Genomic DNA, 72,089 nt, shown 5'->3' on the forward strand with positions numbered 1-72,089 from the left:
CTGAGTTGTGTGGGCAAGTTTTGGTGGGATCTTTTGAATGATCTGTGTGCTGTTTCCCATGGCGACCACTCCAATCTCAGTTTCACATCGTGGTGTAGTCTAATAGAGAAAGTTGCAGTGATTTATCATGGGTTCAGGGGCATATCTATAATGGGTGCAGGGTGTGTGGGGTACATGGGTCCGTGGGTCGAGGGGGTCCCATAGTGCACTCCATGCAGCCATATTTTTAATACCTCTCTGGAATCTCATGTCGGCACTATCAGTGCTCTAAAATCACCTGGAAAATGGCCACTGTGGTTTTGCACATGTGTAGTAGAGAAACCACCAGTAAAATAACTTCCATGCCATTTCCCGGTGAACTGCGCATGCGCAGTAGACTCTGGGCACAGACTAGTGGCCAGAGTCTACTGATGCGGTGCTACACTCAGTGCGCTGCCAGCTGCCGGAGAGAGAGGCGGGGGCCCCAGACGGAGACAGCACACGGGAACCCTCCTCTCTTAAAACGCTCTAGCATGGGTTTCTGTGGTCACTGCATGCTTGCTATGATGCCTTTCTTTGTTTGCTCCATTTCTTTTCTTAGCTGCTGCATTTTACGGTTGCTGTTTGTTGCAGGAGCTGGTTGTGCAGCTTAGGTATGCTCTTGTCCTGACCTGGCAGATGGTTGTGCTTTAGCAGGGGTGGTTGTCACTGAGATTATTGCATGTTACACGCCTTGCCCATGGCAGAGTTTTACCACTGACAGGGTGAGCGCTTGCATCACATTATTATTATTATTATTATTATGCTTTATTTATATGGCACCACAGGGGTTCCACAGCACCTTACATAGTACATAAACAAATGAGCACACATGAAAAACAGTTCTTAACAGTACAAACAATGCAGGACAAAAACATGATTTGTAATCATTGCTGCATATCATTTAAATAAGCACCAGGGTGTCAGCAACCAAGTGTTAGGTGCTGTAAATGAAAGTATAAGTAAGGGAAGGAGAAGCATGCGAGGAAAGAGGGCCCTGCTTGTGAGAACTTACATTCTAAAGCGGAGGGGCAGACAGACATGGTGACACAGATGGGCTGGACTGTGAGGAAGGAACATGGAGTAGTGGGTTAGGGTGAGCGATGAAAAGCTTTGAGGAAGAAAGGGGTCTTGAGAGCCCATTTGAAGATTAGGAGCCAAGAAGCAAAGTTACAAGGAATTTTGAGCTAAGGCCCTGTGGATGAAAAAAAGGCAGCTACTCGAGGAAGTTGGAAGAGGCGAATGTTGAGCATTGAATGGAAGAATGAAATGGAGAGTTTAGAAGGTAAGAGTTGGTGGGAGTGACCAGATGATAGAAGCACCCCAACAAAGTTGCAACCTCCAGGCCAGGTAGTGTGAAAGAATGTGAGGCCCCCAAAGGAGATACATCTGCAGGAGAAGTGGTGTCAGATGGGTAAATCCAGGATTTGGTGATGGTTAGGAGATTCAAGGAGTTGGAGATGAAGCTGTCATGGACGGGGACCAGTTGATTACAGACATAACTGGCTTTCCAGAGGAGACAGGAGAGAGAGACAGAGTTAGGAGGAGAGAGAAGGGGATTGTTAGGGTTGCTGTAGTTTGGGGTTGAGATTGATTTAGAGCAGGGGGATAAGGATAGTGTGGGTATGTGGTGGGCTTCTGAATGAGGAAGGGTGACTGCAGGTGATGGGCAAGGTGGTGGTTTAGTGTGGTGTGGGTGGAGAAGAGGAGAGGTATAGAAAAGGGAAGGTGCAGGGATTAGGAGTTATGGGAGATGTGGTGAAGAGTACAAGATGGTATGAAGGGAGACAGAGGAGAGGAAGGAGGTGAGGAGAAGGTGGAGGAGACTATAGAGGGAGGAAAGAGATGAGAACTGGTCGTAGAGGAAAGAATTATGTAGCTGCTGAGTGAGGGGGAGAACTGAAGAAAAGAGAGACATAGTGTAGATGAGGGAATTGGGAAAGAAACAGCAATAGTAGTGATGAGAGTGAGATACAGGAACAGTACAGTTAAAAAAATCAGATAAAAAGAAGTACAGTGCTGGTAGATGTAAAGGCACAACTACAATAGTATATAAAACAAAATGAGTTTGGAGATGTTAAAGTTGCAGGACTTTAAATATAGGATAAAATATGAATAACAGATGAATAGGTGTTAAACAGTGGTAGAGTAAAAAAACATACATACAAAAATTAAAATGCAGCAAACTAACTGGTAGTTGCTTGCAATGCTGAAACAGGGTGTTAGTAAAAGGTGTTCAGGTTATAATGAAAGCTCGTGGCTGAGTTGCAGGGTATCCAGAAGCTCAGAAGATCCTTTTCAATTGTTTCCAAATTGTAAAGAGTTCTTTTTAAATGTTGACCTCCTGTGTTCCTCCTGTTTAACTCCTGTTTAACTCTTTAAATTATGCTCTGCATATAATACCACTTAGAAAATAAACCACTTTGCAATAAAAACCTATGCAGCCTTCTAACAGGCCTGCAGCCTGCAACATACTAAGTATATAGTGACACATACATGTATAGTAACTGATTGCACCCCACCCCCCAATAACCACACACACGCCGAATGCACATCATAACATTTTAATAAAACAAACAGACCCTAAACAGCATCCCAATATAGTTATATAGCCAGACCTTAAGTCACTCTGCTTTTTGAAGATATTAATTAATGACAATTTACCTAGAAAATCAGTATAATCAAACAGCACTAGAATTTCTATATCAGATGACTGGTGCCAATAGATTACCTCAAATATCAGTATATTCAAACAGCATTGGTGTTGCTATACAAGATGACTGGTGCCAATAGATTATCTAGAAAATCAGTATATTCAAACAGCACTGGTGTTGCTATACCAGATGACTGATGCCAATAGATTATCTAGAAAATCAGTATATTCAAACAGCACTGGTATTTCTATATTAGATTACTGGTGCCAATAGATTACCTGCAAAGTGAGGAGAGGAAAATCAGTCATATCATCATCCCTCACTGGTCGCAGAGGATAAAGCTAGTAAGATCTCCTGTCTAACTCTTTAAATTATGCTCTGCATATAATGCCACTTAGAAAATAAATCACTTTGAAATAAAAACCTATGCAGCCTTGTAACAGGCCTGCAGCCTGTTACATTAGTGTAGTGTCAGTTACATTAGTATTATGTCTTGGGTGTAGTAGGTGCAGCAGCTTGCTGGCATTTTTGTTTAATGCAATTGCTCAAGCAGGGCAGCTTAGCAAAACAGTTTTTGGATAGTTGGGACATTGCGGTTTGGGCACTGCTGGCGCCAGTGCCTGGGGGTTTCAGGCATACCTTTACCCTGTTATCACTTCTTTTTATTTAGTTTGGCCTTTACGGTCATTGTTTTATTCTGGCTGTATACTGTTCATTTCGACTCTCCTTTACGACTAGCCTTTCACAGGTCCTTTGCCATTTTCAATCATGCCAACCCACCTCCTAATGCATGATTTGGTTTGTGCAGGTTGCGATGCCTGATGTCTGATCGGCTGGATTGTGGGCTCCTCTGTGTACTCGTGCTGAGTCCCGGATTCGCTTGATGACGCTGTCCCGGGTCTATTTGTTGTCTGGATTTCTGTTGACGGTGTGTGGTTGATGCAGCTGGATTGTTTCACAGTCTTTCAGTTTGATTGGTTCTTCCAGTGTTGTATTCTGTTGATAGGGTAGTGCCTTAGAGATTATGGTGCTTGGTTGTTTCGGCATAGGGGCTGTCTTGACTGCTTGCCCCCCTCGGGTTGTCTGCACTCCAGGCACTGTTGGGGTATCTTTGTTGTTTTTATTTATTGCCTTTTTTTCTAAATTATTTTAGTTTGGGAGGTTTCCGCCACTCATCACCAACTCTTTCATGGCTTTTATTTGAGGAGGTTTTAGGCTTTAGTGTGAACTTTTTGTGTTATGGTGGTGGGCTCGGCTCGTAGTCGGTGCCTTGCGTAATGGGAAAGAACAGCAACCTAGGGGTCAGTGAGATTGTCAATAGGGTTCAATGTATCTTTAGGCTGATTGCCCTATCAGGCTAAGCGGCCTCAGTTTCCTAACCAGATCTTGGGGTATTGGTTGGGGATTTGGTGACCTAGGTACTTGCCAGTGGAATGAGCAATTGGCCATGCAAATATTTTGTTGTCATCTGATGTAGATATTAGCCCTGATGACTGCCTGTCTCTTTCAGTCACCACCATATATAGTTCATTATTGATACTTTAAATAAAAAGGCCGACCAGTTTTTAATGCCACATCTGCGTCCTTGTTTATATTTAGGATAACTTTGTTAAGTTTTAGCTGCATTAGGTATTGATGTATTTGTTATTTGCCGATAGGGTGCTTATGGTTGGCAATAATCAGAAAAACTGCATGTCTCTTAAAACACTTCACACATATGTTACTAGTTACTAATATATTGAGCAGACAGAAAATAAGCATAGACACCACAAAATGGCTGCCTCCACCGCAGTGTCGGCCTAGAAATGGAGGGCCCACAGAGAAATGCAAAGGTAAGAGTCCATGAAACAGTACAGCTAAGAAGGCATGGCATGGTCGGCCATCAGATGTGGTATATTCAGTCCACAAAGGAAATGGTTAGTGCCATAGTGTAGTATACAAAAAAAAAAGTGTACTTTGCAAATAAGGGGCCTGATTCAGAGCAGGACGCTGTTTAAGAGCGTTTTTTTTTTTTGTTTCGGCCTCCTGGCTGCTCGCATAGCTGTGGGTGACCACCCACAGCTTTTGCAAGCGGCTAGGTGATGGTCGCGATGGTCACGATGGTCGCGTCCATCGGGGCTTGCGACGAGACCCTTGTGGTAGGGTCTTGTTCCCGCAAACCCCAGTGAGCTTTCGGCTCTAATCGAGTCGGAAGATCACCACTGACATCACTCGTGATGTCAGTGGGGCCGCCTCCCAAACAGCAGGCGTTCCTTCGGGAACGCCTCCGTTTGGCCAGCAACCCCCCTGCCCGCCTCCAAAACAGGGCGAGCTGTCAATCATAATCGACAGGCGCCCTGTATTGGTGCGAGACCCATAGTGATGGAGATGCCCGTCGCTGGCCGGGTCTCGCGCATGCTGGAGTCAGCTCCGGCGTGCGCATGCGCAGTGGGGGACCATTGACCCACTTGCGAGCGCTGTGCGCTCACGAGCGGGTCTGAATCAGGCCCTCGGCTCTGATTGTTCTGAGAGTGAGAATGTGGGGCCTATTCATCATCGTAGGCCATATGGCCTCCGATGATTAAGAATTGATCTCGCTGCGAGGGATACTTAAGTATCCAACTCACAGCGGGGGATAGTTGATCCAAGGCGAGGACAGCTGCTCCGAAAAGCAGCTGTCCCCTCAGTTAGTATTACAGCTACAGATGTAGCTGCGTTACTTACCTACTTCCCGTCGGCCCTGCTACGCATGCATGACCCGAGGTCATGCATGCACACAGCAGCCAGGGAGTCCGTGAGAAGGCGGCAGAGGGATTTGCTGAGATCCCTCTTCACATCCCCGGAACTCCTTCCCATAGGTCCCATCGGACCCCTGATGATGAATGGCCCGGTAACTAAAATATGCGGAAACTAGTGTTTCCGCATGGTTTCCCGGGCCATTCACCGATGATGAATAGGCCCCTGTGTGATTTGATAAAATTAGCATGCACAAGCCGCAGCTGATGATATAATGACATGTGGCCAATGAGAAGGATGTATGTGTATATAACTTTGGGCCTGATTCATCACGGATCGCAACTGCAACAGCGTACGCAGATTGGCCGATGGTGCGTACTGCGCATGCATCGCAGTGTGCGAGTTAGCATTGTAATCGCTCTGTGATCACTCACACAGAAAGAAAGCTATCGCAGAGTGAGTGATGGGAGGTCAGGGTTTGGGAATGGTGACGGGGTAGTAGTCGAAGAAACGCAGGCGTGCCTATCGTTTGAACGTTGTTGCATGGGTGTGCATAAATTAGCCACTGCAACTGCATACGCAGCTTGAGTACTTACTGCATGTGATGAGGTTAGCAATTAAGGTCAGACCTGCTGTAAATGTGCGTGAGGAGCCGATGTTACTGATGTATACGCAGGACTGCAAGGTATTATGGATATGAGATAGCAGTAGTGGGCGTCTCTATGCTTGCTGTGCGACTGCTTTGCGATTGCATTCATTAGCATATTTGCGCAGCAAAACCTGCATACATAATCGCAGCTGCGTTCGCAATAGTGATCCATAGTGAATCAGGCCCTTTATTAGCAAATGTTAAACCTTTGTAGAAATACAGCTGTCTGGCTGGACATGCTGTGAGGTTCCTTGCCCACTGTGCCAGTGCACTACCTTGGTATCATTCTCTACATTAGCGGTGGCCAACCCGTGGCTCTCGAACCGCATGCGGCTCTTTTGTTTTTAAGATGCGGCTCCCCCCACTGGAACTGGGAACACTGACTAAAGAAGCCTCTGATCACTTCAGAGGCCAGTGTTCTCAGTGATGTATTGCGCGGGTGACGTCATGACGTCACCCGCGATGTGAGGGGCCTGGCTTGCGCACTGCTGGATCTAGTTAGACCCAGACATAGCCAAAGCCAGCGTGGTCTGGTAAGTACTGGACTGGGACACTGCTTAAGGGGCACAAATACAGGGAGCACTGCTTAAGGGACACTACTTTAGGTGGCGCAAATACAGGGGGCACATGCTTAAGGGGCACTACTTTAGGTGGCACAAATACAAGGGGCACTGCCAGGGGCATTTCTAGAGAGGAGGGGGCCCGTGTGCAGTCTCCGACACGGGCCCCCTCCTCTCCGCCCGGCGGCCGGCAGTGCACTGAGCTGTGCGCGGCCAGCGCCGGAGTAATAGACTCTGTGCACTAGAGTGTGCACAGAGTCTATAATGAATGCACAGGTCACCGGGAAAATAGCCACGGCGGACATTTTCCCTGTACTGCGCATGCGCAAATGATGGGAATATGGCCGCGGCGGCCATTTTCCAGTTGTTTTACAACGCCAGACCCCAGCGCCGACGTGGGACTTCGGAGAGGTAAGTAATATTATGGGTGCAGGGTGTGCGATGCGGGGCCCCCCTGGACCCAGGGGCCTGTGTTCCCCGCACACCCTGCACCCATTATAGATATGCCCCTGGGCACTGCATAAGTGGCACAAATACAGGGGGCACTGCATAAGGGTCAAAACTACAGTGGGCACTGCATAAGGGGCACAAATACAAGGGGCATTGCATAAGGGGCACAAATACAAGGGGCACTGCATAAAGGGCACAAATACTGGGGCACTGCATAAGGGCCAAAACTACAGGGGACACTGCATAAGGGGCACAAATACAGGGGACACTGCATAAGGGGCACAAATACAAGGGGCACTGCATAAAGGGCACAAATACTGGGGCACTGCATAAGGGCCAAAACTACAGGGGACTTTGTAAGGGGCACAAATACAGGGGTACTACATAAGGAACACAAATAGGTAATGCTCCTGCAATTGTCATACCAAAAGCGTGCGCACAAAAATGGGGTGTGGCCTCTTTAGCTTATCTACAGGTATTTTTGGGCTCTTTGCCTCTGACTGGTTGGCCACCCCTGCCCTACATCGTCTCTTTAATGGTACAAGCTCCTTTTTGTTTTTCTGCAGCAGTCTCACTTATTACATTACATGTGTAGCAGTATACTGACTGTAGATAAGAACAACAAAACCCTTTCTTTTTAAAACATTTTAATGCTGTATTTTTCACTCTACATGGAGATGAATCATTGTTTGCTAAAAGTCAGACTAATAGGTCATGGGATTGACAATCTTGTTCTGATGCTTGATGTGGTCATTTTTACTTTTTCTTTCCTTTCTGTGGCTGTTTGCATTTTCCCTTGTCTACTTCTTCCATTCCAATCTAAACTAACTTAATTCTACTCTATTATCCTTCCTAATGTATCCAAGAATTGTTTTTGCCTCACTTATTCTGCTCCTCCTGAAAATTGGCTTCCAAATCCCTGACCATTTTCTTGATGCTCACCTCCTTTCCCCTGTCCCTTGCCCTGTCCTTTTCCTTTCCCCTGTTCCTTTCCTTTCCCATTGCCTTCTTTCCCCTGGCCTTTGCCATCCTTTCCTCCATTGCCTTTACACTTGCCATGTTTTCCTCCTTTCCCCTGGCAATTGGCATGTTCCTCTCCATTTCCTTCACTTTGAGACTCCAAATCTTGGTTATTCCTGGGCTTTTCTTTATCCTCAAAAAGGAAATTCTTATAGTCTTCCTTTGCTGTAATGTACAATTGAATACAGGTTAAGTCCTGATGAAAATACAGCAGAAATACATTGAAGTAATATTGGAATTGGAGCAATATACAGTGTTCTACTGAGGACTGGAAGTGGAAACTAAGGTTTTGTGATTAATGCAGTGGTTCCCAAACTGTGTGCCGTGCTCGGGACCCTCTCAGGGGTGCCTCAAGTTGGTGGTCTAGCACCAAATCAAACTATTTATGATAAATGTAAGAGGCAAAAACATGTGGACGAACAGAAGAGCAACCCTGTCCATCACCACATAATTGAACCTAAGGATGACAGGTAAGCACAATTTACTTAATCATTTTTTTCTGAATTTATCAATAACAAACTTTTGGCTTAGGGGAGCCATGAATAAAATATTGCTACTCTAGGGTGCCGTGATTCAAAAAAGTTTGGGAACCACTGGAGTAATGCATTTATTTTGAATATAGCGTTTCTTAGATTAGGAGTTGCTTAACGCATACTATACTAAATTATTAATGTAACTTGCACATGTATAAGATCATGTGCATGCCATTATCCTATGGTGAGACAATTAGGGAAGGTCTACCAAAGGGTGTATTTACTAAGAATCGGGTCTGGTCGATATTGCATTCTGATGCGAGTTTCCCCTGATTTTCAAACATGGAGATTTACTAAAGGCAAACACAGGTGTAAAAACACAATTATATCTGTAAAACACAGCCAAACACACAAAGTAAAGTCAACACACCATCGAACTAACTCGTAATTACTCTCCATAGGCAGGAATACAATACTAAGATTTACTAAGTAAGAATCGTGTTTGCAAACACGATCAAACATGGAGCAAACTCGGGCCAAAATAAAAGATTCAAATAGCAGCACGTATTGCAGAAGCACTGCACAGATCAGTGTGATCTTTGCAGTGCCTCTGTGCTATAGGTTTATTAAAGGGTTAGAAATTAGGAAAAAACCCGGCGTGGGGCCCCCAAAGCAAAACCAGCCCAGGACGTCTAAGCCCATTCTGATACAGGAAAATTGGGCAAAACACACACGTGGGGTTCCCCCTATTTTACTAGAACCAGCACCGGGCTGATCCAGCTAGGGTGGTAATGCCATAGCAGGAAGACAAACAGCGTAGGGTCCCCCAGACCCAAATCGGTCAGCCCAGGGCTGGCAATCTCTGGAAAGTGGGGAGCCCAAAAATAAAATGTGTCCCCCCTCCCAAAGATCTACCCGATATTTGGGGCAGCAACTGGGTGACAATGCGAGTGCACAGAACCACTCTGGCTTGTGGCAGTGTCATGGGCGTTTCATTAGAGTCATGTGCCAGAAGCTCTGTGTCATTCTGAGTTGGACGTATGGAAGGGAAGCCTGTGTCTGACGTATTACTTGCACCTAGCATGGGGGCTGCTGCAAGTGCCGATATTAAGTATGACGGTAGCAATATCTGGTGTAAAATCAGTGAGTGGCACAGGCTTCCGCTTGCAGACACATGAACCCCGCATTTGCCCTATGGATTCCCGCATTAGCATAAGGTAGTAAATCTGGCTTCCGCAGCTGTCCGTGACTACAGCCACTTATCAGTGTGACTCAGAATCGTCCATAATATATGAGTAGTATATTCTACTAAGACACTAGCTCATATGCATTACGGTTGATACAGCCAGTAGATCAAGAGACAATTCATATATTTTCTATATTAATATATTTTATATACTAATACTTATAATACTTATAAAGAGACATACTTTCCTTTATTTCTACATAGTGATTGCACATATGTAATTAATCATTCTAAAGGGAAGAGGCCTAGCTACGGGCTGCAGTCAGGATACCGGCGGGCGCTATCCCACCCGCCGATATCCCAACACTTCCATCCCAACATGGGACTAAAGATAGGCTTCGAAATCCTGACACCTATCATTAGCCCCACTACGGAATCCTGACACCTGTCATACTGAATGAAGGTATGCCAGGTGTCTTAGCATCTAGCTGCGCGGGGGGGAGGGTTAGGTTTAGGGACCCCCGGGGAGGACTTAGGGTTAGGCACCCACCGGAAGGGTTAGGGTAGTGGACAGGGGGTTAGGCTTAGGCACCACTAGAGGGGGGGTTAGGGGTAGGCACTGGGGGGGAGGTTAGGGTTAGGCACCCCTAAGGGAGGGTTACAGGGGGAGAGGGGAAGGTTAGGGTACTTACCTTCAGCTGTCAGGATTTTGACCCGCTGGGCTTCCGGTGTCTGTATTTGATCCGGCGGCTAAACAGCCACCGGCATTACATACCGATTCCCTGGCTACAACCATACACTGGATTATATTACAACATGCCCAGTATGCTGTATTTATTTTTGCTTTGCATTGACGTACGTAGATGGTCAGGTGAGTACACCTAGGGGCATATTCAATTGTGTGCGAGAATAGCAAAAAACCCGCACCTGCAAGGTTTTTCCTGCAGGTGCATGTTTTTTGCAATTCAAATAGGTGTGGATTTTTTTCTTTTTTAACGTGCCAGGAGAATTAACATCACGCACCTCCAGAGCAAGTGTGACTTTTCCTAAAATCAATAATTATAGGAAAAATCAGTGGGACTTGCTCTGGCACTCCAGCAGAACCCCCCCTTTGGACTAATTAAGCAATTGGAAGTTTAAAATTAGCTTAATTAGTCAGTAATTACTCACCTTTCTTCATCCAGCATCGGGTCCCGGACTACTGCAGCAGCGGTATGTCAGTGTGTGTGTGTGTGCATAAGTGTGTGCGTGTCCCGGTGTATGTGCCCCCCCCAGTGTCCGTATGCCCCCCCGGAATGGGCGCTGGGAGAACTACATCTCCCAGCAGTCCTTGCCCCTCCCACCAGCCCCTGGAGCCTCCCAGCAGCCCCTGGGACTCCCAGCAGCCCTCTCTCCAGTGAGAAGATAGAGGGGAGGCCACCGGGAGTCGCGGAGACCACTGGAGACTGCTGGGCAGATAAGTGAAGATTTTTTTTTAATTTACAGAGCTGAAAACCCCGCAACCACTTTTTTAAAATTGGATACCGTGGGTATCGGGAGCGCGTATAGCACCAGTATTCCAAAACTGGGCGCAAGGTTTTTTACCTCACTACACCTCGCGCCCAATTGAATATGCCCCCTACTGTCCCAATCCTAAGAGATGGCTTGGAAAGCTAGAGTGTTCTGACTGTAGGGTTAAAAGCGATGGTTTGTACATTAACACAAGCTTTAACAGCCTTTGTGAGAGGCCACAATAGGGGTGAAGAAGATGTTATTACATATCAATTAAAACAAAGAATACATGAGATGACATAGTTTATAGTCAGCTTAAACTATTAAGAAAAATTGGGGGCCAGTGTGATAGATTGCAGCTGTCATCATTACTGTACTTGTTTTATCTACCAGGTAATGAACATACAGGACGGGATTGTGTCAATCCTGAAAAATGCAGGCAACCTCCGAAAACTGCTGTTTTCAGAGGTTTGCCTCAAACCCCATATACATAAAATTGGTCCATAGCAGATATCAGAGATATCCACTGCGGCCTGCCGGCTAAAGCCCCCAAAGAATGCTATGGGGCTGTGATGTGGCGATATGCATCAAGCTCATAGGCGCCAATGGTTAGTGAACTGAGATAAAGTACCAGACAAACTGCTCCTGTCATTTCACAGGCTGTGTTTGAGAAATGACACTTGGAAGTTGGTTACTCCATCCAAGGCTTAGTAAATAGACCCCATAATCTCTGTCCACTTTATCTCTCTACAAGGCTTAGTACATAAGATGACATTCAGTGTTTTAGATGTCTCCTAACCATTGGCGCCTAGGTTCACCTAATGACAGCGTTGGCCCTGTTTTTTCAGCTCTTACATCACTAACAGAAATAACACTTTCTGTGGCAATATCTGAAATGATATAAAGAGAAGTTTACTGCTTAGTATAAGTTTGAGAGGTTGTAGAGCTGGATCTTTCAGGAACAATTTAGGTTGTGATTAACGGAAACCACGGGACTTCAACAAAGCTGAAGACACACAATTTGCATAATTCTGGTACAGTAACCTGTATAACAATGTTTAACTAACACAGGTGTAGACATAGGAAAATAATGTATCCAGACACATTTAACAGTTTTTTTATACATCAACACAGATAGCAGCGCTTTTAAATAAAATTATATAAGCATATAAGCAGATAATAAAATTCAATTCGGTGCTAATAAAATAAACGATAATTTAATAGTTAAAATTGCATGGTATTCACCATATTAGCTGGGATATAAAGTAAACATATACAATAATAACATACAATCTCACCCACAACTTTAGGTTAGAATGTCCTGATGGTAACGGACTGATTGGTAAGTTCTTAGAAAGTTTGCCAAAATATTTGGCATGGCAGAAGGGGAAAATTTAAGGCCTCTATTGAGGAGGGAGATTTCTGTTTCAGTAAGCTTTTTAGATGATAGATTAAAAATGCTATTATTCGTGGCACCCTTTTCTTTTTCTCTCCCCTTTTCTAACTTCCTTTTTCTTTTTAAATTCAGGATTCTTCCACCTCTTCTTCCTCTAAATCTGTATTTCTCCTTCTTTTTGGGGTCCCTGTTTCCCATTCTCTGTTTAATACATAGTCCCTGTATCGTCTTTTGGGTCGCTGATCTAATAAAACTTCTGATGGGTTATTTTGAACAGATGATTGGGGGAATTTTTAAACTTTTGGTCTTGCCCCTGTGTTACTCATATTATATGTGTGGGTATTCACCAAACCTGGGTAGGTATATGTATTGATGAAATCACGGGGTGAGTACTGATCAGAGAGGACTCTCTGTCTCCCTACTCTGTTTCTTGATTCATTACTAGCCCATCTGTGAGGGTGAGTTGGTTGATATCTATCCCCATACTGAGAGCGATTTTCTATTCTCCTTTGGTCAGTTTTCTGGTTGATAGTTATCCTCTTATTTTTATATGTTCTTACTGAATTACTCCTATAATCTTCCTGATCACGTTTAAATTTCTTACATTTTGTCTCTAATTAAGGTCTGTTCCAATTTATTTACCCTTTCTGTTATTATTTGATCTCTTTCTTTAAATTCCCTTGTATGACTCGCAGGTTCTAATTTTATTTTTAATGTCTCTATTTCTAACCATTTGGGTATACATTTGTGTATTTATGTTCTTTGTGTGTTATATTGTGAAATAGAAATGCTTAGTATTTGTTAATTGAAATCAGGTGCCAATCTAGAGGGGTATAAACACAAACCTATTTAGAGGGGTATAAAACACTAGCTCTGGAACTTATGAGACACCTTTGATAAAGCTGCACCTGGATGCAGTGAAACGCGTTAGGACTCATTGCATTACCATTCTCACCACCTACTTTGATCTGGATTCATCTTATTGCTATTATTGAGTTCTTGGGGCCATAAAGATTGAGCCACGGAGGAGCTATACATCACCTAAAACCAGTTGCTTGTTGATGGATGCCGCATTATTTGAGGACATACTCTACTGATCCACTACCTTAAGGGATTTTCCTCTAGTGGATGTCTACATAAGCACATTAATTTGTCCCAATTGAGCTCTTTGTAGCCAAAGCTATCAGCCATAAAGGAGATACATTATATCGGATTCCAGCCTGTTGCCCATGGATTATTGAAGACCCAGTGACCTGATCAAGGGACATTCCTCTAGTGGATACCAGGAGGACTATGCTGCTATAAATATCCGTATTCTTCATTTGGCAAACTTTATAAGAACTTACCAATCAGTCCGTTACCATCAGGACATTCTAACCTAAAGTTGTGGGTGAGATTGTATGTTATTATTGTATATGTTTACTTTATATCCCAGCTAATATGGTGAATACCTTGCAATTTTAACAATTAAATTATCGTTTATTTTATTAGCACCGAATTGAATTTTATTATCTGCTTATATGCTTATATAATTTTATTTAATAGCGCTGCTATCTGTGTTGGTGTTTTCTATTGTATAGGGAGTGACGATCCCATATCATAGTAGCTGCTAGATTAACAGCTCATTCCAGCGCCTGTGTATACCTATTTGGGTATTCTTCTTTTTTAGTTTTTTTATACATGTATAATATTTTTGACTTGTTTAAAAATTATCCACGTTATGAATTTAGGAATACTTACTGAACACCGATTTTACACATTTTTTCCCACAGGGCGTTTTGCAGCATCTCATGCCAGTATCACAGTCGCCATCCACAGAACAGTCAGCCATTTTAGTGAAGTTGCGATGCTTCGGATGCTTTCCATGTGGTTTATGAGGACACTCCTCGCCATGTTTGCACTGTTCATCTGAATGTGATGTTTTATTTTTAAAGTGCTTTTCAAAGTGTCCTCCGAGCTCTGGATGTGTTTTGAGGAAATGTTCAGGACACATTCCTAAATTTTTATCATCCTCCGTCATTTCTGGGAGAATAAAACAATGAATCAGTAATCATGATTTTGATGGGACACTCACAATTTGATTTGCAGGCTCCAAGGGGGGGCATAACTTATCAGACAGTAGGTGTGGCTTATCAGACAGTAGGTGTGGCTTATCAGAAAGTAGGTGTGGCTTATCAGACAGTAGGTGTGGCTTATCAGACAGTAAAGGTAACTTCACAAAAATGTGAGTGTGGTTTGGTGGATCAGCGGGAGGATTGGGTATTTAAATGACTGTTTTTATATAGTCCCAATTTAGCTAAATCCAAGATTTTGAGGTATGTAATGTGCATTAGCCACTCACACAACATAGATATTCTTACCATATGCATCATCCACCGGTCCCTGAGCTATTTCTTTGTACATTTGCTCCAGCGTTTCTATTCCGGCTTTTTCTATAAACAATATAAAAGATACATGTTTGATGTCTGGGCTCACACACTCCAAAAATTATCCTGGTAGTTTAACTGGCTGCTGATTAAATGTACCCACTAGTATGTAGTTATCATGCACATAACACATTGACCCCGTGGGGACCCTGTAGTGCCTAGAAGGCTTCGCTAATTTTTAGGGACATACAGTGATAGTTTTAGATTACCTCTGTTGCTAAGATACTGAAAGGATGACACAACCCCTTTAGCAAGTGCTAAAGGAGTTATGCATCAATGTTTGAAAAATGACAGTTAAGAGCTAATTGGTTGGTACTTTATATCTTTCTCCACTTTATCTCTCTCCAAGGCTTAGTCAGGGCCATTACTGACGAGGAGGTGTGACCTAATTACGGAGAGTCATGACCACGCCCTTTTAAAAACACAAACATCCTATTTGCAGAGGCATGCTAGGGAGGGAGGCGCTGTGAGTCCCTCAGCCCGGCGCAAATCAGGGGGAGGGAGCGATCGGTGTGACCGCTCCCCCCGACATGTAGAGCATACTTGCCTGCATTCTGCGGGGGGGGGGGCGTGGCTGGGCTAGGATGCCGATTTGGGGGCGGGGCCAGGGGCGTGACTGCACGATTACATCATCGTGGCCCCACCCCCTCCTCACAATGCCGAAAAAAAGGCAATTTAAAGCAGGGGGCGTAGCCACCATGACGCGATTCAGCGCCAATCATGTCATCGGGCCCCCCTGCTGCGGGGGTTCTTGCTAGTATTTCGGGGGTTAGGCGGCAGTGGGGAGGCTTGCCTGCCATTCCAGGGTGTCAGGAGCGGCACCTAATATTCGGGTGGCTCCCGACCAAATCGGGAGGGTAGGTAAGCCTGAGGTAGAGGAGAGGAGACTGCTGTTGCTCAGTGGCAGCAGCAGTCTCCCTGCTCCCACTGTTGCCCAGCACACAGCAGCATATGCTGGGCTGTTGACAGATAAGAGGGAGGGGGCGGCTTCGACACGGGCCCCCACCAGGCCCCTCCAACAAGCCCGGGCTTGGTAATTAGTACTCGCTACCCCCCCTTTTGGCACCTTTGTGTGTTAGGGAATTTGAGGAATTATGGTGTGTTAGGGAATTAAAAGTGCTATATGCTGTAAGTAACAATTATTTCTATTTATGTACTGTGGGTCTGATTCTGATTGGTATGCAAACCCGATGTTTGGGGGTCTGTGCATGTGCAGAATGGGTCCTGTGTCATTGCTTGCAGTCCCTCCTTAGTCACAGCATGACTAACCTGCTGCAGAGTTTGGGGGGGGGATTTAGACCAAGACTGTTGTACAAAATGGGGGGATCACCCAGGGTCTACATTGTCAGACACAGACTTCCTGGACCCAGTTGACCTGTTCTGAGTAAGTTTTGGCTTGCGCAGATTACCCGATTGCTGCGACCATCGATTGGATGCTGCATCTTCGGATGCAGATTGTAGATGTAAGCACGAGGCGTCTATTTTCTACAGGCGCCTCCTGCTGCATTGCATTTTAGTTGTACGGTATTGCACCGCTGCTACCATACAGCTGTGCAATACTATATAAATTGGAATCAGGCCCTGTGACCTGTAAATTCTAGGCTAGACATGTTGTAGACAATTTTGGGGATGACAAACCTACAGTGCTATCCTTGTTAGGTGGCTTCAAGACCTAGGTCCAAATTCAACTGTTAGCGTTGTATGTTTGCAATGTGCAGCTACACACATCACCGATTATCATGATACCGCAGTATCTGGAATAGGGAGTGTAGTGTCATAGCAATTGGGGTATCAGTGTCGGGTCACCAAAAGCGAATACAGTAATGCATCTGGTTGCAATTGTTACTGCTGTGACTCCTACAGCTGCTACGTCATGTAGATGGGGCGTGGCCTATGGTAATTAGGAGCCGGCCCTGTTTATTAGTATCATCTCATTAGCCACTATTAGCTTCTGCGCTGCTCCCAACCCCTGGAATTCCCTCCCACATTCATTTAGACTTCCATCCAGCTTCCCAGCCTATAAATGTGTCTTTAAAACTCATATTTATATTCTCTCCTATGGGTATATTTACTAAATTGTGGGTTTATAGAAGTGGCAATGTTGCCCATAGCAACCAATCAGATTCTAGCTATTATCTTCTAAAAGTTGCTAGATAAATGATAAGTAGAATCTGATTGGTTGCTATGGGCAGCATCTCTACTTCTATAAACCCGCACTTTAGTAAATATACCCCTTATTGTCTTGTATGTAATTATGTAATTTGTGGGTTGTAATCATGCTAATATGCAAATGTATAAGATATGTCTGTAACTGTCTACTGTATTTATGTAATTGTGTTGTATGCTTAATTCTTATGTACAGAGTCAGACGCTACAGATGCATAATGTAGTTTCATCTCTTGTACAATTGAAGAACCTATTTGTGTCTGAAATTGACACAGTTGTGTGGGTAACAATAAGAGATAAAATTTTATATTTTGCCCGAGAGGTGCTTACCGTAGAGTGGTTTCATACATCTCATGCCACAGCTTGATTTGCAGCATTTCAGGTTACCCTCACATGTGCCATTAGCGGAACAGCTGGCCAGCTTGCTGTAATCTGGTAAGCCATATTTCTTCATAAATTCCTGTTTTTGCTTGTATGCCTCTGGGTGCTTTTTAAAGTAATCACGAGGGCAGATACCAGCGTCATCTTTGAAGGTCACTTCTGTGTGAGAGAAAAATGAAAAATACATTTTACTGTTTGGAGGAATTGGTAAAGAAAATATTTGGATCCATCCACATCACCCATTTTCTATCTAACCCCAGAAGTTCGATAAAGGAGTAACAGGCTAATATATGCACAGGCACATAAGACTTATGATTGGTCAAAGTAGTAGCACAGGGCTATATTTATATATTATTATACCACTGGTGAGACAACCATGTAACATAGATGTCACTGCAGACTGCAGTACATTTTGTACCACCATCAAACGAGCAATACCACTTGAATCCTGGGAATCTTATAATTAGCCCTCTTCATTCATACTGAAAAATGTGTCTACAATGTAGAAGCCCCCAAAATATCACATACACAGAGCCAGTGTCTTACTAGTCACAAAGGCCAGTTTCATATCTATATAATGAAGCACCAGGGCAGGACCAAAATTATAAGCAAAAGGTTTATTTTTCGATGTGGCTTATGTGGGATGTGCGAAGCCTGGCTGAATTAATCTAAGTGTATTAAAAGTTTGAAATCAAGTGAAATGAAGGAAAATACAATCAATAATTATATAATATGTAATAGTAAGAATGGAATTAATCTTATCCAATGCGAATGTGATTAGATCCATGTGGGAAGGACATCATGTAACTTGGGAAATTAGATTTGTGAAACATTTCAGGTTCATCAAAAGTTCACTGTCAGAAACTTTCAAAACAGTGCATCATTGTTCCAATAAATAATTAAGAAACATTCTAGGCCAGTGTTTCCCAAACTGTGTGCCGTGGCACCCTGGGGTGCCGTGGGACAATTGCAGGGGTGCCTCAAGTTGGTGGTCCAGCACCAAATCAGATTCTTTCTGGTCAATATAATGTAAAAATTTGGACAAACAGAAGCACAAACCTGTTCCCCACCATATAACTTTGGAAAGTGGGGAGCCCAAAATAATATTTGGTACCCCCTCCCAAAGATCTACCCAGCCCATGGTTCTTCCCTGCACCCTTGGAGGCGGTGGGTGCAAGGGTAATGGGTTAAATATAGAAATAATATTGTGGGTTCCTGCACCTTAGTCAAGATTGGCTAAGAGACAGACCACTCATATGATAGCAGCCACTGATTGGCTAAGAGTGGTCTAACTCTTATGCTGCCCATCCACTAGGCGATTAAACCTAGCAATGAAGCGATAATGACGGTCGTTATCGCTCCATCGCTTGGTAATCGCCCACAAATCGGGCAGCAAAAGGTTAAAAACGACTAGCGATGCGCGCGCTCGCTGGTCGTTTTTAACATCAATCATCGTCCGAACATGACGGTCAACCTGACGACCGCCGTCAGGTTGCCATGTTCAGGGATGATTGATATGCATATACTGAACGTCTGAACGTTCAGTGTATGCAGTTCACCCCGCTGGAGACGACGGCATTGTAATCGTGCCGTCGTCTACCGCATCGTTAAGTGGATGGGCAGCTTTAGCCAATCATGGTTCAAGTTCAGGCAACCTTGTGGGTAAGTGCTGTATTTACAGTATATATAGCGTTTCTGTGTCCTCTGAATCATTGTTTTTTTTCCCAAAACCCCTGGATGCCTACTGGACAAGAGGACCGACCAGCGTCATGGAGTAGATAAGTATGTAGTGTGAGTGTGAATGCGGATGAGTGAGTGAATGTGTAATAAAGGGTTAAAATATATGGTGTCCATGTCCTGTCTTTTTTTAAATATTTTCAATGGGGATACATGTGCCAGCGGCCTGCTGGCACTTGTGGCTCTACAAGTATCGCAAGGCAGGCTTTCTGGGATCTGTAGTCCCCCTGTGAAGAACAATATTATTTTTATATTTAACCCATTACCCCTGCACCCACCACGTCCAGGGGATGCAGGAAAGACCCCAAGGCTTTCAGTCCAGAGCTGGTTGATCATCGGAAGGGCCGGGGGGTTATGCTTTTGGGGGGACTCCATGCTGTTTTTTTTCTTAAGTTTTATCCATTTATTATACCTATAGCACAGAGACACTGCACAGATAACAATGATCTGTGCAGTGCTTCTGCAGAACGCTGCTCGCAGGCTGGTCTATTTATTTCAGCCCAATATGACTGAACTCGCACACGATAAAACACGATTCCAGTCATTCCATAGACCATTGAAAAGCACAATTCTTAGTAAATTTAAGTGTTTGATTGGGAAAAACTCTCACGTATCTCAACGATGCCGATTGTGTTTAATATCGACCAAACACGATTCTTAGTAAATTTACCCCAATAGTCAATTTTGTAAGCAGACAGAAAATATAAAAGCATAATATAAAAATCTAAATAAATTTTTATATTGGAGGCATTAATACAGGGCCGGATTCAGCAGCGTATGTAACAGCGAATACGGAAGCAGTCAAGTGATTATTTGCCATTGCGCATGTGTACAAGCTGCATTGCAATTACGCAAGCACAAAGGAATCAATCGTAAAGTGAGTGACAGGCTGTCAGCGTTTATGGGTGGTGATGGGGAGTGGTCAGAAAAACGCAGATGTGCCCATCTGTTTGACGGCCGTTTCATGGGTGTGCATAAATTAGCAACTGCGATCGCCTACACAGCTTGAGTAGTCAATGCGTTCGATGAGCCTTACAATTTCTTCAGATGGTCAGACCTGCTGTATATGCTGCATGACGGGCCGATGTGCGTCAATGGTACCGATGTATATGCAGAAAAGAAACTAGAAAGAAACCCGTTTACATATATATTACACATGTGCTCAGTACGCCCTAAACTTTATCCTAGGATAATAATACTATACTGTGTTGAGAACAATTAGACCTGAAAATAATGTTTTGTCCATGAAGCTATAATAGGGCTGATTCTGAGTCAGACGTATCCCTGTGCACGGGCGTAGACAGCGAGTTGTTGCACACAGCATAGGTGCAGATGGAAGTTTACACATTTTTGCGTATGTCCGTCCTATTCTGAATGGTACAAAACTCGGACGTACATGTTTTTCTGTAAAATTCGGGGCAGCAACTGGGTGACAATGCGAGCGCACAGAACCACTCTGCCTTGTGGGAGTGTCATGGGAGTTTCATTAGAGTCATGTGCCAGAAGCTCTGTGTCATTCTGAGTTGGGCGTATGGAAGGGAAGCCTGTGTCTGACGTATTACTTGCACCTAGCATGGGGGCTGCTGCAAGTGCCAATATTAATGATGATGGTAGTGATGGCTGGTGTAAAATCAGTGAGTGGCACAGGCTTCCGCTTGCAGACACATGAACCCCGCATTAGCCCTATGGATTCCCGCATTAGCATAAGGTAGTAAATCTGGCTTCAGCAGCCGTCCGTGACTACAGCCACTTACCCATGTGACTCAGAATCGTCCATAATATATGAGTAGTATATTCTACTAGGACACCAGCTCATGTGCATCACGGTTGATGCAGCCAGTAGGTCAGGAGACAATTCTTATATTTTATATATTAATATATTTTATTCTAATACTAAGGGAAGAGGCCTGGCTACAACCCTACACTGGATTATATTACAACATGCCCAGTATGCTGTATATATTTTGGCTTTGCATTGACATATGTAGATGGTCAGTTGAGTACACCTACTGTCCAATCTCAAGAGATGGCTCGGAAAGCTAGAGTGTTCTGACTGTAGGGTTAAAAGCGATGGTTTGTACATTAACACAAGCTATAACAGCCTTTGTGAGAGGCTTCAATAGGGGTGAAGAAGATGTTATCACATATCAATTAAAACAAAGAATACATGAGATGTCGTCATTTATAGTCAGCTTCAACTATTAAGAAAAATTGGGGGCCAGTGTGAGAGATTGCAGCTGTCATCATTACTGTACTTGTTTTATCTACCAGGTAATGAACATTCAGGATGGGATTGTGTCAATCCTGAAAAATGCAGGCAACCTCCGAAAACTGCTGTTTTCAGAGGTTTGCCTCAAACCCCATATACATAAAAGTGGTCCACAGCAGATCTCGGAGATATCCACTGCTGCCTGCCGGCTGAAGCCCCCAAAGAATGCTATGGGGCTGTGATGTGGTGATATGCATCAAGATCATAGGCGCCAATGGTTAGGAGACATCTAAAATACTGAATGTCATCTTATGTACTAAGCCTTGGATTGAGATAAAGTGAATGGAGATTAAGTACCAGCCAATCTGCTCCTAACTGTCATTTCACAGGCTGTGCTTTAGAAATGACACTTAGAAGTTGGTTACTTGGTACTTATCTCCATCCACTTCAGAGGCCAGCGTTCCCAGTGATGCATTGCGCAGGTGACGTCATGACATCACCCGCAAAGTGAGGAGCCTGCCCTGCGCGCTGCTGGATCTAGTTAGATCCAGACAGCACCAAAGCCAGCGTGGTCAAGTAAGTACTGGGCTGGGGGCACTGCTGACAATCTTGTTCTGATGCTTGATGTGGGCATTTTTACTTTTTCTTTCCTTTATTTGGCTGTTTGCCTTTGCCCTTGTCTACTTCTTCAATTCCAATCTTAACTAACTTAATTTTACTCTATTATTCTTCCTAATGTACCCAAGAATTATTTTTGCCTCACTTATTCTGCTCCTCCGGAAAATTGACTTCCAAATCCATGACCATTTTCTTGATGCTCACCTCCTTTCCCCTGTCCTTTTCCTTTCCCCTGTGCCTTTCCTTTTCCATTGCCCTTCTCACACTTACCTTCTTTCCCCTGGCCTTTGCCATGCTTTCCTCCATTGCCTTTACACTTGCCATGTTTTCCTCCTTTCCCCTGGCAATTGGCATGTTCCTCTCCATTTCCTTCACTTTGAGACTCCAAATCTTGGTTATTCCTGGGCTTTTCTTTGTCCTCAAAAAGGAAATTCTTATAGTCTTCCTTTGCTGTAATGTACAATTGAATACAGGTTAAGTCCTGATGAAAATACAGCAGAAATACATTGAAGTAATATTGGAATTGGAGCAATATACAGTGCTCTACTGAGGACTGGAAGTGGAAACTAAGGTTTTGGGATGCAGTGGTTCCCAAATTGTGTGCCGTGGCACCCTCGGGTGCCTCGGGACCTTCTCAGGGGTGCCTCAAGTTGGTGGCCCAGCACCAAATCAAACTATTTATGGTCAATATAAGCGTCAAAAACATGTGGACAAACAGAAGAGCAACCCTGTCCACCACCACATAATTGAACCTAAGGATGACAGGTAAGCACAATTTACTTAATCGTTTTTTTTCTGAATTTCTCAATAACAATCTTTTGGCTTAGTGGAGCCATGAAAAAAATATTGATACTCTAGGGTGCCGTGATTCAAGAAAGTTTGGGAACCACTGGATTAATGCATTTTTTTTTAATATAGCATTTCTTAGATTAGGAGTTGCTTAACGCTTTATACTATACTAAATTACTAATGTAACTTGCACACAGTAATTGCTTGTATAAGATCATATGAATGGCATTATCCTATGGTGAGATAATTAGGGAAGGTCTACCAAAGGGTATATTTACTAAGAATCGTGTCTGGTCGATATTGCATTCTTGTGCAAGATTCCCCTGATTTTCAAATATGGAGATTTACAGAGGTGTAAAACACGATTCTATCTGTAAAACAAGGCCAAACACACAAATTAAAGTCAATACACCATCGAACTAACTCACAAGTACTGTCCATAGGTAGGAATACAGGGCCTGATTCAGAGCTCGATGTTTCCCCACTGCGCATGCACTGCGTCCGGCGTGCGCATGTGCGAGCCCCATCCAGTGACTGAAGCTCAGTCGCTACTGGGCTCGCTACAAGATGGGGCGGCTGTCGATTTTGAGTGACAGCTCGCCCCGTATTGTAGGCAGGTAGGGGGGATGGCTGCACAAATGCAGGTGTTCCCTTAGGAATGCCTGGCGTTTGTGGGAGGCCCTACTGACATCACTACTGATGTCAGTAGTGGACTTCCTGCTCTATTAGAGCAGGAAGTCTACTTGGCCTTGCGGTAGCCGAGACCCTACCACAGGTTCTCGTCGCAAGGCCGATGGTCACGATTATCGCGACGGCCTCCTGGCCATTCACACAATCTGTGGGAAGTCTCCCACAGCTTTACGAGCGGCCTGAGAAAAAAAAACAAAACACGCCCACAGACCCTACGAGCTGCCTACGGCAGCGAGCGGGTATGAATCAGGGCCACAATACAAGGATTTACTAAGAATCCTGTTTGCAAACACGATCAAACATGGAGCAAATTTGGGCCAAAATAAAATATTCAAATAGCAGCACGTATTGCAGAAGCACTGCACAGATCAGAGTGATCTTTGCAGTGCCTCTGTGCTATAGGTTTAATAAAGGGTTAAAAATTAAGAAAAAAAACGGCGTGGGGCCCCCCAATAGCAAAACCAGCCCAGGACGTCTAAACCCGTTCTGATACAGAAAAAGTGGGCAAACCACACACGTGGGGTTCCCCCTATTTTACTATAACCAGCACCGGGCTGATCCAGCTAGGGTGGTAATGCCATAGCAGGAAGACACACAGCGTAGGATTCCCCTGCTAAAGCATTCACTAGACCCAAACTAGTCAGCCCAGGACTGGCAATCTTTGGAAAATGGGGAGCCCAAAAATAAAATTGGGTCCCCCCTCCCAAAGATCTACCCAGCCCATGGTTCTTCCCTGCACCCTTGGAGGCGGTGGGTGCAAGGATAATGGGTTAAATATAGAAATAATATTGTGGGTTCCTGCACCTTAGTCAAGATTGGCTAAGAGACAGACCACTCATATGACAGCAGCCACTGATTGGCTAAGAGTGGTCTGACTCTTAGCCAATCATGGTTCAAGTGCAGGCAACCTTGTGGGTAAGTGCTGTATTTACAGTACAGTATATATAGCGTTTCTGTGTCCTCTGAATCATTGTTTTTTTTCCCCTAAACCCCTGGATGCCTACTTGACAAGAGGACCGACCAGCCCCATGGAGTAGATTAGTATGTAGTGGGAGTGTGAATGCGGATGAGTGAGTGAATGTGCAATAAAGGGTTAAAATATATGGTGTCCATGTCCTGTCTTTTTTTAAATATTTTCAGTGGGGATACATGTGCCAGCGGCCTGCTGGCACTTGTGGCTCTACAGGTATTGCAAGGCAGGCTTTCTGGGATCTGTAGTCCTCCTGTGAAGAACAATGTTATTTTTATATTTAACCCATTACCCCTGCACCCACCGCCTCCAGGAGTGCAGGAAAGACCCCAAGGCTTTCAGTCCAGAGCTGATTGATCCTTGGAGGGGACGAGGGGGTTATGCTTTTGGGGGGGGGGGGACCCTATGCCATTTTTTTTTTCTTAATTTTTATACCTTTATTACACCTATAGCACAGAGGCACTGCACAGATAACACTGATCTGTGCAGTGCTTCTGCAGAACGTTGCTCACAGGCAGGTCTATTCATTTCAGTTCAATATGACTGAACTCGCACACGATAAAACACGATTCCATAAACCGTTGAAAAGCACGATTCTTAGTGTTTGATTGGGAAAAACTCTCGCGTATCCCAGCGATGCCCAGCGTGTTTAATATCGACCAAACACGATAAATAGTCAATTTTGTAAGCGGACAGAAAATATAAAAGCATATTATAAAAATCAAAATACATTTTTATATTGGAGGCATTAACACAGGGCTGGATTCAGCAGTGTATGCAGGGGCGTCTTAAATGAGGAGGGGGCCCGTGTGCACTCCCCGTGCAGGACCCCCTCCTCTCTCTCTGGTGGCCGGCAGCCGACTGACGCAGCTGGCCAGCCACCAGAGCATTAGTAGACTCCGGGCACTAGTGTCTACTGTGCATGCGCAGAACGCCAGGAAAATGGCCGCGGCGGCCATTTTCCGGTGTTCCGAGCAGCGCTGACACCCGATTGTGCACTGTGACTCCTTGGGCCGTAGCCCACTGTGTATACAAGTACTGTGACTCTGCTGACCGTACACCACTGGGTGGGTGGAAGGGCCCAAGGACCATTCCATCTTGCACTACCTTTCATTTCTGCCACTGCTGTGTGGCAATGTGTCATAGATGTGCTTTATACTGTGGTGTCTGTGCCGCTGCTCTGTCGCTTAGTAACCAGTCAGCTCACTGCAACCTTTGGCCAGTAATGGTGAAAACTATAATTAAACTGTGAGGTGGTTTAAATTGACTGGAAATTAATGTTATTGAGGTTAATAATACTCTAGGAAGAAAAAAAGCCCAATTTATGTGATTTTAGCTTTTTTGTAAATTTTTGTAAAAAAATCCAAATCCAAAGACAGTCACCACAGTTTGGCTTTGGATTTGGATTTGGATTTGCCAGACGACGAATTAGAACCAAATCCAAATCCGGCGCACATCCCTAATTCTGAATGGTACAAAACTCGGACGACAATGACAATGCGAGCGCACAGAACCACTCTGCCTTGTGGCAGTGTCATGGGAGTTTCATTAGAGTCATGTGCCAGAAGCTCTGTGTCATTCTGAGCTGGACGTATGGAAGGGAAACCTGTGCCTGACGTATCACTTGCACCTAGCATGGGGGCTGCTGCAAGTGCCAATATTAATGATGATGGTAGTGATGGCTGGTGTAAAATCAGTGAGTGGCACAGACACATGGACCCCGCATTAGCCCTATGGATTCCCGCATTAGCATAAGGTAGTAAATCTTGCTTCCGCCGCCGTCCGTCACTACAGCCACTTACTTGTTTGACTCAGAATCGTCCATAATATATGAGTAGTATATTCTACTAGAACACCAGCTCATGTGTATCACGGTTGATACAGCCAGTAGGTCTGGAGACAATTCATATATTTTCTATATTAATATATTTTATACTAATACTTATAAAGAGACATCCTTTCCTTTATTTCTACATAGTGATTGCACATATGTAATTAACCATTCAAAAGGGAAGAGGCCTGTCTACGGGATGCAGTCAGGATACCGGCGGGCGCTATTTCGCCCGCCGATATCCCGACACTTCCATCCCAACATGGGACTAAAGATAGGCGTCGAAATCCCGACGCCTACCATTAGCTCCACTACAAAATCCCGACACCTGTCATACCAAATGAAGGAATGCCAGGTGTCTTAGCATCTAGCCCCGGGGGGGTGGAGGGTTAGGTTTAGGGACCCCCGGGGGGGACTTAGGGTTAGGCACCCACCGGGAGGGTTAGGGTAGTGGAAGGGGGGGGTTAGGCTTAGGCACCACTAGGGGGGGGTTAGGCACTCGGGGGGAGGTTAGGGTTAGGCATCCCTATGAGAGGGTTACTTGGGGAGAGGGGAAGGTTAGCGTACTTACCTTCAGCTGTCAGGATTTTGACCCGCCGGGCTGCCGCTGTCTGTATTTGAATCGGCGGCTAAACAGCAGCCAGAATTACATACCGATTCTCTGGCTACAACCCTACACTGGATTATATTACAACATGCCCAGTATGCTGTATTTATTTTGGCTTTGCATTGACGTACGTAGATGGTCAGGTGAGTACACCTAGGGGCATATCCAACTGTGTGCGAGAATAGCAAAAACCTGCACCTGCAAGGTTTTTCCTGCAGGTGCCTGTTTTTTGCAATTCAAATAGGTGTGGATTTTTTTCTTTTTTAACGTGCAAGGAGAATTAAAATCACGCACCTCCAGAGCAAGTGTGGTTTTTCCTAAAATCGATAACTTTAGGAAAAATCAGCGGGACTTGCTCTGGCACTCCGGCGGAACCCCCCCTTTGGACTAATTAAGCAATTGGAAGTTTCCAATTAGCTTAATTAGTCAGTAATTACTCACCTTTCGAAGTTCTGTCTTCTTCATCCAGTGTCGGGTCCCGGACTACTGCAGCAGCGATATGTCAGTGTGTGTGAGTGTGTATGAGTGAGTGTGTGTGTGTGTGTGCATAAGTGTGTGTGTGTCCTGGTGTATGTGTGTCCCCGCCAGTGTCCGTGTGGCCCCCCCAGAATGCACGCTGGAAGAACCTCCCAACAGCCCCTGGAACCTCCCAACAGCCCCTGGAGCCTCCCAGCAGCCCCTGGGACTCCCAGCAGCCCCCTCTCCAGTGAAAAGATAGAGGGGAGGCCACTGGGAGCCGCGTAGACCACCGGAGACCCCCGGGCAGGCAGATGAAGATTTAAAAAAAAATAATAATAATTTACGCGGCGCTGTGTTTTCAGAGCTGAAAACCCCGCAACCACTTTTCTTTAATTGGTATCTAGAGCGCGCATACCCGCGGTATTCCAAAATTGGGCGCAAGGTTTTTGACCTTGCTAAACCTCGCGCCAAATCGAATATGCCCCCTACTGTCCAATCTCAAGAGATGGCTTGGAAAGCTAGAGTGTTCTGACTGTAGTGTTAGAAGCGATGGTTTCTACATTAACACAAGCTTTAACAGCTTCAATAGGGGTTAAGAAAATGTTATCACATATCAATTAAAACAAAGAATACATGAGATGACGTAGTTTATAGTCAGGGGGCCAGTGTGATAGATTGCAGCTGTCATCATTACAGTACTTGTTTTTTCTACCAGGTAATGAACATACAGGACGGGATGTGTCAATCCTGAAAAATGCAGGTAATCTCCGAAAACTGCTGGTTTCAGAGGTTTGCCTCAAACCCCATATACATAAAAGTGGTCCACAGCAGATATCGGAGATATCCACTGCGGCCTGCCGGCTGAAGCCCCCAAAGAATGCTATGGGGCTGCGATGTGGCGATATGCATCAAGCTCATAGGCGCCAATGGTTAGGAGACATCTAAAACACTGAATGTCATTTTATATACTAAGCCTTGGAGAGAGATAAAGTGGACAGAGATTATGGGGTCTATTTACTAAACCGGATTGAGATAAAGTGAACGGAGATTAAGTACCGGCCAATCTGCTCTTAACTGTCATTTCACAGGCTGTGTTTGAGAAATGACACTTAGAAGCTGGTTACTTGGTACTTAGGTCCTGATTCAGACCCGTTCACGGCGCAGCGCACTTTCGCAGCCGACAGGGGCCGGTATGCAAATTCCGCAATCACACGGCCAGGCTTAAGGACGTCCTCTATGTCTTAAAGAGCGACGGCAGAGTGATCGCACGCCAGTGTAATGACGCCCACTTTTCATCTCCAGGAAGTGTATGATTATTCAGTAACATCGAGAGCCATCGGAGCTGCTCACAGCCCTTGAGGTAGACCCTACCCCGCTGCAAGCACTACGATCACTGCAGGCTGAAATGTGACGAGTACAATGATGCTTCCATGCTAATTATGCACGCCCAAAGAACGCCGTTTTGACGCTCAGATGCGCCTGCGTTCGCTCATCCAATCCCCCGCTTTCCTGGACCTTCCCCACAAACGGCACTATCTGTCACTCAAAGTAGTGCTCAGTCTTTCTGCTACGAGCACACGTTTCTCGATCGCAGTGACTATCTTGCACACTGCGACGCATACGCATGCGCAGACGGGTGACTACCGGCCATAGCGTGCGATCACTGCTTAGCGGCCGGGTCAGAATCAGGCCCTTATTTCCATCCACTTTATCTCCATCCAAGGCTTAGTAAATAGAACCCATAATCTCTGTCCACTTTATTTCTCTCCAAGGCTTAGTACATAAGATGACATTCAGTGTTTTAGATGTCTCCTAACTAGGGATGTGCAGGCTCGGTTCTACTCGGTTCCGTTCAGGTTTTTTTACCGAATCTTATTGGCTATCCAAAACTCGTGACAGATGATACCCAATAAGATTCGGTAAAAAAAACCGAACGGAACCGAGTAGAACCGAGCCTGCACATCCCTACTCCTAACCAATGGCGCCTAGTTTCACCTATTGCAATATCTGAAATGACATAAAGAGAAGTTTTACTGCTTAGTATAAGTTTGAGAGGTTGTAGAGCTGGATCTTTCAGGAACAATTAAGGTAGTGATTACCGGAAACCACGGGACTTCAAAGCTGAATATACACAATTTGCATAATTCTGGTACAGTAACCTGTATAATAATGTTTAACTGACACAGGTGTAGACATAGGAAAATAATGTATCCAGCCACATATAACAGTTTTTTTATACATGTATAATATTTTTGACTTGTTTAAAAATGATCCACGTTATGAATTTAGGAATACTTACTGAACACCGATTTTACGCATTTTTTCCCACAGGGCGTTTTGCAGCATCTCATGCCAGTATCACAGTCGCCATCCACAGAACAGTCAGCCATTTTAGTGAAGTTGCGATGCTTCGGATGCTTTTCATGTGGTTTATGAGGACACTCCTCACCATGTTTGCACTGTTCATCTAAATGTGATGTTTTATTTTTAGAGTTCTTTCCAAAGTGTCCTCCGAGCTCTGGGTGTGTTTTGAGGAAATGTTCAGGACACATTCCTAAATTTTTATCATCCTCCGTCATTTCTGGGAGAATAAAACAATGAAAAAGATTCTTTGTTTTACTTTGTGCATTCCTTTCATAATCTGCCCCCAGTAATCATGATTTTGATGGGATGCTCACAATTTGATTTGCAGGCTCCAAGGGGGGGCATAACTTATCAGACAGTGGGTGTGGCTTATCAGACAGTGGGTGTGGCTTATGAAATAGTAGATGAGGCTTATCAGAAAGTAGATGTGGCTTATCACAAAGTAGGTGTTGCTTATCAGACAGTAGGTTTGGCTTATCAGACAGTAGGTGTGGCTTATCAGAAAGTACAGGTAACTTCACAAAAATGTGAGTGTGGTTTGGTGGATCAGCGGGAGGATTGGGTATTTAATTGACTGTTTTTATTTAGTCCCAATTTAGCTAAATCTAAGATTTTGAGGTATGTAATGTGCATTAACCACTCACACAACATAGATATTCTTACCATATGCATCATCCACCGGTCCCTGAGCTATTTCTTTGTACATTTGCTCCAGCGTTTCTATTCCGTCTTTTTCTATAAACAATATAAAAGATCCATGTTTGATGTCTGGGCTCACACACTCCAAACATTATCCTGGTAGTTTAACTGGCTGCTGATTAAACGTACCCAGTAGTATGTAGTTATCATGCACATAACACATTGACCCTGCGGAGACCCTGTAGTGCCTAGAAGGCTTTGCTCACCCCATCTTTAGGGACATACAGTCGTAGTTTTAGATTACCTCTGTTGATAAGATACTGAAAGGATGACAGTGCTAAAGGAGTTATGAATCAGTGTTTGAAAAATGACAGTTAGGAGCTGATTGGTTTGTACTTTATCTATCTCCACTTTATCTCTCTCCAAGGCTTAGTCAGGGCCATTACTGATGAGGAGGTGTAACCTAATTGTGGGGAGTCATGACTACGCCCCCTTAAAAACACACAAAACCCTATTTGCAGCAGCGTGCTGGGGAGGGAGGCACTGTGAGTCCCTCAGCCCAGTGCAATTCCAGGGGGGGGGGAGCGATCAGTGTGACTGCTCCCCCCGACAGGTAGAGGAGACTGCTGCTGCTCAGTGGCAGCAGCAGTCTCTCTGCTCCCACTGTTGCCCAGCACACAGCAGCATATGCAGGGCTGTTGACAGATAAGAGGGAGGGGGCGGCTTCGGACACGGGCCCCCACCAGGCCCCTCCAACTAGCCCGGGCTTGGTAATTAGTACTCGCTACCCCCCCTTTTGGCACCTTTGTGTGTTTGGGAATATGAGGAATTATAGGCCCTCATTCAGAGCCGTACGCTATTTGCGGTCGTTCGTTTAAAAACAAGGGGTGGCTATTCAAATGATCCGTACGCACATTGCAGTCTGTTCACGCCTCTAAGTCTGAACGAGCGAGCAAAACATACGCTCGTTTATTTGTTAAAAACGCCCCCTGGCCGCACGCATCCTACGTCATGTCCGCTATTTATTAGATTAATCGAGTACATCGACCAGCGTATGAACTGCTCGCTATTCTTGTGGTTGGTGTTTGCTACCACAAATTTGCGTGCAGTTCGGGCTATAAAATAACCCAGTGACGTGGTCAATGACGCTGCTGTTTTAAATATACACACCCATAAAACGCCCGTTTTGACCTTTAAGCACGCCTGCGTTCGGATCTCCACTCCCCATTTTCAAGCACCTTCCCCTGTTACCACCCACATACGCCTCATTCTGTCACTCAAAATAGCCGGCACTCGCTATATAGCGTACAAAGGATTTTCGGCCGCACTGACTGGTTCGCGCATGCGTACTAAAAAGCGTACGCATGCGCAGATGTGCAAACATCGCTCGGAACGAGCGTACTGTTGTTAACGTGCGGCTCTGAATGAGGGCCATAGTGTGTTAGGGAATTAAAAGTGCTATATGCTGTAAGTAACAATTATAATTTCTGTTTATGTACTGTGGGTCTGATTCTGATTGGTATGCAAACCCGATGTTTGTGGATCTGTGCATGTGCAGAATGGGTCCTGTGTCATTGCTCGCAGTCCCCCCTTAGTCACAGCATGTCTGACCTGCTGCAGAGTTGGGGGCTTTTAGACCGAGACTGTTGTACAAAATGGGGGGATCACCCCGTTTTGTAGGTGTGCCGAGTCCAGGGTCTGCATTGTCAGACACAGACTTCCTGGACCCAGCTGACCCATTCTGAGTAAGTTTTGGCTTGCGCAGATTACCCGACTGCTGCGACCATCGATCGGATGCTGCATCTTCGGACGCAGATTGTAGATGTATGCGTGAGGCGTCTATTTCCTACAGGCGCCTCCTGCTGCATTGCATTTTAGTTGTACGGTATTGCGCAGCCGCTACCCTACAGCTGTGCAATACCGTATAAATCGGAATCAGGCCCTGTGACCTGTAAATTCTAGGCTAGACATGTTGTAGACAATTTTGGGGATGACAAACCTACAGTGCTATCCTTGTTAGGTGGCTTCAAGACCTAGGTCCAAATTCAACTCTTAGCGTAGTATGTTTGCGATGTGCAGCTACACACCACCAATTATCATGATACCGCAGTATCTGGAATAGGGAGCGTAGTGTCCTAGCAATTGGGGTATCAGTGTCGAGTCCCCAAAAGCGAATACAGTAATGCATCTGGTTGCAATTGTGACTGCTGTGACTACTACAGCTGCTACTGCCGGGGGCTGCTTACAGTTAGGGAACATTTGCAGAAGCACCCTTCACTAATTGGCTGTAGATGCTGTGCTGGACATAAATAAGAAACATTACACATAGAGCATTGTGTATCCGAAACTGATCTACTCAGCTGACCTTATATAGTTATTATGTAGAGGAGCATTTTGTCTTGTGGGAAGGCGGGATATGATAGGCTACTATTCAATCTTCCCCTGATAGGAAAATCCTCCACGCCATTTTTACCCTCAAAGCCTTTTATACTCTAATATGACATTGGGTTATTTGAAGTAATCAATACTAATAAGAATGTTGTGACCTGTCGTTTATTAGTATCATCTCATTAGCCACTATTAGCTCCAGCGCTGCTCTAACCCCTGGAATTCCCTCCCACATTCATTTAGACTTCCATCCAGCTTCCCAGCCTATAAATGTGTCTTTAAAACTCATATTTATATTCTCTCCTAGGGGTATATTTACTAAATTGTGGGTTTATAGAAGCAGAGATGCTGCCCATAGCAACCAATCAGATTCTAGCTATTATCTTCTAGAAGGTGCAAGAAAAATGATAAGCAGAATCTGATTGGTTGCTATGGGCAGCATCTCTACTTCTATAAACCCGCACTTTAGTAAATATACCCCTTATTGTCTTGTATGTAATTATGTAATTTGTGGGTTGTAATTATGTTAATATGCAAATGTGTAAAATATGTCTGTAACTGTCTACTATATTTATGTAATTGTGTTGTATGCTTATCTCTTATGTACAGAGTCAGACGCTACAGATGCATAATGTAGTTTCATCTCTTGTACAATTGAAGAACCTGTTTGTGTCTGAAAATGACACAGTTGTGTGGGTAACAATAAGAGATAAAATTTTATCTTTTGCCCGGGTGGCGCTTACCGTAGAGTGGTTTCATACATCTCATGCCACAGCGTGATTTGCAGCATTTCAGGTTACCCTCACATGTGCCATTAGCGGAACAGCTGGCCAGCTTGCTGTAATCTGGTAAGCCATATTTCTTCACAAATTCCTGTTTTTGCTTGTATGCCTCTGGGTGCTTTCTAAAGTAATCACGAGGGCAGATACCAGCGTCAACTTTGGAGGTCACTTCTGTGTGAGAAAAAAATGAAAAGTACATTTTACATAAAAATATTTGGATCCATCCACATCACAGGTTTTCCATCTAACCCCATAGAGGTTTGATGATGGAGGTAATGTAATAGGTTAATACAGTGGTTCTCAAACTTGGTCCTCAGGACCTCAGACAGATCACATTTTCCAGGTCACCCAGCAGGTGCACAGCTGTATTCGTTACTCACTGACACATTTTAAAAGATCCACAGGTGGAGATAATTATTTCACTTGTGATTCTTTGGGGAGACCTGGAAAACATGCACTGTTTGGGGTCCCGAGCACCGAGTTTGAGAACCTGTGGGTTAATATATGCACAGGCACATAAGACTTATGATGGGTCACAGTAGTAGCACGGGGCTATATTTATATATTATTATACCACTGGTGAGACAACCATGTAACATAGATGTCACTGCAGACTGCAGTACATACCACCATCAAATGAGCAATACCACTTGAATCCTGGCAATCTTATAATTATCCCTCTTCATTCATACTGAAAAATGTGTCTACAATGTAGAAGCCCCCAAAATATCACATACACAGGACCAGTGTCTTACTAGTCACAAAGGCCAGTTTCACATCTATATAATGAAGCACCAGGGCAGGACCAAAATTATAAGCAAAAAGTTTCTTTTTCGATGTGGCTTATGTGGGATGTGCGAAGCCTGGCTGAATTCATCTAAGTGTATTAAAAGTTTTAAAACAAGTGAAAGGAAGGAAAATACAAGCAATAATTCTATAATATGTAATAGTAAGAACGGAATTCATCTTATCCAATGCGAATGTGATAAGATCCATGTGGGAAGGACATCATGTAACTTGGGAAATTAGATTTGTGAAAAATTTCAGGTTCATCAAAAATTCACTGTCAGAAACTTCCAAAACAGTGCATCATTGTTCCAATAAATAATAAAGAAACATTCTAGGCCAGTGGTTCCCAAACTGTGCGCTGTGGCACCCTGGGGTGCATCGGGACACTTGCAGGGGTACCTCAAGTTGGTGGTCCAGCACCAATCAAATTCTTTATGGTCAATGTAATGTAAATATGTAGACAAACAGAAGCACAAACCTGTTCCCCACCACATAACTAAACCTGAGGATGACAGGTCAGCACTATTTAGTTCACTGTACTGCTTCACTACATTTTTTTCTGACTTTCTCAATACCAAATCTCTGGTTTAGGGGTGCCTTAAAAACAATGCTGATACTTTAGGGCACCGTGGTTCAAAAAAGTTTGAGAACCTCTGTTCTAGGCATTGATATAGTAGAAACTACAGGGTGTAATAATTTTTGTGTTATTTTAGCTAGAAAAAAAATGGGCTGGATCTATAATCTTAAATCGCTCCATAATGATTCTGAATTAAAATAGTTCATGTGATTTTCTGTATGTAATTCACTTGGAAACATGGATCCTTTTTTTATTGTGGATTTTGGTTCTTATCCATATTTACCTAAAAATACTAAACCCCGGACCACTGTAGGAATACCCATTAGGTTGTTACCTATATGCCTGATGAGCTTTTTGGGAGAATCCCCTTCGTAAAATGAAGGAAATGAATAAAGAAATAATAAGAAAAGTAAGAACTTTGGGCCCCGTTTAGTAACGAGTGATATGCTTGTTATCATTCGTTACTAACCTTAATGGTGCTCCAACCAATCAGCACCTGTAATTTTACAGGCTGTGTTTGAAAAATGAAAGCTAGGAACTGATTGGTTGGAACAACATTTAAGATTAGTAACATTTAAGATAACAGGCATATCACTCATTATTAAAAGGGGCCCTTAATATGAACTTTATATGTAACCTATAATTATTTTGTTCCTTTCAGTTACCTAAAAAATATTTCATATTAGCGGCAGCCCCACATTTTCTACTATTTTATTTGACATTAACAATGAAGGATGGCAGTCATGTCTCTGAGATGTGTTCACCAACAGCTCCCACTGCCAGCGTTGGAGATCGGCCAGCCATCCGTCAGGAGAGGATTGGAGGACCAGTAAGTATAGCGGGGAGGATGAAGCATGGTGGGCTGAAGTGAACCAGCAGTAACACCAGGACTGGCGCTACCTTTAGATGAACTCAGGGGGTTAAGGTGCCTAAAACACTATATTTATAACATCATGTCACATATTAGTGTTTTTATTTTCCTGGTGCAATGAGTGCTGCCTTCCTGGGGATTTAAATGAATCTGAAAATGGGGAAGAGGGGGTTTGTTCAATAATTGAAATAACTGTAACCCTGGTGCTTCTTGGCTTTGGATATGCTGATTTGTGCACATCAGTGATAGGCCGGGAGTATGACTGAGTACAGTGGTGTCAGAGCAGAGTAGCACAATCTCAGTCTGACATGGAGGAGCAGAACCCTAGAGCTCCGCTCCCAGACCTCTCTTTGTTTGCTCCAGACCAGGTAAGAAGCAGAGGCATCTGCAGAGTGTGGGGGGCATCTGAGGACGCTGGTTGCCCTGGGGGAACTCCAGAGCGTCTCCCCAGCCCTGCGTACAATTGGTGATGTGCTATAATCTCTCAGGGCAGGATGTACTAAGGGTATAAATGTGGTCAAAACTCCAAAAACTACAGTTTCCAGAGGTTTGCCTCATTCCCCATATGTATCAAGCTCCAGGAAAGCAAAACCTACAGGAGCTTGTAGCAGATAGATGGCATTGCCTATAGAAGCCTATGGGCATCTTTCCTGCACAAATCCCCTGAGAGGGTTTCCAAATGATTTCATTATCTCAGTTACAGTATGTAAGAAAGGGTTAGCAGAGAAGAGAACGCAATTATCTCCTCTGATAATGCCAGACTCCTACATCATTACATTGTAGAGAGCAAGTCATTGCTCTGTATAGCGCTTTATGTTTTCTGCTATTCAGCAAGTCCTTATAAAACTTACCCTACTGTATATAACGCCATCTGGAAGTGGCGTTATATTAAGAAAATCCTTATCTCAGCTTAAAACTCTAGGGATAGATGGATCACGCCCAATCAGTCTCTGCAGGCGACTGCACCTCCTCCTACTCTCCTCCACTCTTTAGAAGGCTATAAAAGCGTATGTAGTATATGCATATATCCAGTACTGCGGGGAAACTCCACTCAGGAGGCGGAGGAGCATGTGGGGTAGGAAGCAGTATGAGCAGACAAGCACCGGGAAGGGCTATATATAATGTACATATAATATATAAACTATATATATATGCTGTGAAGAGTTGGAGCATCAGGATACACATGCCCAACCTGAAGTTGGTGCAAGCGCAATACTAGAAAGTGCACCCGGGGGGGCTTAGGGTTAGGCACCCCCCCGGGAGGGTTAGGGTTAGGCTAGGGGGAGGGAGGGTTAGGGTTAGGCACCCCCGGGGGGGACTTAGGGTTAGGCACCCCCCCCGGGGGACTTAGGTTTAGGCAGCGGGGAAGGGGGGGGTTAGGGTTAGGTACTTAGAGGAGGGATTAGGGTTAGGCACTTGGGGGGAGGTTAGGGTTAGGCAACCCTAAGGAGGGTGAGGGTTAGGGGGTTAGGTTAGTTTATACTTACCTTAGCGACGATCAGGATTTCCAGCGCTGTCGGGCTTCCGCTGCCGGGAACTCTGCTTTTGTCGGTCAGGCGCTGCCGGGAATCGAACCGCCGGCCGCATGGTATTTCATACCGATTCCTGGGAAATGCGATCTGCTTACTAAAAATAAGTGATACTTAGGGTTTGGAGTAGAATTTTCCGAATTCTACTCCAATTGCCCGGTAATACCTGTAGGTGATACTAAAATAATGTGAAATGGGTGTGAAAACACCCTTTTTCACTTTATTCTAGTAAAAATAATGGTAATAAATAGAGCCCTATAAGTGCTATGGCAATAAGGAAAATCAGCTCTTTTCTAACATGCATATGTATTCAAACAACTCTTGTAACACTATAAGTTTTCTTACCATCCAATGCGGCGCTGGAAACAGCTACAAACAGCAGGGTGAGAAGAACTTCAGTCTTCATCGTGTCCCACATGCAGATAGTCCGGCTGTATAAATGGGGAAGACGACGTTTGCTCAGATCTACAGTGTGGAAGGGCCCTTATTTTATACAAAATGTAGAATAGGTCAAGATTTTAATCTTTAGCCTTGCACTATATAATTATTTCACTTGAGGAGTCTAATGGGAAAATGTTGTTTGTAACCTTTTCACATAATTATTACTCTAATCTGGGCAATGTGATATGTATGAAGGATCTGTAACCAGACACCATTTCCCATTGTGGAGGTGTGTAAGGAAATCTAAATGGTTCTTTATTGCTGTTGTGGCACTTCTCTCTCATACTTCACCTGGAGGAAACATTTATCTCTCCCTGTATCTATAGAAAATATGTATTATTTGTGCATTTGCTATTACACATATGTCTTAGAGTTTGGCATTGCATTGTGACCCTACGCTGCAACTGTGACAGCACTGGTATAACAGATACCTATAGAAAACTATCGGGCCAACTTTTTCATAGTGTGATTTATGGGAAAGTGGCCCATACACGGTGCAATAAATCAGCCGATCCGACAGATTGGTGTATGGGCATGATATTGGGTAGTCGGATAGTGTGTGCATGAAGTTGTGGACAATGTATTGAGTTCAGTTGGCGTTGATAAAAATACTGGACACCAAGTCCTGTAGTGCAGACTTAAAAAAAAAAGTTCCCTACCAGATCTCAAACCCGTGACGCCCACGCTTGCTTGCATTGCGTTCACCCATACCACTAGCCCATACACGTCAGCCATGTTGAAAGCTGCACCTGTTGTGTACAGCACACAGTGCATAAGCCTAGTGCTGATGCACTGTGTCACTCCCGCCTGGCTCCACTGGGCATGCGCAGTACTATGAGACTCTAAACGCCATAGCGCGACTAGCAAGGCGCTACGTGGGTACTGTATGGAGCGCCGTACACCACAAATGACAGAACTTGTGGTGTTGTGGACAGTGTATTGAGTTCGGCGGCATTGAACAAAAGCAAATGATGGTTGAGGAGCATTAGTGAATATTTATCCCGCCTCATTAATAGCTGTGCGTGCATGTGAAATATTTATATAAAAAAGTACAGGACTCACACACTTAATGATTTAAAACTTTATTAGACATTCTTCTACAGCCCTGATTCCATGAGGAAAACGCTGTGCTATAGTGTACCGAATCACTGCATCTGTCAGTCAGTCAGTCATCAGGCGGTGATACGGAAAATGCGTTGGAAATCAGACGTATGCACTGTGTAGTTTAGGAAAAGTGACAAAAAGTTGTATTACATGTTATGACTTTTTTCCATTGCTACGCTATGTTCCGTTATGAAACATTCTGTGTGGTGCAACTCAAGGAGTAGTGTGTGGCGCGAGATGAATGACGCGCTACATGGCATATGGAGCTAGCTGGGCACATCTGTTTATCGCACAGTGTATGGGTATGATATCGGACAGTGCGCGCACCTATGGGGTCGTATATCGCAGTCCCAGATCTTACTGCAGGTTCATTCGATTTGGGGATGCGATGTGTGATCCCATGCAGTGCTATGCAGGTGGGGGAGGGGGGAGCCGGCATATCCGGCGGTCGGCTACCCGATTGTGCTGTGTGCTGGATCCACCCGATATGTCGAACGTCGGATCCCCGTCTGGTCGCACAGAGCATATAGCACCGTGTATGGCCGGCATAAGTGTGTTGTGCATCATGTAAAAAGCATGCACAGTTATTGTGTGTACTAGAAGTTGCGCCTGGCGTGGAAGTTGTGCCAGGCTCTGCCTGAGTTTATTTTTCTTTCTTTTCTCTCTTTACAGATCCTCTTCCTAGCTTCTCAACCTGCTGGTAATACCTCAGCCTGCACTTTCATGTGTGCAGTGCAAACCTGCACATACTTGCATGCAGACTCTACTAGACATACCTACAGGTCGGTGCTACCATTAGACAACCTTAGGCAGCTGCCTAAGGGCGCTGGCCACTGGAGGGCGCCGCTGAGCCCACAAACGAAAAAAAAAAAAAATGGAGTAATTCATGGCTGAGTGGCATATAATGAATTTGCAGCACAGCTGTGTGGCATATTATGAATTGGCGGCAGTGTTATGAGGTAAATTATGATTTTGGCTCTCTGCTGTGTGTAACATTCTATATAGTATATTATGAATTTGGACACTGCTGTGTGGCATGTTATTTAACTGGGGAGACTGATGCGTGGAATTTTATGAGTTGGAGGGAGCAGGGGTGGTTGGTGAAATGTTGCCTAGGGCGCCCGGAGACCTTGCACCGGCCCTGCATACCTATCTGCAGACTCTACCTGTATTTATTGTGTGCAGTCTCTACCAGTATATTACTGCAGAATGGGTTTGAAATGCCGGCTGTCGTGATGCCTAGTGGCAGAATACCGACATTGACATCCGAATGGTTGGTATCCCGACATGGGTCGGGTAAGTGTACATACTCTCCCCCCTTCCCCCCCTAACCCTCCCTTCTTGTAGCCTAACCCTAACCCTCCCCACCCGCACCCTAACCCTCCCCAACCCGCACCCTAACCCTCCCCACCCGCACCCTAACCCTCCCCAACCCGCACCCTAACCCTCCCCACCCGCACCCTAACCCTCCCCAACCCGCACCCTAACCCTCCCCAATCCGCACCCTAACCCTCAAAGTTAGTGCTTAAATCTAACTCTCCCCCTTTCATGCCTAAACCTAACCCTCCCCCCTTAGTGCCTAACCCTAACCCCGCCAGTGGTGCCTAACCCTAACCCTCCCCACTAGGGGTGCATAACCATAGCCTCCCACCCAAAACCCAACCCTGTCCCTGCTACGCGTCCTGGACTTACCTGGTTCGGCTGGTGTTCTTCAGCATTCCGGCATCGGGATTAAGATAGGTGTCAGTATTCCTACGCCTATCTTAAGTCCCTTGCCAGGATTTCCGTGTCGGTATTGAGACCGGCGACATCGCGGCCGCTGGTCTCATAACTACATCCCTATTACTGCATGCATTATTATCATCATCTGCTAAATTATCGTACAGTCCCACTTTCAGCCTGTGTATTTCTGTCTACAGCTCACACTACAAGTCTGCTAAATACCATCCTGCAGTATCTGTCTCTGGGCCTGATTCACTATGGATCGCAACTGCGATTGCAATAGCGATTACACACGCAGTTCAACTGCGATGGTATGCTGATCCATTGCAATTACTATGCCATCGCAGCACTACATAGGGAGTGGGACACACACTTTACCTTACACACATCTGTAATGTTTAGCAAGACTGTGAAAACATAGGTACAATCCAGTACCATCGCAGCCTCATGCACACTTGTACAAGCTCTGAAGTTACTCAGAAATTGCTAACTTCATGGCACGCTATGAGACCTCAGACTGCGTAGGGCATCACAGTGGTCAATTTATGCACGCCCCTGCAACAGCGTTCAAACGCACTGGCACGCCAGCCTCTCCCCCGTCACCTCCCACAAATGGCACCTCCTGTCAATCACTCTGTGATGGGTCTGCGCAGTCCCGATCGCAATTCCTGGTTCGCGCACGTGCACTGCGATGCATACGCAGAATGCAACAATCGGCCGATTGCTTGCGTAATTGCAGTTGCGAATGGTAGTGAATCAGGCCCTCTGTCTACAGGCTTCCAGCAATCTATTCCGAACCTCACCTGCAGAGGGCGCATATCCCTAGTGTGTATTCTACGTTTGGACTATTCCACAGTGTTCCTGATACTACCACATCAAGCACCATTCTTTTACTAGTGTTCTAGGCTTCAGTTGTGTTGTGGTCCCAGTCCTGAGCCCACAACAAATACTGAATCTGACACTTTGTACTGGCTAAATGGCCTTAGCATGTATACAAACCCAAGTGGTGGATCTAATGCAAAGTCTACAGTGTGGAAGGGCCCATGTTTTATACAAAATGAAGAATCGGTCAAGATTTTAATCTTTAGCCTTGCACTATATAATTATTTCACTTGAGGAGTCTGAAGGGAAAATATTGTTTGTAACCTTTTAATGCAATTATTACTCTTATCTGGGCAATGTCATATGTATGAAGGATCTGTAACCAGACACCATTTCCCATTGTGAAGGTGCATAAGAAAATCTAAATGGTTCTTTATTGCTGTTGTGGCACTTCTCTCTCGTACTTCACCTGGAGGAAACATTCATCTCTCCCTGTATGTATAGAAAATATGTATTATTTGTAGGGATGTGCGCCGGACCATTTTTGCCGGATTTGGATTTGGTTCTAATTCGTCATCCGGCTTTGGATTTGGATTTGCCAAACTGCGGTGACTGGCTTTGGATTTGGATTTGGATTTGGATTTTTTGCCAAAATTGGCAAAAAAAGCTAAAATTACATAAATTGGGCTTTTTTTTCTTCCTAGAGTGTTATTTACCTCAATAACATTAATTTCCAGTCATTTACAGTCAATTTAGACCACCTCACAGCTTAAATTATTGGTTTCACCATTATTGGCCAAAGGTTGCAGTGAGCTGACTGGTGACCAAGCGTCAGAGCAGCGGCGCAGTGGCACAGACACCACAGTTTAAAGCACATCTATGAAACTATGCCACACAGCAGTGGCAGAAATGAAAGGTAGTGCTAGATGGAATTGTCCTTGGGCCCTCCCACCCACCCTTTATGTTGGATCTTAAAAAGGACATGCACACTTTAACAAACAAAGCATTTCAGCGACAGGTACTGCCACTTTGTGGCTGAAGTGCTTGGTTTGTTTGGGCCCCCACAAAAAAATCTTCCAATCTACTAAAGGCAACAGGTCTACAGTGGCATGATGTCACCATCATTGCCATCCTCACCCTCATCAGTGTGTACATCATCCGATTCCTCACACAATATCAGTTCATCCCCGCTGGAATCTACCATTACAGAAGTATCTGTACTGTGACATGATTGGTGGGAAAGGTTTTCCTCGTGAAATTTCCAGTTCATTTTAATGAACATCATTTTTTCTACATTTTGTGGAAGTAGCCTCCTTCGTCGTTCACTCACAAGGTTCCCGGCTGTACTGAAAACTCTCTCCGAGTACACACTGGAGGGTGGGCAGCTTAAATAATGCAAAGCCAGTTTATACAAGGGTCTCCAAATTGCCTTTTTTTTCTTCCAATATTCGAAGGGACTCTGTGACATGTCTACGTGTATGGTGTCCTGAAAATAATCCTCCACCATTCTTTGGATGGTAATCGTATTAGATGGAGTTGCGGTAGAGGTGTCACTGGTGTTGGGCAAATCTTTTAGACCCGACCAGATGTCAAAATGTTGACTTGACTTATCTGCATCACCACTGGGTCTGTTGGAAAAGGTGCATTTTTTTCTGGCTGCTGCTGGAGAAACCGAAGGAGGAGACGTCATCGTAGTGCCATGTGTCACTTCAGCTGCCAACTTGCTCACCAGGAGTGCTTTGGTTCTTTTAAGATCTGGGTCAGTTGTAAAGAAAGACACAGCATATGACTTGAACCTAGGATCAAGAATGGTTGCTAAAATATAATGATCAGATTTCAAGATCTTGGCCACCCGTGGATCCTGGCGAAGCGAACAAAGGACTTGATCTATCAGTCCAGCATACTTTGCGGAATCACTTTGTTTAATATCATCCTTCAATTTCTCCAGCTGCTTTTCCAAAAGCGAAATCAGGGGAATCACCTTACTCAAGCTAGCAGTGTCAGCACTCACTTCACAAGTGGCAACTTCAAATGGTTTGAGCACCTTGCACAAGACAGAAAGTACTCTCCACTGTGCTGGGGTAAGGTACATTCCCCCTCCTCTCCCAATGTCATGGCTTGTCGTATAGCTATGGATGGCTTTTTGCTGCTCCTCCATCCGCTGAAGCATATACAGGGTTGAGTTCCACCTCGTTACCACTTCTTGCTTCAGTTGATGGCAGGGCAAATTAAACTGCTCTTGCAGGTGCTGCAATCTCCTGCACGCTGTTGCTGAATGCCGAAAATGTCCCGAAATTTTTCGGGCCACAGACAGCATCTCCTGAACGCCCCTGTCGTTTTTTAAAAAACCCTGCACCACTAAGTTTATTGTGTGAGCAAAACAGGGGATGTGTTGGAATTCACCCAGCTGTAATGCTTTCACTATATTTGTAGCATTGTCAGAAATCACAAATCCTGAGGAGAGTCCAAGTGGGGTAAGCCATGTTTCTATGACATCTCTTAGTTTTTCTAAGAGGTTGTCAGCGGTATGCCTCTTATTGAATCCGGTGATGCACAGAGTTGCCTGCCTCTGAATGAGCTGGTGTTGTTTGTTAGATACTGCTGCTGCTGAAGGCGATTCACCCACCCAGTGGGCTGTCACAGTCATGTAATCTTTAGTTTGTCCACTACCGCTTGTCCACATATCTGTGGTTAAGTGGACAGTGGGTACAATAGCATTTTGCAGACCAATAATTAGGTTCTGTTTAACGTCCTGGTACAGCCGAGGAATGGCTTTTCGGGTAAAATGAAACCGAGATGGAATTTGGTACCGGGGACACATGACCTCAACTAGCTGTGTAAATCCCACTGCATTAATTGAGGATATTGGACGCAGATCTAATATTAGCATAGCTGTCATGGCGTCAGTGATCCGCTGTGCGACAGGGTGAGAGCTGTCATACTTGCTTCCCCTTGCAAGAGATTCTTTAACAGTCAATTGTTTTTTTGGTATACTACTAGTAGTCTTCTTTGTCCACTTCTGGGATGAAGATCCACCAGCAGCAGCAGCAGCAGGCCTAGCGCTCAAAGATTCAGTTTCTTCTGAGGTGTCCTGGAAATTGGAGGAGTCACCGTGACTTAGCACTAACAAATTGGATGTTGTACTACCACTGATCATTCCTGAGGATATTGAGGAGGAAGGTGTTGTCGGCGGAGATTGCAGGTGCTGGGATTTAGTAGAGAGAAGGCATCTAGCTAATGCTGGACTGCTTGTTGTTATTTTTTTTGCAGTAGTTTCTGTTATCAAACACCTGTCATGAGCTCGCTGCAGATGACGTAATAGCGTAGAGGTTCCTAGATGTTTAACGTCCCTACCTCTACTAACTGTGGTCTCACAGAGGCTACAAATGGCTTGACAAACGTTGTCAGGGTTTGGGTAAAAGTAATTCCACACAAAAGATGTGGATTTCTTGGTTCTATGCCCAGGCATGGCAATGGCCTTCTTATCTTGGCCAAGAGCTGCTTCCACTGGTGCCTGACTTATACAAATAATATCCTCATCCTCAACATCCTCATTAGTGCCAGCATCAGCTGCACATATATTCCTCTCATCCTCTTGCAATTCCACGGTGGCATCCTCAATTTCTATGTCCTCGGCAATACTGGTCATCCCCACAACTACAGATGGAAAAGAAACTGTGGAGGGCGGCTTCTCTGAAAGGTCAGGCTTACACATAGAAATGCCACTTGTGGACCCACTTAGACTCTCCTCAGGGATTTCTGACATTTGTGTTTCAAAAAACACAGTTTGTTCGACTGCCTTATTGGTTTTAAATTTTTTCACACTTCTACAGTCTGATTGAAAAGGTCTTTTATCATCACGAGAGGCACAAGATGCCTCACTGACAGCTGCAGAACCACCACTCAGAAATAAAGGGCAAAGCCTGAGTCTTTCCTTGCCGCTACGTGTGGTGAATGGTATGTTGCCAATTTTCTGTTTCTCTGCAAAAGTAGTAGTCTTTAGAGGTTTTTTTTTTGTCTTTACCCCTGTAAAATCTAAATTTTTTGATTTCAGGTTCCCTAAGGTTTGAAAGCCTCTACGCCCTTGAGCATCAGCTTTAGATAAAAGTGATGGACTTCCAGCCGCTGCAATGCTAGCATTTACATGTTGTTTCTGCTCTCCTCTCAGTTCATTCTCGTGATCCATATTACTTTATCACTATGAACTGGAGTCACAGAGCTTGTATACACACAGTGGGCTATGCCCTTTCACGGAGCTTGTATAATAGACACAGTGGGCTATGCCCTGTCACGGAGCTTGTATAATACACTCAGTGGGCTATGCCCTGTCACGGAGCTTGTATAATACTCAGTGGGCTTATGCCCTGTCAAGGAGCTTGTATAATAGACACAGTGGGCTATGCCCTGTCACGGAGCTTGTATAATACACTCAGTGGGCTATGCCCTGTCACGAAGCTTGTATAATACTCAGTGGGCTTATGCCCTGTCACGGAGCTTGTATAATAGACTCAGTGGGCTATGCCCTGTCACGGAGCTTGTATAATAGACACAGTGGGCTTATGCCCTGTCACAGAGCTTGTATAATAGACACAGTGGGCTTATGCCCTGTCACGGAGCTTGTATAATACTCAGTGGGCTTATGCCCTGTCACAGAGCTTGTATAATACACTCAGTGGGCTATGCCCTGTCACGGAGCTTGTATAATAGACACAGTGGGCTATGCCCTGTCACGGAGCTTGTATAATACTCAGTGGGCTTATGCCCTGTCACGGAGCTTGTATAATACTCAGTGGGCTTATGCCCTGTCACGGAGCTTGTATAATACACTCAGTGGGCTATGCCCTGTCACGGAGCTTGTATAATACTCAGTGGGTTTATGCCCTGTCACGGAGCTTGTATAATAGACACAGTGGGCTATGCCCTGTCACGGAGCTTGTATAATACACTCAGTGGGCTATGCCCTGTCACGGAGCTTGTATAATACACACAGTGGGCTATGCCCTGTCACGGAGCTTGTATAATACACTCAGTGGGCTATGCCCTGTCACGGAGCTTGTATAATAGACACAGTGGGCTATGCCCTGTCACGGAGCTTGTATAATAGACACAGTGGGCTATGCCCTGTCACGGAGCTTGTATAGTACTCAGTGGGCTTATGCCCTGTCACGGAGCTTGTATAATAGACACAGTGGGCTATGCCCTGTCACGGAGCTTGTATAATACACTCAGTGGGCTATGCCCTGTCACGGAGCTTGTATAATACTCAGTGGGCTTATGCCCTGTCACGGAGCTTGTATAATAGACACAGTGGGCTATGCCCTGTCACGGAGCTTGTATAATACACTCAGTGGGCTATGCCCTGTCACGGAGCTTGTATAATAGACACAGTGGGCTATGCCCTGTCACGGAGCTTGTATAATACACTCAGTGGGCTATGCCCTGTCACGGAGCTTGTATAATAGACACAGTGGGCTATGCCCTGTCACGGAGCTTGTATAATAGACACAGTGGGCTATGCCCTGTCACGGAGCTTGTATAATACACTCAGTGGGCTATGCCCTGTCACGGAGCTTGTATAATAGACCCAGTGGGCTATGCCCTGTCACGGAGCTTGTATAATAGACACAGTGGGCTATGCCCTGTCACGGAGCTTGTATAGTACTCAGTGGGCTTATGCCCTGTCACGGAGCTTGTATAATAGACACAGTGGGCTATGCCCTGTCACGGAGCTTGTATAATACACTCAGTGGGCTATGCCCTGTCACGGAGCTTGTATAATACTCAGTGGGCTTATGCCCTGTCACGGAGCTTGTATAATAGACACAGTGGGCTATGCCCTGTCACGGAGCTTGTATAATACACTCAGTGGGCTATGCCCTGTCACGGAGCTTGTATAATAGACACAGTGGGCTATGCCCTGTCACGGAGCTTGTATAATACACTCAGTGGGCTATGCCCTGTCACGGAGCTTGTATAATAGACACAGTGGGCTATGCCCTGTCACGGAGCTTGTATAATAGACACAGTGGGCTATGCCCTGTCATGGAGCTTGTATAATACACTCAGTGGGCTATGCCCTGTCACGGAGCTTGTATAATAGACACAGTGGGCTATGCCCTGTCACGGAGCTTGTATAATACACTCAGTGGGCTATGCCCTGTCACGGAGCTTGTATAATACTCAGTGGGCTTATGCCCTGTCACGGAGCTTGTATAATAGACACAGTGGGCTATGCCCTGTCATGGAGCTTGTATAATACACTCAGTGGGCTATGCCCTGTCACGAAGCTTGTATAATACTCAGTAGGCTTATGCCCTGTCACGGAGCTTGTTTAATAGACTCATTGGGCTATGCCCTGTCACGGAGCTTGTATAATAGACACAGTGGGCTTATGCCCTGTCACAGAGCTTGTATAATAGACACAGTGGGCTTATGCCCTGTCACGGAGCTTGTATAATACTCAGTGGGCTTATGCCCTGTCACGGAGCTTGTATAATACACTCAGTGGGCTATGCCCTGTCACGGAGCTTGTATAATAGACACAGTGGGCTATGCCCTGTCACGGAGCTTGTATAATAGACACAGTGGGCTATGCCCTGTCACGGAGCTTGTATAATACACTCAGTGGGCTATGCCCTGTCACGGAGCTTGTATAATAGACACAGTGGGCTATGCCCTGTCACGGAGCTTGTATAATACTCAGTGGGCTTATGCCCTTTCACGGAGCTTGTATAATAGACACAGTGGGCTATGCCCTGTCACGGAGCTTGTATAATACACTCAGTGGGCTATGCCCTGTCACGGAGCTTGTATAATACTCAGTGGGCTTATGCCCTGTCACGGAGCTTGTATAATAGACACAGTGGGCTATGCCCTGTCACGGAGCTTGTATAATACACTCAGTGGGCTATGCCCTGTCACGAAGCTTGTATAATACTCAGTGGGCTTATGCCCTGTCACGGAGCTTGTATAATAGACTCAGTGGGCTATGCCCTGTCACGGAGCTTGTATAATAGACACAGTGGGCTTATGCCCTGTCACAGAGCTTGTATAATAGACACAGTGGGCTTATGCCCTGTCACGGAGCTTGTATAATACTCAGTGGGCTTATGCCCTGTCACGGAGCTTGTATAATACACTCAGTGGGCTATGCCCTGTCACGGAGCTTGTATAATAGACACAGTGGGCTATGCCCTGTCACGGAGCTTGTATAATACTCAGTGGGCTTATGCCCTGTCACGGAGCTTGTATAATACTCAGTGGGCTTATGCCCTGTCACGGAGCTTGTATAATACACTCAGTGGGCTATGCCCTGTCACGGAGCTTGTATAATATACACAGTAGGCTATGCCCTGTCACGGAGCTTGTATAATACTCAGTGGGTTTATGCCCTGTCACGGAGCTTGTATAATAGACACAGTGGGCTATGCCCTGTCACGGAGCTTGTATAATACACTCAGTGGGCTATGCCCTGTCACGGAGCTTGTATAATACTCAGTGGGCTTATGCCCTGTCACGGAGCTTGTATAATACACTCAGTGGGCTATGCCCTGTCACGGAGCTTGTATAATAGACACAGTGGGCTATGCCCTGTCACAGAGCTTGTATAATAGACACAGTGGGCTATGCCCTGTCAAGGAGCTTGTATAATACTCAGTGGGCTATGCCCTGTCACGGAGCTTGTATAATACATTCAGTGGGCTATGCCCTGTCAGTTGTCACGGAGCTTGTATAATACAGTGAGTAGTAGAGTACACATACACACAGTGGGCTTATTATGCCCAGTCACGGAGCACACACAAGGGCTTATGCCCAGTAAAGTCACAGAGCACTGCCTACTCTAATCTATCTAACACTAGAACAGACAGCGCACTAGCTAACTACCTAACTACGCGTCACGCGAGAAATGGCGCCGACTGCCGGGCGCCGTGCCTTTTTATTGAGGCCGAACGTCACTCGGATCTCGCGAGAATCCGACGCCGGACGGGTGACGTTCGGCCTCGAGGTGGAATCCGAGTCAGGCGGGAACACCCGAACTTGTGTTCGGGTCGACTCGGATTCCACCTGTTCGGAGCGGTTCGGATTCCTCAGAATCCGAACCGCTCATCACTAATTATTTGTGCATTTGATATTACACATATGTCTTTATTAGAGTTTGGCATGCATTGTGACTAGGGGTGTGCACCGGCCACTTTTCGTGTTTTGGTTTTGGATCTGGATCTTTCTCCGTGTTTTGGATCTGGATTGGTTTTGCCAAAACCACCCTTCCGTGTTTTGGGTTCTGGGTTTTGTGTTTTGGATCTGTATTTTTTTGAAAAAAAAAATTAAAAACAGCTAAAATCACAGAATTTGTGGGTTTTTCTGCTCCTATGCTATTATTAACCTCAATAACCTTAATTTCCACTCATTTCCAGTCTATTCTGAACACCTCACACCTCACAATAGTGTTTTTATGTCCAAAAGGTTGCACCGAGGTAGCTGGATGACTATGCTAAGAGATACGAGTGGGCGGCACAAACACGAGGTCCATCTAGGAGTGGCACTGCAGTGGCAGACAGGATGGCAGTTTGAAAAACTAGGCCCCAAACTATACATAATGCAAAGAAAAAAAAGAGGTGCAAGATGGAATTGTCCTTGGGCCCTCCCACCCACCCTTATGTTGTATAAACAGGACATGCACACTTTAACAAACCAAACATTTCAGCGCCAGGGTCTGCCACACGACTGTGGCTGAAATGATTGGTTCGTTTGGGCCCCCACAAAACAAGCTGGCAATTAATGTGTCCCTGCACAAACTGGCTCTACGGAGGCAAGATGTCGTCCTCATCCTCCTCATCCACCGATTCCTCACCCTCTTCAGTGTTTTGTACATCCTCATCCTCACAGAGTATTAATTCGTCCCCGCTGGAATCCACAACCACAGGTCCCTCTGTACGTTCTGGAGGCTGGTCTCCCTGGAAGAGTTGATAATTCATTTTATGAACATCATCTTCTCCACATTTTGTGGAAGCAACCTCCTACGCCTTTCGCTGACAAGGTTCCCGGCTGCACTAAACACTCTTTCGGAGTACACACTGGAGGGGGGGCAACTCAGGTAAAATAGAGCCAGTTTGTACAGGGACCTCCAAATTGCTTCTTTTTCCTGCCAGTAGAGGTACGGACTGTCTGACATGCCTACTTGGATGCTGTCACCGATGTAATCCTTTAACAGACAGACGCACGCTTGTCGCTGCTGCTTTGAGGATGCAAGTGCGGCTACAGCCCACACAATTCACAAAGACGGAAAAAATAAGAAGAATATTTTTATTGTTTGTGTAGCACACTTTGTGGGTGTCACCACCCTTTAACAGACAGACGCACGCTTGTCGCTGCTGCTTTGAGGACAGTATCATATGCATTGACAGTAGACTTGTCAGAAATTGTTGGCACGTCCTTCAGTCCGGACCAGATGTCCAAACCAGCCCTTGACTTATGACACAGGCGCACGCTTGGCGCTGCTACTATGTTGATGCACCTGCAGCTACATCGCACACAAGTCACAAACACATTAAAAAAATTGTTTTTTATTTTTTGGAGCACTTTGAGGGTTACACCACCCTTTAACAGACAGATGCACGCTTGTTGCTGCTGCTTTGAGGATGCAAGTGCGGCTACAGCCCACACAATTCACAAAGACAGAAAAAAGAAGAATATTTTTATTGTTTGTGTAGCACACTTTGAGGGTGTCACCACTCTTTAACAGACAGACGCATGCTTGTCGCTGCTGCTTTGAGGATGCAAGTGCAGCTACAGCCCACACAATTCACAAAGACAGAAAAAAAAGAACAATATTTTTATTGTTTGTGTAGCACACTTTGAGGGTGTCACCACCCTTTAACAGACAGACGCATGCTTGTCGCTGCTGCTTTGAGGATGCAAGTGCGGCTACAGCCCACACAATTCTCAAAGAAAGAAAAAAAAAGAACAATATTTTTATTGTTTGTGTAGCACACTTTGAGGGTGTCACCACCCTTTAACAGACAGATGCACGCTTGTCGCTGCTGCTTTAAGGATGCAGGTGCGGCTACAGCCCACACATTTCACAAAGACAGAAAAAAGAAGAATATTTTTATTGTTTGTGTAGCACACTTTGAGGGTGTCACCACCCTTTAACAGACAGATGCACGCTTGTCGCTGCTGCTTTAAGGATGCAGGTGTGGCTACAGCCCACACATTTCACAAAGACAGAAAAAAAAGAACAATATTTTTATTGTTTGTGTAGCACACTTTGAGGGTGTCACCACCCTTTAACAGACAGACACACGCTTGTCGCTGCTGCTTTAAGGATGCAGGTGCGGCTACAGCCCACACATTTCACAAAGACAGAAAAAAAAAGAATATTTTTATTGTTTGTGGAGCGCACTTTGAGGGTTACACCACCCTTTAACAGACAGACGCACGCTTGTCGCTGCTGCTTTGAGGATGCAAGTGCGGCTACAGCCCACACAATTCACAAAGACAGAAAAAAGAAGAAGAATATTTTTATTGTTTGTGGAGCGCACTTTGAGGGTTACACCATCCTTTAACAGACAGACGCACGCTTGTCGCTGCTGCTTTGAGGATGCAGGTGGAATCTAGACGGGATTTGGAACCGGGGACACACTACCTCCATCAATTGTCTAAATCCCACTGCACTAATGGCGGATACCGGATGCACGTCTAACACCAACATAGCAGTCAAGGCCTCAGTTATACGTTTTGCTTCAGGATGACTGCTGTCGTACTTCATCCTCATCGCTAGGGACTGTTGGAGGGTCAATTGTTTAGTAAAAGTAGTGATGTTCCTACTTCCTCTCTGGGATGATGAACAACTCCCAGCAGCAGCAACAGCACTAGGAGGAAGTGGTTCTTGATCTTTCCCTATTTTATTTTTATCGGAGAAAGTTTGGTCCTCCATTTATGTTATATTGATATATACGTGCGGCTAAAGCGCACACAAACACAGAAAATATTTTTTTATTTTTGCTGGAGAGTAGTGCACTTTGTGGGTTACACCACCCTTTAAGAAATGAGCCAGCCGGCTCTTTACTTATGGGACACAGGCGCACGCTTGGCGCTGCTCCTTTGTTGATGCACGTGCGGCTACTGCGCACACAATTCACAAACACAGAAAATAATTTTTTTTTGGTTTGGACTGGAGTGTACTTTGGGTGTTACAGCACCCTTTAACGGTCAAGCCAGCCGGCCCTTTACTTATGACACAGGTGCACGCTTGGCACTACTTTGTTGATGCACGTGCGGCTACTGCGCACACAATTCACAAACACAGAAAATAATTTTTTTTTTGGTTTGGACTGGAGTGTACTTTGGGGGTTACAGCACCCTTTAACGGTCAAGCCAGCCGGCTCTTTACTTATGACACAGGCGCACGCTTGGCACTACTTTGTTGATGCACGTGCGGCTACTGCGCACACAATTCACAAACACAGAAAATAATTTTTTTGGGGGTTTGGAGTGTACTTTGGGGGTTACAGCACCCTTTAACGGTCAAGCCAGCCAGCCCTTTACTTATGACACAGGCGCACGCTTGGCACTACTTTGTTGATGCACGTGCGGCTACTGCGCACACAATTCACAAACACAGAAAATTATTTTTTTTTTGGTTTGGACTGGAGTGTACTTTGGGGGTTACAGCACCCTTTAACGGTCAAGCCAGCCGGCCCTTTACTTATGACACAGGCGCACGCTTGGCACTACTTTGTTGATGCACGTGCGGCTACTGCGCACACAATTCACAAACACAGAAAATATATATTTTTTTTGGTTTGGAGTGTACTTTGGGGGTTACAGCACCCTTTAACGGTCAAGCCAGCCGGCCCTTTACTTATGACACAGGCGCACGCTTGGCACTACTTTGTTGATGCACGTGTGGCTACTGCGCACACAATTCACAAACACACAAAATATATTATTTTTTAAGCACTTGGGGGGAGCACCCCTGATGGACAGAGCACCCCCTGGACAACACTACAGCACCCCTTTAGGACTGGGACACTGCACAGGACTTTGGAGTGGACACAGCCCCTATGGAGAACTGACTGCACAACACAGTCCAGCCAGCCCCTATGGACTTGGAAGTAGTGGACACAGCCCCTATTAACAACAGCAGCACAGCACAACACAGCCAGCCCCTATGGACTTTGAAGTAGTGGACAACAGCAGCACAGCGCAGCACAGCACAGCACAGCACAACACTACTCTGCACTACACTACACTACACAGCCCAGCCAGCCCTAACTCCCACCCTCCCTCTTCACTGTCCACAGCCGAGTGAGAAAATGGCGCCAACGCGGGTACCTTATATAGGATCCAAAACCCGCGAGACTCGGAAGGCGGGATGATGAAGTTTTGCCTCGATTTCAGATCCGAGTCAGGTGGGAAAAGTCGAGCCTGACTCGGATCTGCCTCGGATCGGGGGGGCTCGGGGGGGGTTCGGATTTCAGAAATCCGAACCCGCTCACCCCTAATTGTGACCCTATGCTGCACCCGTGTCAGCACTGGTATGATAGAAAACTATCGGGCCAACTTTTCCATAGTGTGATTTATGGGAGTTTCTAAAGCGACCCATACACGGTGCGATAAATCAGCCGATCTGGTACGATTTGGCTGCTATATCACACTGTGTGTGGGCATGATATTGGATACAGCAAGCACCATACTTTTACTAGTGTTCTAGGCTTCAGTTGTGTTGTGGTCCCAGTCCTGAGCCCACAACAAATACTGAATCTGACAGTTTGTACTGGCAAAGTGGCTTTAGCTTGTAAACAAACTCAAGTGGTGGATCTAATGCAAAGTCTGGTGAACTGACTGGAGAAACAAGAAATTAGGTCAAATGATGCGATTCCTGCAAGAAGTTTCTACCTGCATAGACTCTCATGTGATTGATCGAACCAGTTCTGTCTCGCAGTCTCTCCAAGTTACCTCCGGCTCCTCCGCTCCTTATCTTAGGTTGTCTACCCCAGAGAAATTCGATGGTGATCCAAAAAAGTGCAGAGGATTTTTTTAATCAATGTGGAATTCATTTTGGACTGCAGCCTAAAAACATGCCATCAGACCGTACCAAGATCGCTTATATTATTTCATTACTTTCTGGTTCAGCTTTGTCTTTGGAATCACCTTTATGGGAATGATCGGATCCTCTTCTCTCTGATTTCAATAAATTCTAAGATACTTTCCCCAGAACCTTTTATGAACCTGAAAGAGTGATTTCCGCTGCCAGCGACATATTACGACTTCGTCAGGGGTCTCAGTATGTCATCTAATTTCATACTCTGGTTTCAAATTAAAATCGAACAACAAGGCATTACTAGCTGCCTTTTGGCAAGGACTTTTTGACAGAGTTAAAGATGAATTTGCCACTAGAGAACATCTCTTAGAAAGAAGGAGGACGGAGCAAAGTAAACTGAGTATAGAACCTCATTTTCAAGCACAACTGTCAAGTTATGAGAAACTTATGCAGATTAATCATTTTAAACTCTCTTCAGAGCACCTGGCAGCATCCAGAGAGGGGGGGAAGCTGATGCACACTCTAAGTACTAAGAATATAAATATAAAAAATATATAATAAACTATCAATTAACATGGTGTTATAGTATTGGTCCTTAGATTGCAGTACACACATGTAATGGGCACTATTACAGGTAAGTCCTAGATAATTTTATACAATGTGTCAGTATTATGGATGTTAGGGACCCTCCTGATGAGGTCACCGTGACATGGTAGGTGTTCAAACATCTTTGGCTAAACATGTACTAAGAACCTCTATATAACACCATATTAATTGATAGTTTATTATATATTTTTTATATTTATTATTCTTAGTACTTAGAGTGTGCATCAGCTTCCCACCCTTTTTTCTGCAATAGAACTACAGGTCTCAGCATGGTAACACCTCTGATAATGTTGTAATTAGGTTGTGCAGCCCATCCCCCCCCCCTTTTATCCTAGCATCCAGAGAGGCTAAGCTAAGTGTGATCGCTAAATCTCCGCATTGCTCTGATTGCATTTTCACAGTGACGATACAGAATAACTAGGGCACTAAAACTTTTGACAATGTACAGAGGATGGACATTCCTATGAATCGTTTGCTGGTCCCTTTACTAAGCTAAGAGTAGGCGTTTTGCATTCTCAAGTTCTGAAGTTCTACATGATCTCCGAAGCCTCTCATCCTGTGGTGCTCAGCTACTCGTGGCTTCAGAGACACAATCTTCACATTGATTGGTCAATGCCTCAAGTCTTTGAGTGAATCCTGCAAAGGTAACTATCTTCAACGTGTACTACCCACTCAAATCCCTCATCCTTCAGAGAAATTGCTAATTCCACCTGCTTATACTGGTCAACAAACAAGCAGCAGAAACACTTCCTCCACACTGAGACTGGGATTGTCCCATCGACTTTCTCCTCAGCAAGACTCTTCCCAGTGTATCCATTATTTTTACCTGAAACACAAGCTACAGTATTATATGAAATAGAAAAATATTACACCACAAGATGGCGCTGGACATACATACAATCTATGTTATAATAAATAAATACTTAATCCTTATACAGTAATTCAGTGTGGAAAGGATCCTTTCAGCCAAATATTCTTTTTGTATGGGAGTACCAAAAGTTCCAGTAGTTTCCATATACAGAAAAACATACAAAACAGCTTCTAAATAATGGTATAATGATGCAAATAGTCTCTTTCAGTCATATACAGTATTAATATGGTGGTGTGATCGTCCAAGTAGGATATGATATGATAAAAGCGTACCCGAACTCACAAGTCAAAATGCAGAGATAGTCGCATCAAGGTATCTTTATCTTCTTACTTAATATATTCATAAATATCCCATATTACAGTCAGTTAAAGTTGAAGAAAGACATATAGGTGTTGCATACCCTACTTACGTATGTACAATATGTTAAATGCTCATCAAGGTTTCTTTGTCTTTATCTCAATTTTCCACCAGCTTATAACCTTCTCCCGTACACCCTCAATAAAACAAGGAAAGGGAATGTATATAGAATGTGGTATTTAATATGATAAGACACAAAACTCAAGCCAAAGAAAATAAAATGAAATACACTAAAACTACAATAGCTAGGACAATGTGTAAAGAGAGCAAATGGTGACCTGATATGATAGAGCCACACCTTGACAAAGATCTGCAGAGGCAGATCGAAATGCGTTGGCTTAGGGGACTTGTTACATTTTGCCTGGACATACTGATTGACGCCTGGATTGGCGATCCGCTTGAATAAAACGGTGGATTCCGGACTCCACCATTCTACCATATCAGGTCACCTTTTGCTCTCTTTAGACAATTTTTTTTGTGTGTGTGTCAGCCACACCTGGCTGTCACTGTCATTGGCGTAGGTGTGCAGGGGTCCTGTGCTCCTGTCTGTCGAGGGGCTGCTGCCCAAAATAATAAAAATAAAACCAACAATTTTTTTGTGTGTGGTCGTGTGAGTAGTGAGTATGGAGGACATTCACATGACCGGAGAGCAGGATCCACATACCAGTCTTGTAGCTGCCGGCAGCAGTCATGATGACGATGCAAGGCTGTTAACGTCATCTTTGAAGGCCGATGTACCAGGGCTTAAGTCAGGCTAAAAAAATCAACTTTTACCCTGTTAAAGCAAAAAAAATGTAAAGCTAAGTCAGCTTTAGAGAAACAAAAAATTGGCAATATGCCATTCACTACACGAAGTGGCAAGGAAAGGATAAGGCATTGGCATGTATATATGATTGATGGTTCTAGTGAGAATTTAAGCCCCTCTGCTTGTAGGAGAGGTACAAAAAAAATTACAATTGATAAGACGAGTAAGACACCGGAACCAACTGTGTGCTAGGAAATATCAGAAATCCCAGAGAAGAGTCCAAGTGTGTCCGCCGTTGCCATGTGTGAGCCTGACCTTTCTAATACTGTACTTGAAGAGGATCCTCCTTCCACCATTTGTGCGCCTTCTGACGTAGAAATCGAGGATCCTTCTGTGGAATTGCACAAGGAGGATGAGGAGGATATACAGTATATGTAGATGGCGATAACAACAAGGATGATGAGGATGTTGATGGCGAGGGTGTTTGTGTAAAAACTGTAAATTAGGCAACAGTTGTTGCCCATGGTGGGAAAAATCCCATTGTTGCCATGCCTGGGCAAAGGACCAAAAAATCCACCTCTCATGTGTGGAATTATTTCCACCCAAATCCGGACAACCTTTGCCAAGCCATTTGTAACCGTTGCCAAGTAACAGTGAGTAGAGGTAAGGACCATAACCATCTTGGAACCTCCTCCCTGTTACGTCACTTGAAGCGCATTCATCAAATTAAAAAGGGTACAGAAACTTTGGGGACAAAAAACAACAACAATCAGTCCAGTGTCACCAAGCTGCTCCCATAACCATAGATATGTGGACAAGTAGGACAGGGCAAACTAAAGATTACATGACTGCAACAGCCCACTGGGTAGGTGTATTGAATTCCAACTGTGCAAACAGCAGCAGCATCATCAGACAAATGCCAGCTCATTCAGAGGCAGGCTACTCTGTGCATCACCGGTTTCACTAAGAGGCATACCACTGAGAACCTCTTAGAGAAACTCTGGAAAATCATTGCAAAATGGCTTACCTCACTTGGGCTCTATCGGGATTTGTGATTTCTGACAATGCCAGCAATATTGTGCGAGCATTACATGTGGGCGAATTCGATCAAATCCCATGTTTTGCTCACACAATTAATCTGGTGGTACAACATTTTGAAAAAAAATGACAGGGGCATGCAGGAGATGCTCTTGGTGGCACAAAAGATTTCTGGACATTTTTGACTTTCAGCAACTGCATGTCAAAGATTGCAGCACCAGTAAGAACTGTTGAATTTGCCCTGCCATCAGCTGAAGCAAGAGGTAGTAACAAGGTGGAATTCTACCCTCTATATGCTACAGCTGATGGAGGAGCAGAAGGAGGAGCAGAAAAAAGCCATCCAAGGCTACACTCCGGCCTATGACATAGGGAGAGGAGCGGGAATGCATCTTAGTCAAGCGCAGTGGAGAATAATTTCCGAGATGTGCAAGGTTCTCAAACCCTTTGAACTTGCCACACGTGTCAGTTTGGCCACATTCCTCCCAAATCTAAATCTCTATGCACATTTTAAATCTGCCCCATCTGCAGTGCAGCATGGTTTCACCAAATTGATAAGTTGAGAGAGATATCTCTTTCTATTTCCAAGTCTGAATCAGACCTTTAGTTCAGACACTGCCAGCTTGAGTCTGGTCATTCCCCTAATCAGACTTTTGCAAAAGCAGCTTTAGAAACTGAAGGAGGAGCTGAAACAAGTGATTCCGCTAAGTATGTGGGACTTGTAGATCAAGCCCTTCATTTGCTTCAACAGGATTCAAGGGTCGTCAATCTCTTTAAATCAGATCACTATATTTTGGCGACCATACTTGATCCTAGTGTGATAGGATCACTGGTAAAGTGGTCTGTGGCAGGTACATTTGTCCCAGATTCCTGTCTTTTGTGTTTTAAACCCCCAGGAGAAAGTCTGCAGTGTAGCAGGCTTGAGTTTCGGCTTTTTGAAAAGCCGGTTTGGGACCTGGGGGTTGTGGGTGAGAGGAGAGGGAGGGCTCCACCCACAGCCACTCCAGGTTTTGGTTCTCGCAGCCTGGTAACTGGATTGCTAGTTTTCCACCTGAGAGTGGCCAATATAAGCCTAGTTTGTTTAGGGCTGATTGTCTCACCTGGGAGAGCAGACAGGGAGTTTGCTCAGAGACACTTGGATACCTAACTGTGAGTGTTGTGCTGTGCTTTTGTTGCTGGCGAGGGCATTAGGCCCTGCCAGGTTCTGGTAGTGAGGGAACTACCTGTGAAGTTAGTGCCCCGACAGGGCTAGGATTTATATTTATGTTTTCTTTATGTTTCTGACATTGTACAATAAAGACTGGTGCCGACCAGCTTGTACTTGCATCCAGACTGGTGTGCTGCTTCCCTGCTGCTGTGTGTGTGTGTGTAAGGAAGGAGTCCTCTACCCAGGAGAGGGACCCCCTAACCTAACTGTGTCACAATATGGGGGAGAATGCAGGCACCCACACACACTGAAGTTGCAGCAAGAGGAAAACTTTCCATTTAAAAATTAAAGGGACAGACACCCAATTTGTGAGTGTGGAAATAACACTGTGTCCTTGGAGTCCCATAGAGGAGACGTCAGCCAATGCTCAGAGAGGCAAGGTTCAGCTTCCAACCTACACCCCGGGACAAAATGGAGGACATTATTAAAGCCTTGCTCCAAGCTACAGCAGCTCAGCAGGAGACAAACAAACTTCAGCAGGAATCTACCAGGGCTCAGCAGGAAGCTACAGCAGCTCAGCAGGAATCTACCAGGGCTCAGCAGGAATCCACCAGGGTGCAACTGTTGGCCTTGGAGACAGCCCAGAGGCAACAACAGGTCGCCATTGAGGAAACCCGCCAGGCCATAAGAGAGGTGGTACAGCACCTGGTCGCCCGGCCCAGAGATGTTACTACTGGTCCTCCCACCACCACTCACTCCGTACGAGCCAGTCACTTCCTCCAAAAGATGACTTTGGGCGATGATGTGGAGGCCTATCTCGCCGCATTTGAAAGAACGGCCGAAAGGGAGAGTTGGTCCAAGGAGCAGTGGGCAAGTCTGGTGGCACCTTTTTTGTCTGGGGAGCCACAAAAAGCATATTTCGACTTATGCCTGGCTGATGCCAAGGACTATAAAAACTAAAACAGGAGATCCTAACTCGCTTGGGAGTCACCACCTTTGTTCGTGCCCAATGGGTCCACCGCTGGGAGTTCCATAAGGACAAGCCTCCACGTTCACAGATGCATGACCTCGTCCATCTGTCCTCAAAATGGCTACAGCCCGAGACGCTGATGGGACCCCAGATCGCGGAAAGGGTCGTGATGAACCGGTACCTGCGATCATTACCTGTGACTCTGCGCAAGTGGGTGAGCCATGCAGACCCTAAGTCCGCGGACCAGTTGGTCGAGCTGGTGGAGAGGTACGTGGTGGCTGAGGAGCTGATGAGTATGCCCCACCGAGCCCCGATGGCGCACCGGCAAACTCCCAGAGACACTGGTAAGACTGTTCCAGGGGAGAAGGGTGCTTGGCGGTGGAATGTACCTAAGACTGAGGGTGTAGAACTGGAGACAGGCCTGCCAGGCCGGGAAGGTTCTTGCCCCGTAAACGACTAGACATTAATATGACTCAGTGTTTCCGATGTGGTGGCTTCGGCCATATTGCAGCTAATTGTGCACTTACAACTGAACCTATGCAATGTGATACTGCTCATGTCTACCGCAGGGGGTCTTTCTTTGCACAGATAGCCTGTACGGCTGACCGGCAGGCTGAGACTGATAAGCACATGTGTGTACTCACTGTAGATGGCAACCGAGTAGAAGCACTGTTAGACTCTGGTAGCTTGTGACACTTATAAAAGCTGAGCTGTTGAACCCCTTGAGGCATACAGGGAAAACTGTTGGTGTGACCTGCATACATGGGGATACTCGATATTATGTTACAGCCGAGGTGAACATCGAAACACCATGTGGCTCTGCTATAGTTTCTGTGGGTTTGGTGCATGGTCTGATGTACGATGCAATATTGGGGAGAGACTTTGCTCACTTCTGGAAGTTGTGGGAAAGCCGTTTTGTTCCAGAGGTGAACAACCCCGATCCATTTGAGAAGGTTGTCGATGTAGTGGAGGAGAGAGTTTCTTCTGAGTCAGAGTTATTCCCTTTTTCTACTATGGTTGGCGAACTAGAGAATGCGGAACGTGACGGTGGCCCGCCAACTGATGTGCCTCCCATTGAGATGGGAAGTGTTGTTGGGCCAGGTGATAGTCTGCCTGATTTAGAGGTCAGAAGAGAGGTCTTTGCCGTCGAGCAGTTGAATGATCCTACTTTGGTAAAAGCCAGGGAGAATGTAAAAGTAGTTGATGGTAAACCCGTAGACCCTGATAGTCCTTTGTCCTATGCCCACATGGCAATGTGTCAGGATTTGTTATATCAGGTGACTAAGAAGGGGGAAGATGTTGTGGAACAACTAATAGTTCCCAAAGCCTACAGAAGAACAGTGTTGGATCTGGCCCATGGTCATATAACGGCAGGCCATCTAGGGGTAGAGAAAACCACTGAGCGAATAATGCAGAGGTTTTTCTGGCCCGGGCTTCATAAAGAGGTATCTGACTTTTGCGCATCCTGCCCTGAGTGTCAGTATCATGCTCTCAGGCCACATTTTAAGTGTCCACTAGTTCCATTGCCTATCATAGAGGTGCCGTTTGAAAGAATAGCGATGGATTTGGTTGGACCCTTAATGAAGTCTGCCAGGGGACACCAGTATATTCTGGTCATAATGGATTACGCTACCAGGTACCCGGAAGCGATCCCGTTGCGCAATACGTCAACCAAGACCATTGCCAGAGAGCTAGTTCATGTCTTTAGCAGGCTGGGTATACCTAAGGAGATACTAACTGACCAGGGTACACCGTTTATGTCCAAAGTCATGAAAGAGTTATGCCACCTGTTCAAAATCGAACAGTTAAGAACTTCGGTTTATCACCCCCAAACCAATGGGCTGGTCGAGAGGTTTAACAAGACGTTAAAATACATGCTTAGGAAAGTGGTCGACAAGGATGGTAGGGATTGGGACTACTTATTGCCGTATTTATTGTTGGCCATAAGAGAAGTTCTCCAGTCCTCCACCGGGTTTTCACCCTTCGACTTGTTGTATGGGAGACACCCAAGGGGGTTACTAGACATTGCCAAAGAGACATGGGAGGGGCAGTCTAGTCCTTACAAAACGATGATTGAGTATGTTTCTCAAATGCAGGAGAGAATTGCTGCAGTAGTGCCGATAGTGAGAGAGCACCTGGAACAGGCTCAACAGGCACAGCAGAGGGTATACAACCGCAATGCTCGGTTACGCAGCTTTGCTCCTGGGGACAGAGTGTTAGTATGGAACACTGTGGAAAATCAACTTTTGGCTAAATGGCAAGGGCCATTTGAAATCTTAGAAAGAGTGGGGCAGGTCAATTACAAAGTTTACCAGCCGGGGAAAAGAAAGCCGGAACAGATATTCCATATAAATCTGTTAAAGCCCTGGAAAGATAGAACGGTACTGTTGGCCATCCGAGACCCTCCAGTAAGTCCAGGGCCCTTAGTTCCCGAAGTGACAGTGGCAAAAACCCTGTCGGCAATTCAACAACAAGAGGTCAATGAGTTTCTGATTAGAAATAGGGTGCTGTTCTCTGACGTACCTGGGAAAACCTCGGTCATTAAACATGACATCATCACTGACCCAGGGGTTAAAGTTAATCTAAAGCCCTATAGGTTACCAGAAGCACAAAGAGAATCGGTGTCGAAAGAAATTAAAAATATGCTAGAGTTAGGGGTTATTGAAGAATCACATAGTGAATGGTCAAGTCCCATTGTGTTGATTCCAAAGCCTGACGGGAGTGTGCGTTTCTGCAATGACTTCCGAAAGTTGAACAGTGTTTCAAAATTCGATGCCTACCATATGCCAAGAGTGGATGAACTGATTGAGAGACTAGGGACGGCAAGGTATTTAATCACTCTTGACCTAACCAAAGGGTATTGGCAAGTACCGTTAACCGAGAGCGCCAAACAAAAGACAGCTTTTTCAGCGCCAGAGGGCTTGTTTCAGTACAAGATGTTGCCCTTTGGGCTACATGGGGCACCTGCTACCTTCCAAAGAATGATGGACAGGGTTCTAAGGCCCCATAGACGGTATGCGGCTGCTTATCTGGATGACGTGGTCGTTCATAGTCCTGATTGGCAGTCTCACTTACCCAGGGTGCAAGCAGTGTTGGACTCCATCTATAAGGCAGGTTTGACAGCCAACCCAAAAAAGTGTTGTCTAGACATGGAGGAAGTAAAATATCTGGGATACACCATTGGCAGAGGCCTGATAAAGCCTCAGCTCAATAAAGTTGATGCCATACAAAACTGGCCACGGCCTCTGAATAAGAAGCAGGTGAGAGCCTTCTTGGGAATTACGGGGTACTACAGGAGGTTTATACCCAACTTTGCCACCATGGCAGTCCCACTGACTGACCTGACCAAAGGCAAACAAAAAGTCATGGTAGAATGGAGTCCTGAGGCAGAGAAAGCTTTTCAGGAGTTGAAAGTAGCGTTGTGTTCCCAACCAGTCCTGATGACTCCTAATTTTGAAAGGGAATTCATAGTACAAACCGATGCATCAGAAGTAGGTATAGGAGCGGTCCTGTCCCAGAACAAGGAGGGTGAGGAACACCCTATTTTCTATCTTAGCAGAAAGTTGAATGTACATGAGAGAAACTATGCCACAGTGGAGAAGGAGGCGTTGGCCATAAAGTGGGCGTTAGAGGCTCTCAGGTACTACTTGGTCGGAAGAAAGTTCAAATTGATCACTGACCATGCCCCTCTGAAGTGGATGTCTGAAAATAAGGACAGTAATGCGAGAATTACAAGATGGTTCTTGGCGTTACAAACTTTTAAATTTTCAGTGGAACACAGGCCAGGAAGCCAGCTGGCCAATGCTGACGCGTTGTCACACGTTCATTGTTTGGGGGCTTCAGTTGTTCCGCCCCACAGGTCGAAACAAAGGGGGGGGATATGTGATAGAATCACTGGTAAAGTGGTCTGTGGCAGGTACATTTGTCCCAGATTCCTGTCTTTTGTGTTTTAAACCCCCAGGAGAAAGTCTGCAGTGTAGCAGGCTTGAGTTTCGGCTTTTTGAAAAGCCGGTTTGGGACCTGGGGGTTGTGGGTGAGAGGAGAGGGAGGGCTCCACCCACAGCCACTCCAGGTTTTGGTTCTCGCAGCCTGGTAACAGGATTGTTAGTTTTCCACCTGAGAGTGGCCAATATAAGCCTAGTTTGTTTAGGGCTGATTGTCTCACCTGGGAGAGCAGACAGGGAGTTTGCTCAGAGACACTTGGATACCTAACTGTGAGTGTTGTGCTGTGCTTTTGTTGCTGGCAAGGGCATTAGGCCCTGCCAGGTTCTGGTAGTGAGGGAACTACCTGTGAAGTTAGTGCCCCGACAGGGCTAGGATTTATATTTATGTTTTCTTTATGTTTCTGACATTGTACAATAAAGACTGGCGCCGACCAGCTTGTACTTGCATCCAGACTGGTGTGCTGCTTCCCTGCTGCTGTGTGTGTGTGTAAGGAAGGAGTCCTCTACCCAGGAGAGGGACCCCCTAACCTAACTGTGTCACACTAGGTTTAAGTCATACCTTGTGTCTTTCTTTCCGATGGACATAAATCTGAAAAGATGCAAAGAGCTGGTGGTGAAAGAATTATCAGCTCAAGCGGAATGTGACACGGCAGCATCTCTTCCTTCAGTTTCTACAGCTGCCAGGAAAAAAATAAATTTTCCTAAGAGACCCACTGCTGGTGGTGATGCAGATCAGTCAGCAAAATCTTATGGCATCTGGTTGGGTCTGAAAGAACTGCCTACAATGAGTGACATATCTACCGTGACTTTGGACCTGATTCAGACCCGCTCGCTCAGTTGTTGTCGCTCGCTGTGAGTGATTTTCATCCATCTGTGCATGCGTATAATTCGCCATTCTTTGCGATCTGATTTTGGTTGCTGATAATCCACTATCAGATCGCTACTTTGAGCGACAGATAATGCCGTTTGTGGGTGGTAACAGGGAAATGTGCTTGTGAACGGGGGAATAGTGTTGCGAATGCAGTCGTGTCAGGCAGCCAAAACTCAGTTTAAAGGGCGTGCATAATTAGCAAAGTAGCGTCATTGTACACATCACCTGCATGTATTTCAGCCAGCACTGATCGCAGTGCTTGCGGCGTGGAAAGGCAACCTCAAGGGCTGCGAGCAGCTCTGATGGCTCACGATGGTCCCGATGATGATGTGTGTTGCAAGTGACAAGGGAGCTTCTTCATACACTTGCGAGCACACTTTACTGTAGCTCGCTAAAACATAGTGGGCATCCTTACGCGATGCAGTGCGAGCACTTAATTTAAATATCCGGCCCCTTTTTGCCAGCGAGCAATCGCATCTTGCGAGCGGGTCTGAATGAGATCCTTTGTATGATACAGTCACCATTCAGAGAATGGTGGATGACTATTTTAGGGATAGCATCCAAACAGGCATGTCAGACAGTCCGTTTCACTACTGGAAGGAAAAAGAGACAATTTGGAGTCCTTTACACAAATTGGCTTTGCTGTACTTAAGTTGCCCATCTTCCAGTGTGTACTCTTAAAGAGTTTTCAGCGCAGCTGGGAACATTGTCAGTGATCGGCTTAGGAGATTACTTCCTCAAAATGTGGAAAAGATGACGTTCATCAAAATTAATTACAAATTCCACGAGGAAGACCTTTACCAGCACTTAAGTCCAAAAAATACAGAATCGTCTGACTCTGTAATGGTGGATTCCAGCGGGGACAAATTCATATTGTGTGAAGAAGGGGAGGATGCACACACTGATGGGGATGATGATGAAGATGACGATTGTAACTGTTCTCGGAGTGTTGTGGTGGGGTGATTCCTTACCAAGTACTCTGTCTCTGGATCACCTTGGGCTCTTCTGGAATGTTACCAAATAGATACAGGTAATAAGGTACACTTACAAGAAGTATTTATTTAACAGATTTATGTGGTAAAAGGCAATTTTCACATCAACATTTCAAGGAATACATTAAATACACTCTTTCCCTGAAGAAATTTTATTAACCTGGATCGCTTCTTTCTTTGAGCTGGAAAGAAAGGTGTTAGGACATATATGCACCAAGTCAAATAATAATCGCAATGTATCAGTTACAAATATACCTCCCTGCTCAATGTTGGTTTCATGCACAGTCAATTACCTAGTATTACTGCATGCAAGTAATTTGTTTTAGGATTGTGCAATGTACACAACGGTGCCCGGGTTATTAGTTGTATTACAAATATTCCAGCTTAGCAGTACTGCGAACTGAACAATGAGGTTACTGTGTCCTAACTCCTGTTTTTTTTATAAGGTTATAGCTCGATTACAAAGGTTGACAAAAACTGAGAGCTGTGGAGCTCATGAAAAGGGTACTAATGTGTTTTCTGCAGTGGAGTTATTCCTGTCACAGTTCCCTTGCAATATTTAGATAGCTGCGATTATGTTTACTAGTTCTACAGTCCTCCTGATATGGGCAAATATCTAACGCTGCTTCATCTCTCCGTTTAACTACATTTGGTTGATGGTGTAAATCGGCTGTGTTGCCTCTTTGGGGGTATGAGGTAATATGTATGCAGCCTTTCTGTCTCTGGTTATTCTGCCTATATCCTTCCGGCAGGTCGGTACTTAAGCTGGCTCTTATAATCTGTTTAACTCCTGTCAGCAAATTAACGGGGTTTAAAGTCCAGGGATTTACTGAATTGAAGTTACCTGTCAATCTGTGGAGACTCTCACTGTATGGGACACTGGCCCTGATTCAGAGCCAGTTGCTTTGACAGAGAGCTTGCTCTGAATCAGGGCCGGTCTGTTTTTTTTTTTAGAACGGCCTCCTGGCCGCTCGCATAGCTGTGAGTGACCACCCACAGCTATAGCGAGCGGCCATGATGATGGTCGCGATGGTCAAGACCATCGCCACCATCAGGCTTGCGACGAGACCCTTGTGGTAGGGTCTCGTTGCTGCAAGCCCCAGAGAGATTTCGGCTCTAACAGAGCCGGAATCTCTCCACTGACATCACTTGTGATGTCAGTGGGGCCGGCCCCAAATGGTAGGCGTTCTCATGGGAACGCCTCCGTTTGGGCAGCCACCTCCCTGGGCCCGCCCACCAAAGGGGGCGTGCTTTTACTCAACATCAACAGCACTCCCTCTTTGGTGCGAGACCCGGAGCGACGGATTGCCCGTCACTATCTGGGTCTCGTGCATGCGAACGACGGAGCCGGCTCCGTCATGCGCATGCACTCTGGGCCACCATCGACCCGGTTGCAAGCGCACAGCGTTTGCGACCAGGTCTGAATCAAACCCACTACCCTCTGCTGTATTCAGTATTTTTCAAACTATGGCTTACACTAAGGTCACTATGAATCTTGTGCCGCTTAGAGTCTAATAAAATGTATTCCCCAGCTGTAATGCATTAAGTGTACATGGGGCTGTGCTTGACTGACAGGGCTTTCATTAAGGGCGGGTCAGACTACTCACTGCTCCATCTCTGTAGTCCTGTTCAGTCCTGTGGAAAAACCGCACCTCCGCACTCAGCCCACTACGGCTGTCAATCTCTGGGAAGGGGAAGGCTCGGGGGCGGCTCCACGCTGATGCTGCTTCCTACTGGCAAGGCTCTTACAGCTTCCTGGCTGCTCCCAGTGTGTCCCCTCCATCGCGATGCGAAAATCTCCGTCACCGCGCTCCGGTGAGTCCCGCTCTCCTTCTCTTCAGGCTGCTCCAGTCGTCTCACTCTCCTCAGAGACTTTTTCTCCGAGCAGTCCCTGCGGGAGTCCCCTTTTATAACCTAGCGGTTGTGTGCGGGCTCCTTCCCGCTCACCGCACGCGCCGCTCTGCCCCTGTGTTCTGTATGCCCCCATGGGGACAGTTCCCCATATGCTGCGGTGGCAGTGGCGTGTCTGTGGCCACGAGCCCACAAGTCCTTAGAGCTCAAAGAGAGCAACCAGGCCCATATTTCTCCTCGGTGAGGGGGGCTGCCACTGATAAATTACCGGGCAGTTCTCTCAGTCCAGAGGGGTCTATGGTGCATATATAAGCCAGCTTCCTGTTTACTCATTACCATAAAACATAGTAATATGTGCAGTGTAAATATATGAACTAACATTTTTTTAACTATTCATACATGAGAAATCAACTCTATATGGTGTGCATATATTAATTGATACATTAGACAGTATACACTTTAGGGGTATTACACGATGATGACATCTAATGTATTGTAAAGCCAGTTTGTGTATGGGATCATTGCCACCAATGTCCACTGCGCATTGTCAGCTTGTTTGGTGGGGGGTCCAAACAAACCAATAATTTCAGCTGCAAGTGGCAGTCCCTGTCGCTGAAGTGATTGGTTTGTTAAACTGTGAATGTCCTGTTTCATATACAACATAAGGGTGGGTGAGAGGGCCCAAGGACAATTCCATCTTGCACCTTTTTCCTTTTCATTATGTGCTGGTTGGGGCATTGCTGTCTGACTTTTTTAATTTTATGGTTTATGAATGTCCAGAAATTGTAATGGCCACAGACAGCATCACCTGCATGCCCATTTCATTTTTTTTTTAAAGAAAATTCTGAACCAATTGCTGCTTGTTGTGTCAACCCAACGGCGAAAGTCGCACAACAGTGACATTCAGCCAAGGGTTCTCAGCCCTTAAGGCTGCTACATGGCCCAAAGGCTGCATCCTGCTTCACGGCCCAAAGACCACCTGTTGTCACTCCTCACCAGCCCTCAAGGCTGCAATGGCTGCAACTTGCCAAGAGTTCCAGATGTCAAGGCTTTTGCAGGACTGGTTCCTTCTTAATCATAGCTCTGTATTCCACTACTACTCAGGAGACTGCATCAACAATCAACTATCAATTCTCCAGTCAGTGGCTGCACCATCAATTATAAATTCTTCAGCCAGCCAGGGGCTGCACCAATTATCAATTCAGCCAGGGGCTGCACCAATTATCAATTCTTCAGCCAGTGGCTGCACCAATTATTAATTCTTCAGCCAGGGGCTGCACCAGTTATCAATTCTTCAGCCAGGGGTTGCACCAATTATTAATTATTCAGCCAGTGGCTGCACCAATTATTAATTATACAGCCAGGGGCTGCACCAATTATCAATTCTTCAGCCAGCCAGGGGCTGCACCAATTATCAATGCTTCAGCCAGCCAGAGGCTGCACCAATTATCAATTCTTCAGCCAGCCAGGGGCTGCACCAATTATCAATTCAGCCAGGGGCTGCAGCATTTATCAATTCTTCAATCCTCATCTTTGCACAGTTCTCAACTCTATTTATCACTCAGCTTTGAGCCAGCTAGCTGGATGCAACCGTTTGGCTCTTAACTAGATGAAAAAAATCATTTTTGTGAGCTGTGAGGAGGTCAACATTGACTAGAAATAAGAGGAAATAATTGTTATTGATTTAGTAATACTGTAGGAACAAAAAAGGCCAATTTTATGTTATTTTAGCTGTTTTTATGATTTTTTTTAAAGAAAACCGAAAAACAAAACACGGAGGAGAGGTTTTGGCAAAACCCATCCAGATCCATGCGTGCCTGCGCATCTTAACTCTGTTTCAGAGGCGTGCATAATTAAGAGGCAGCATCATTGTACACGTCACCTGGGTGATTTTTACACTCAAGTGATTGCAGTGCTTGCAGTAGGGTATAGTCAACCTCAAGCACTGCCTTTTGCTTCCGATGGTACCCGATGTACCGATGGTCGCATACACTTCCTGGAGATGACGTGCACAGGTGGGCATCTTAAGACATGCTGGTGGGCGACTGCATACACAAGGCGATCGCATGCCAAGACATAGTGGGCATGCTTATGCCTTGCCGTGTAATTGCCTGCCTTGCCGTCACTTAGCCAAATTTGCATACGCTGGGTGCGAGCGTACTCATCTAGCGATCGGGTCTGAATGAGCTCCTGAGTGTGGTCAAGATTGCAATCTTGGTGTGTTTGTCCACTTTTTTAAACTCTCAAATTTACTAAAGGCAAACTCAGGTGAGAAATCGTGAAATTCTGCAAAACACAGAAACACACAAATAGAAATAAATACACAGTTTTTTACAATGGGAAAACACACTGGCGTAACTTCATCCCAGGTGCCCGGAGGCAAGATAAATGTTGGTGCCACTCCCACCACCCCAAATTTAAATTTACCACCCCCCAGCACCTATGTCAGCCCCAGCTGCCGCCGCCCCCCTCTGCAGTTCCTCTTATACAGTGCCCCCAGTTGTGCCCCATATATAGTGCCACCAGTAGTGGTCCCCTTATGCAGTGCCCCCAGTAGAGGTCCCCCTATGCAGTGCCCCTTATACAGTGCCCACCTATGTAGTGCCCACCAGTAATGGTCCCCCTATTCAGTGCCTCCAGTAGTGCCCCTTATACAGTGTCCCCAGTAGTGGTTCCCCTATGCAGTGCCCCTTATACAGTGCCCACCCATGTAGTGCCCCACAGTAATGGTCCCCCTATGCAGTGCCTCCAGTAGTGCCCTTTATACAGTGCCCTCAGTAGTGTTCCCCCTATGCCGTGCCCCCAGTAGTGCCCCTTATACAGTGCCCCCAGTAGTGGTCCCCCTATGCAGTGCCCCCAGTAGTGTCCTTTATACAGTGTCCCCAGTAGTGGCCCTTCCTATGCAGTGCCCCCAGTAGTGCCCATTATACAGTGCCCCCAGTAGTGGTCCCCCTATGCAGTACTCCCAGTAGTGCCCTTTATACAGTGCCCTCAGTAGTGGCCCTTCCTATGTAGTGCCCCATTATGTAATGCCCCCAGTAGTTGGTCCCCCCTATGCAGTGCCTTGTTATGTAGCGCCCCCATTAGTGGGTCCCTCCTATGCAGTGCCCTGTTCTGTAGTGTCCCCAGTAGTGTGTCCCCCATATACAGTGACCCGTACAAACATAACACATAACACACACAGATTACTTACCTGAATCCCCGGTCCTGCGCCCGCCTCGTCCGTTCCTCTGTCTGTCCTCCCGCTCGGCACTATGGGAGTAACGTCATGACGTCTCTCCCATCACCACTTCGGGAGCCAGAAGGTGGAGCTCATGAATGAGCTCTGAATGGCTCCCTCAATGGATAAAGCAGCTAATGAGAGTCTATCTGACTCTCATTGGCTACTAAAACAAACACATCGCCGGCGGCGCCGTTATGAGTTTTTTACTGATTTTTACTGTTTACTCAGGGGAGGCAATCGGGAAGCCGACTGCCTAAATACCGGCAGCCGGCTTCCCGACTGTCTTATCCCGGCAAGGGTGAAATGCCGGGCGTCTAGATGCAGACGCCCGCATTTCCCCGATGCCGGGAGACCGGCGCCCGGCATCACGATCGTAGTGATGCCGGGCGCCGCGAGCGGACAGCCGCGGGGGAGAGGGTTAGGTTTAGGGCTCCTGGGGGGGACTTAGGGTTAGGCACCCCTAAGGAGGGTTAGGGTTAGGGGGGTTAGGTTAGGTTAGTGGATACTTACCTATCCACGATCGGGATTTCCAGCGCTGTCGGGCTTCCGCTGCGTCGCACTCTGCTCCTGTCGGGCTGCCGGTGACGGGAATCGAACCGCCGGCCATGCGACTGGCGGTATTTCATACCAATTCCTTACTCAGAAACCCCCCAGCGTGCACATTGGGTGCTCAGGTGGGTCGCGGTGGTCACATGCTATGTAATGTCCGCGACCATAGAGCACTCCGGCAGCAGCAGCATATCATGGAGGTGGAGTGCCGATCAGCGGCACTCCTCCTCCATGCAGCTCCTCCTCAGCAGTGTCCGGAACGTTCAGGTAACAATGGAGCCAGGTGACCCTTCAGGGCTGGTGCCCAGTGGCAAATTACTCTATTGTCTCCGGGCGTTCCGCCACTGGAAATACAGGTCC

At 45.5% G+C, this 72,089-nt stretch overlaps 1 protein-coding gene across 1 annotated transcript; it reads right to left on the bottom strand.

The window, feature by feature from the left end:
- Nucleotides 1-7,703: 7,703 nt before the first annotated feature.
- On the bottom strand, nucleotides 7,704-37,860 carry LOC148501446 (uncharacterized). The gene is made up of 9 exons (XM_088450396.1): nucleotides 37,780-37,860; nucleotides 33,630-33,839; nucleotides 30,523-30,594; nucleotides 29,795-30,076; nucleotides 22,420-22,599; nucleotides 17,535-17,744; nucleotides 14,973-15,044; nucleotides 14,353-14,634; nucleotides 7,704-8,231 (listed from the first exon to the last, which is right to left on the bottom strand). The coding sequence occupies exons 1-9, from the start codon at nucleotides 37,850-37,852 to the stop codon at nucleotides 7,930-7,932; spliced, it is 1,683 nt and encodes a 560-aa protein (XP_088306522.1). The 5' UTR covers nucleotides 37,853-37,860; the 3' UTR covers nucleotides 7,704-7,929.
- Between the last annotated feature and the right edge of the window lie 34,229 nt (nucleotides 37,861-72,089).

Source organism: Taudactylus pleione, unplaced genomic scaffold, assembly GCF_031769625.1.
Source record: "Taudactylus pleione unplaced genomic scaffold, aTauple2 ptg000518l, whole genome shotgun sequence".
Taxonomy (NCBI): domain Eukaryota; kingdom Metazoa; phylum Chordata; class Amphibia; order Anura; family Myobatrachidae; genus Taudactylus; species Taudactylus pleione.

Coding starts and splice junctions, on each gene's coding strand:
- LOC148501446 (XM_088450396.1), bottom strand. CDS start 37,852: ATGTGGGACACGATGAAGACTGAAGTTCTTCTCACCCTGCTGTTTGTA. Junction 22,600..29,794: donor ATGCGTAAAATCGGTGTTCA/GTAAGTATTCCT, acceptor TGTACATTACAG/CAAAGGAAGACTATAAGAAT. Junction 17,745..22,419: donor CAAAGGCCAGGGGAAAGAAG/GTAAGTGTGAGA, acceptor TCTCTCACACAG/AAGTGACCTTCAAAGATGAC.